This window comes from Triticum urartu, chromosome 7A (genome assembly GCF_056163025.1).
Source record: "Triticum urartu cultivar PI428250 chromosome 7A, HENAU_Tu73, whole genome shotgun sequence".
In the NCBI taxonomy this organism is placed as follows: domain Eukaryota; kingdom Viridiplantae; phylum Streptophyta; class Magnoliopsida; order Poales; family Poaceae; genus Triticum; species Triticum urartu.
In genome coordinates, this window is record NC_141879.1 from 595,188,981 (window position 1) to 595,261,069 (window position 72,089).

Genomic DNA, 72,089 nt, shown 5'->3' on the forward strand with positions numbered 1-72,089 from the left:
CATGTTGGTGTCTATTATTCACACATGTATTACGATTTTCGGATAACACAATTATAGCATGAATAAAGACAATTATCATGAACAAGGAAATATAATAATAATGCTTTTATTATTGCCTCTAGGGCATATTTCCAACAATGACAACCTCAATGATCAAGAAGGATTAGTATCCACATAGAAATATGAGAACACCGTTTAGGAAATGTATGGAATCAATATTTGACTTCGAAGCAACTCGAATACCACAGCTCAAAACAAAACAAAGGATTGGCTTAGAAAATAGGCCGGAAACAAACATATGATAGATCCCATATCGTATCATGTGTCTATTGGAAATATATTCTAGGAGCTACTTGAATTCCCACCTATAAAACTGCCGAAACTTTCTGGTTATGCATAATATCTCACCCAAACTAACAATCCCTACATCCAGCTGTAACCATCCTTCAACACATAACCAAGAGACCTTCGGAAATCATGTACCTCAACCTTCGAAAAGCATCTGTTATACGAGTTATGGCAATACTCCCGAACTGCCGCCCCAGTACTGGGTGGCGTCGAGGTTATCTCACCAACAACTGCATAAAAGAGATTTTTGATGTCGGAAAAACTCATGTATTCCAGAACTGCAACGATAAAATTGTGAGGACAACACCTCGGAGCTCAACTCCCCGGGACACTGCCACAACCCTTAATGTCAGGAGGCACCAAGAACAATGTTCTCGTCACAAGACTATCGGAACGATTCCAAGATACCCGCATGATATCAACTTATAACACCCACAATGCGGCTATATCTCCCACATGTCGGGGCACGACATAGAGGCATAGCGGCATGGTAAGTTTGTTGCAAGAGGGGTAATCTTCACACAATCCCATGTACTGAATAAGAAAGGGATAAAGAGTTGGCTTACAATCACCACTTCACACAAATACATGTTAAACATACATCATCCAAATTACAATCAAGTTCCGACTACAGAACCAAAATAAAGAAAGACAACCCCAAATTCTAGATCCCCGATCGTCCCAATTGGGTTCCACTATTGATCAACGAAACAACACAACAAACACGATCTTCATCGAGCTCCCACTTGAGCTCAGTTGCGTCATCTGTACTAGTATCATCGGCACTTGCAACTGTTTGGAAGTATATGTGAGCCATGAGGACTCGGCAATCTCACCCTCGCGAGATCAAGACTATTTAAGCTTATGGGTTGGAAAAGGTAGTGAGGTAGAGCTGCAACAAGCACTAGCATATATGGTGGCTAACATACGCAAAAGAGAGCGAGAAGAGAAGCAGCGCACAGTCGTGAAGCTGGAAATGATCAAGAAGGGATCCTGAAACTACTTATGTTCAAACATAACAGAAGAACCGTGTTCACTTCCCGGACTCCGCGGAAAAGAGACCATCACGACTACACACGCGATTGATGCATTTTAATTAAGTCAAGTGTCAAGTTCTCTACAACCGGACGTTAACAAATTCCCATTTGCCACATAACCGTGGGCACTACTTTCGAAAGTTCAAACCTACAGGGGTGTCCCAACTTGGCTCATCAAAAGCTCTCACGGTCAACGAAGGATATTCCTTCTCCCGGGAAGACCTGATCAGGCTCGGAATCCCGGTTACAAGCCATTTCGACAATGGTAAAATAAGACCAGCAAAGCCGCCCGATGTGCCGACAAACCCGAGAGGAGCTGCACATATCTCGTTCTCAGGGCAACATCGGATGAGACATCCTACGAGTAAAACCAAACCCCAAGTTTCCCCGAGGTGGCCCCGCAGTCTACTCGGTTCAGACCAACACTTACAGAAGCACTGGCCCGGGGGGGTGGGGTTAAAATAAAGATGACCCTCAGGTTGGCCGACCCAAGGGAAGGGTAATGGGTTGTTAGGCAACTGTAAAACCAAGGTTGGGCCTTGCTGGAGGAGTTTTATTCAAAGAGAACTGTCAAGGGGTTCCCATAACACCCAACCGCGTAAGGAACGCAAAATCAAGGAACATAACACCGGTATGACGGAAACTAGGGCGGCAAGAGTGGAACAGAACACCAGGCATAAGGCCGAGCCTTGCACCCTTTACCAAGTATATAGATGCATTAATTAAAACAATAGATATATTGTGATATCCCAACATATCCATGTTCCAACATGGAACAGACTTCAACTTCACCTCCAACTAGCAATGCTATAAGAGGGGCTGAGCAAAGCGGTAACATAGCCAAACAATAGTTTGCTAGGAAAAGGTGGGTTAGAGGCTTGACATGGCAATATGGGAGGCATGATATAGCAACTGGTAGGTAGCGCGGCATAGCAATAGAGCAAACAACTAGCAAGCAAAGATAGAAGTGATTTCAAGGGTATGGTCATCTTGCCTGAGATCCCACAAGGAAGAACAACGAGTCCATGAAGTAGATGACCCAACGTAGTCGAACGGATCCTCACAACTCCGGAACGAAACCGAAGCTAATGAGAGAAGCAACCCAGAAAGAAGCAAGCAACATAGTAAACAACAATCACATAAACATGGCATGATGCACAACCACGTATGTTGCATGTCCGGTTTAATGAGGCATGGCATGGCAAAGTGCACAAGCAAAACTACAAGTTAAGTGGACCTCAATATGCAACGAGTTGCATATTGACGAAACGCCACATGACTTATTTAGTTATCTCCCGTTTATGTACCAAACAATGTTAAATGTTGTTAAACATGGCAAGAGGGTGAAGCATAAATAAACTAACTAATTAGGCAGGTTTAAATGAGCTCGGAAACAACAAACAAAAATTTTGGTAAATCCTCATGTGCATATTTTAAGGTTGGTACTGTTCTGCCCTAAAGGATATTTTAGAGTTGTTTAACATGCAAAGTAGTGCTACCATGTTAATCTATGAATTTTTCTACCCCATTTACATATAAAGTTTATTTAAAACCGAGCTACGGCTATTTAGTTATGAATTAAAGCATTTTAGCATGGCCTTGGAGCAAATTAAAGCAAACAGCAATTTAAACATTTCAAACATGCATGAAAGTTGGATATTGTGAAACTAGATGAAATTCTAGTCATTTTTCATATGTAAATCATTTTAATCCGATGCATGGTTGTGGAGTTATTAAATGCATGAAGTCTAGGGACTATTCTGCAAAACTGAAATTCCCTGGATAATAGATAAATTCACTGACGGCAAAAAATAGAGTTGTGCCGAAACTGAACAATGGTCTGGGCGCTGGGGTGAGTGACCTCAACGTAGTGGACCGAGGCCTAGTAGGCGAGGCAGGCCAGCGGGCCAATTGGGCCATGGAGGTCGTGGGCCCATGGGGCACTGGACAGGGCCCACGCGCGGAGGGGTCGTCCCCGACCTCCTGCCGAGGCGAGACGAGTCATGGCGGCGGCAGTAGAACGGCGACGCTTCAGGGCGCAGAGGAGGCAAGGCGAGACAGGAAGGGCCTAGGAGGATCCAGGCAGATCTGGCCCCGGGGACCTCATTCCCGGCGATGGCGAGGTCGGTGGGTCCGGAAGCTCCGGGTGGCGGCAGCCCCTGGTGAGAGATGGATCAGGTGAGAGAGAGAGAGGGTAAGAAACCGGAGAAAGAAGGGGAGAGGCGCGGGTCTGGCCTGGGAGATGGCGGCGCGGGAAAGACCACAGGGGGCGGCTGGCGGCCGTGCAGCCACTCGTGGCTTGCCAAGTGGTGGGGAGAGGTGGCCGGCGGCTGATCCGAGGAGGGAGGCGGCGGCTAGCTGCGGAATTTGCAAAGGGGGTAGGTAGGAGACCAAAATGGCAGGGAAGACATCTATAAATAGAAAGGGGGCTAGGGTTAGGAGTTTAGAGGGGTTTGAGGCCGTTTCCAGACCATTTGATCGCCATCAGACGGTCCTGCAGTGAAGAAGGATAGATAGATGGACTAGGTGGGCTTTGTAGGAGGGTTGGGCTGAGGGGAGAGATGCAGCCCGGCATGGTTTTCGGTGACCGAAAACGTCCGACATATGACCGGCTATAATGCCGCTATATGTTTAACGGTTGGGCTATCAAACGAGCTACGAATGCGACGAAAATTGACAAGCGGTCTCTCTACACTATAATAAGACCACACGCCAACTTTCAAACCATTCTGAGAATATTTTCCAGCCACTTATAAAATACTAATTCGAAGGTGCCGCGGGCGCATGCAAGTGTGTCTAGGCTCAGAACGGACAATGGAGAGAACCAGAAGACCCGGACGGATGCAAGTTTTGAAAACATGCAGATGCAATGCAGATGATGACATGGCAAGATGCAACACGCAAGAGAATGACAAGGCAACACCATCGGTCCCCACTCAACCCCTCATTCAGGAGAAAAGGGAGCACCCTTGCAACATGCCCGATCCAATAGTAAAGAAATATAAGTCCAGTACGAGGCGCGGAACCATTCTGGAAGGATGGCTCGATGGGCCATGCAAAATACACGCAACAATGGACAATATACCAAGACATATCCTTAGAGCATGTTGGATACTCCGGCAAGTGGCCAAGAGTGGCGAGGATATCCTCACCGAGTATACCCCAGAACAACACCCCCTGGAAGACGACGACCCCAAAGTACTAACGGTCTTCAAGACATTCGCCTCAAACAATAGGCGCAAAAGGGCACTCCGCGGACTCACCGAAGTCTGTCAAATAGCAGCAGTAAACCCTTGGAACGACAAGGCTATAACTTTCAATGCCGGTGACGAACCAAAATACAGGACAGTCCGAGCACCAGCCGCCTTGGTCCTCAGTCCAATCATGGACGGCTTTCGGCTCAACAAGGTTCTCATGGACGGCGGCAGTGGACTAAACCTCATCTATGAAGATACACTCCAAAAAATGGAGATTGACAGGAGCCGCATCGAGCAAAGCAGCACGACCTTCCGAGGAATCATTCCCAGTCGGGAGGCGCGGTGTGCGGGAAATAACACTCGACGTGGTATTCGGCATGCCGGACAATTATCGATCAGAAGAAATAACCTTCCAAGTGGCCCCTTTGAACAGAGGATATCATGCCCTCTTGGGGCGAGAGGCATTTACACGCTTCCAAGTTGTACCTCATTATGGGTACATGATGCTTAAGATGCCCGGGACCAACGACATAATCACTCTCGCCAGTGATCCGGACATAGCACTCCGCGGCGAAAATAAAACCGCATCCCTGGCCCTTGAGGCATTATCTGAAGTCGTCGCAGCCGAAGAATTAACCGCACTGCACTCCACGGTGGACAGAGACGATGTAGTCTTAGACAAATGCCCCAAATCCACCTCCTTCAAGCCAGCGGAAGAAATAGTCAAATTCTAGGTCCATCCAATGGACCCCAAGAAGACAACATCTATTGGGCATAGCTAGACCCAATGGTCGATGCCGCGCTACGGGATTTTCTTCGCGAAAATTGGGATATATTCGCCTGGTGTCGGTGTCAAAGCGGCGGATCTCGGGTAGGGGTCCTGAACTGTGCGTCTATGGCGGATGGTAATAGGAGGCGGGGGACACAATGTTTACCCAGGTTCGAGCCCTCTCGATGGAGGTAATACCCTACTTCCTGCTTGATTGATCTTGATGATATGAGTATTACAAGAGTTGATCTACCATGAGATCGGAGAGGCTAAACCCTAGAAGCGAGCCTATGGTATGATTGTTGTTGTTCTATGGACTAAACCATCCGGTTTATATAGACACCGGAAGGGGCTAGGGTTACACAGAGTCGGTTATAAGGGAGGAGATCTACATGTCCGAACAGCCAAGCTTGCCATCCACTCAAAGGAGAGTCCCACCCGGACACGGGACGAAGTCTTCAATCTTGTATCTTCATAGTCCAATAGTCTGGCCCAGGGATATACTCCGGCTGTCTGAGGACCCCCTAATCCAGGACTCCCTTAGTAGCCCCTGAACCATGCTTCAATGACGATGAGTCCGGCGCGCAGATTGTCTTAGGCATTGCAAGGCAGGTTCCTCCTCCGAATACTCGATAGAAGATTTTGAACACAAGGATAGTGTCCGGCTCTGCAAAAGAAATTCCACATACCACCGTAGAGAGTATAATATTTCCACAAATCTAATCAGCTGACAACTTTTCATAACATGACATCACGCCCTGGCCTCGGTTATTATTCGAACCGTTTTTCTCAACCAGCCATTGCACGTGTTGCGAGGCAGTTTTATTGGCACGTGTTGTCGAAGCAGAGATCGTGTCCCCTTATTACGGGATTCTCATCAATACGGGTACGGGTAACCCAATCATGCTCGTTAGTACGACTCCTCGATTTTAGGCAAGTTCCAAACGGCCACGCGGAGGACGCTTGATATTCGCCCTCTTTATAAAGGGGCCAAAGCATGTCCTTTTCTTATCGCGCTCAATCCCTCCCTTTCCCCACCTCGAGTTCCAACACCCAAGGCTCAGGCGAAGCACTTCGGACCTTCAATCATGTCCGGATCCAACCTTCAAGGCCGGTGGATGGCTTCCTCTGTCACAGAGGAGGACATCAAGAAGCTAAGGGAGGCCAGGTATCTTACTGCCAAAATCTTGCACAGGCTGCCTGCCCAAGGACAGGTCATCCCCACTCCCGAACCCAATGAGAGTGTCGTATTTGTTTCCCACTTCCTCCGAGGGCTAGGCTTTAGTCTTGATCCCTTCATTAGAGGGCTCATGTTCTATATGGGCTCGACTTCCACGATCTAGCTCCGGATTCCATTCTTCAAATCTCGTTGTTTATCGTCGTATGTGACGCCTTGCTCCGCATCACCCCACACTTCGGCCTATGGCTCAAGACCTTCAACGTGAAGCCGAAGATGATCAATGGGCGACACGCAGAATGCGGAGGTGCCACAATAAGCAAAGGCGTCGATGCCCCATGGCCAAAGGGTTCCTTCCCAGAGATATCTAACTTATGGCATCAGGAGTGGTTTTACATCATAGCTCCCCGAAGTACTAAGTGGGATGTCGGTCTCGTCAAAGTAATGCAAGTTATGCTAGTTCGTTAGGTCATGCCATGCCAATGTCGATCTCTCCATATGTGGGAGTTCAACCCGGAAGGGCCACGAGCTATTTCCGTAGTTCTTCGGCATGACGCTCAAAGAGATGTATGGATTGTTCTTCGGATCATGAATAAAGTTTCCAGACACCACCGAGGATGCGGGTCTCAACTGCAACCATCCAGATACCCAGGTGAGTAATTCTGCGGCCGAACATGCTGTATTTTTACTTGTCACAACATCATTCTAAAAAAATCGATCTTTGCCAAGACTGGATAAGAAAGGCGAAGATGATCAGGTGTTCGGCCCCCCTTCTCGAAGGCTCACCGGATCCTGTACTAGCCAGGATGCTCGAGCATGCACTTTATGAAGTGCCATCAGGGGAAGTTAAAGGGAGGGATAAAGAAGCCGAAAGCGGGCCTCACGCATTACTCATCCAAACCGGGGGAATTAGTGTCTCCACGAAGGAGAACGATCGGGGAGAAGAATCTAGAATCCCCTCCCCCCAAAGAAGGAAAAGGACCGTCTCTGACGACTTGGAAACGAAATGTTCCAAATGAGGGAAGAAATCTTCTTTAGAAGGCACTGCCCCAGAGGGCGTCCTTGCTGCACAGTGCCTGCAAGGGGGCCAGCCCTCCACCGAGCTCTAAGTGAATCAAGAGTACTTTTGGTTAATATATCATGCTTCATATCCGAGGACAATAACCGAGACATATATCCTGCAGCCCGCCTCATAGCCCTTCTCAGCAGAGTTCATCTTTGGGGGATCTTCTTCCGGAGATGATGGAGAGCGAAACACCTCCCCCTTCCTCCCCGCCTCCTTGGATGGATGACCCTCAGGTGTCATCACAGAGGGTTTATCCTGATCCGCCAAGGCCAGAAGGTAACCCTTCGGCCACCCGTGGTGCGGAATATTCGTCTCCTATGGAGAGCAACAAAAAGAGTCCGGGACTGTCCAGTGGGCAACCGGATGCACTGATGAGCCTTTTGGAGAAAGCGGCTATTTTAGAGGAGCATCGTACTTTAATGAGTGCGGTGGTTGAGAGGATCTCATCCCCCACAAGTGGGTTGCATGAAGCTTTTACGAGCCTGGAAAGAGGCTTTGAGTTACGCAAAGTAATATATAATTTTTTTGACACTACCGCACATGCTAGGTGTGCTCTATACAGATACTAGCCCCTGAGACTTTGGTTGCTGTCCAGGGGCAGCAAGCAGAGGATTATAGTCCAAGGTAAATAATCGCGCTACTTTCATGTGCCGACGGCTGACGGTCCGGTGGCTGGCTGGACTACTGATTTTGCCGGTTTAAGGCAGGAACTTGATGCGGCAGATGCCGACATTGCGCTTGGGAACAAGCGGCTTGACGAGGCACATGGTATGTATTTTCGGGTGGTCAACAAATATTAAGAGGAGCATGATGCTAGTATCTATAATGTGTTGTGACTGCAGATGGAGCAGCCGCCGTGGAGACCCTTTGGGCGGAACTTGCCCAAGCCAAGGAACAAGCCAGGAGGAGTGATGCGGCCGCCCTAAAGGCGGCAGAAGACTTAAGAGCGGAGCAGGCTGCTCATCGCAAAAGCGAAGATAAAATAGCCAAGATGGCTGATGAGCTGAAAGATGCCACCGGCCGATATGAGCTTCTTGAAAAGGAAAGCCAAGCGAGAGCGACTGACCTGAATAAAGTCATGGAAGCAGCCAAGGAAACCCTTTAGGAAATCAGAGCGGCGAAGGAGGAGCTCCGTCAAGACGGAGATATCACGGCTGGGAAGCCCTTTTTGTTGCGGACAAAGTTCAGAGATCCGAAGTATGCCGCTTTGGGTCAATTATGGAGTGTTGCAGACGCGTATTCAGACTTGGCGATCAGTGCTGCTAATGAGACTGCGTTTTTCAGAGATCAAAAAGACCACGTAGTGGAAAAGTTGTTCTGGTCGTAGTTCAGTGCTTTGACTCGTCCGCTGCTGTTAAATGAGAAAATGGCCAAGTGGGCTCAGCTCCATAGGTTGTCCGGGCTTGCCATGAGGTACATCGTGGATCATCTTTGGCCGGAAGGACCAGGGCCGAATTGTTATTTTAGTTTAGTGCAATGATTCCTTGGTGTTGTGCCTCATATCGATGCTGTAAAGAGGTCGGCATGTATATAGGGTCCGCGGATGGCTCTTGCCCGTGTTAAGACATACTGGTCAGAGATGGATGCCACCGCTATTGCAAACCGGGGTCCGGCCGTAAGCCAGGTCTCGGCCGAGCACTATTTTGGAGAAGTCCTAGAAGGCGCTCGTTTAATAGTGGCTCAGTGCTCGAAGAATATTATGTTCGAGCGACATGTATCCCAATTGTAAAAACAATGCTATTTAGATTATAAAGGCTATGTTTATACTTTTGCCTGAAAGTATTATGATGCCTCCTGTGCGGCCATTTTATGTATGTATATAACCTGAAAGTTTGCAGTCGTCATCTTCAGCCCCCATGCAGATAATGCGGGGGTGTTCAGAAAAGCACGTATTCACACTTGATCCAATGTCTTGGTCCATGAAGGAGGTGATAGCGTGGCGAACAAGGCAATCAGACTATATTGCATTAACACTTTCACTTAGCCATAGGAGTTTGACAGCGGGGCTACTATATAGCCCCTGGTACCTCCGCGCTTATTCGAATACGGTGCGCGTACATACATGAACGGGAAACTGGTCCATCGTTAAAGTAGATGAATCACGAAGATTCCGCTGAGTCATCGAGTGGCTGACCAGTCTCGCACTTTATCATCACAGTCAGTTTTCGGCTTTCTCTACTGAGGTGCTCACCCAGATGAACCAGCGCACAATCATAGTAGTTCTCCCAGTGCCACCTTAGCTGATAGAGCGGAACGTAAGGTAGCAAAACATGGAGCCGGGCAAACCCAACATTTGACCAAAGACATGATTTGGAGCTGATGCATATAAGGCCAAACTCGTGACGCCGAACACTCCCTAAGGTATTCGGACTTTACAACATATACCGGGCTGAGCAAAGCCCTTGATAATGAACCCTGAATTTCTAGGTACGTGCATCTGTCTGACATGGCGAAAATGCTAATAACGTCAGCATCCCTCTCGGTTGTGTTAATTATCCGGAGGGCGTAAAGCAACAAGAGACAGTGAGAAAGATTTACACAGGGTCTTAATCTAAAAAGAAACCTTTGAGCGGGGCCCTGCTGCACGTTTGTGCCTGTGTCTCTGTTGTGCTATGTCCTGGAAGGGTGTAGCACGATTGTCACCTACAAGAGAGAAAAAACCCAGGTGAAAGCCTACGTGCGGAAAATTGGTAATTATTAATAGACCATTGAAATTCAATCTAAGTAAGGTCAAACTGAACTATAGTTCTTTTTACATGCGGGAAGCCCCTAGGGCCACCTATGGGGGCATATCCATCGACCCAATCTCGGGTTTATCTAAACTGTTACAGCGAGGGGTGCGCCGACTCATCTAGCCATGTCTGCGGTCTTGACGACCGATCCTCTATTCTGGTTGGAGGGGTCATTCAGTATTCGGCTGTGAAAGCCGCCGTACACTCCTCCGCATGTAAGGAACGCTCTAAGTGTCCACTAACTGTGATGATGCCACGTGACAAGCCATCTTAAGCTTAAGATTAGCGTAATGCGGTATTGCATTAAAACGAGCGAAGGCTGTTCTTCCGAGTAGTGCTTGATAGCCGCTTCGGAATGGAGTGATGTCGAAGGTTAATTCTTCACTTCGGAAGTTGTCGTGAAAACCGAATACAACCTCTAGTACTATAGAGCTGGTGCAGCGGGCCTCTTGGCCTGGTACTACTCCTTTAAAGGTAGTATTGCTTTGGCTGATTCTTGTTGGGTCTATCCCCATTTTGTGAACTGTGTCTTGATATATCAAACTAAGACTACTGCCGCCGTCCACAAGGACTCGGTGAGATAGTATCCGTCAATTATTGGGTCTAGTACCAAGGGAGCGATCCTCCATGTCGGATACTAGTCGGGTAATCCCTGCGATCAAAAGTGATTGGGTCGGCCGACCAAGGGTTGAACTTGGGGGTAACGGGATCTACATTGTGTACATCTTGGAGCGCGTGTGTGCTCCTCCTCTTTGTTACGTGAATCATGTTCACTGTTTTGACTTCTGGTTGGAATTTTTTCTGTCCCCCAGTGTTTTGTTGGTGAGGCTCATCCTCTTCTTCACTTGGTGTCTCCCTCCCCTTATGTTAGGCGTTTAGCTTGCCAGCCTGCTTAAAGACCCAGCATTCTCTGTTGGTGTGATTTGCAGGTTTATCGGAGGTGCCATGAATCTGACATAATCTGTCCAGAATCTTGTTTAGGTTGGACGGTCCATCTCTGCTGCCTTGGAATGGCTTTTTCCGTTGACTGGTTCGAGAGCCCCTGAATCCGGCGTTTACCGCCGTGTTGTCTGGGCTGTCATTGTTGCTTCGACGCTTGCTTTTATTGCGTCGTGGTTTTCCATTGCCATCCCTAACTTTTGATGTGCTTGGGTCGCTGGTGCCACTGCGGGCCAGCCAACTATCCTCGCCCGCGCAAAAGCGGGTCATAAGGCCTGTTAGGGCTGCCATTGTCATTGGTTTTTCCTAGCCGAGGTGTCTAGCAAGCCATTCGTCCAGAACACTATGTTTGAAAGCCTCTAAGGCTTTGGCGTCCGGGCAATCGACAATTTGATTCTTCTTAGTGAGGAATCTATTCCAAAGCTTTCGGGCTAACTCTCCGGGTTGCTGAATTATGTGACTTAAATCGTTTGCATCCGGAGGTCGGACATAGATCCCTTGAAAATTAGCCCTAAAAGCGTCCTCGAGCTCTTCCCAACTTCCAATTGAGTTTTCGGGGAGGCTTTTCAACCAGTGCCTAGCTGGTCCTTTCAACTTTAAGGACAAGTATTTGATGGCGTGGAGATCATCTCCACGAGCCATGTGGATGTGAAGGATAAAGTCCTCAATCCAGACACAGGGTCTGTTGTTCCGTCGTATGACTCTATGTTCACGGGTTTGAATCCTTCTTGGAATTCATGGTCAAGTACCTCATCGGTGAAGCATAGAGGGTGCACGGCACCCCTGTATTTGGGTGTGTCTGGCAGTTGTATTGTTTCGTTTTGATTTTGAACTATTATTTTGTCAGTATAGTCATTTGGGCGGTGATGATTCTGTGCCGGAACACGCTTCCTAGGTCCGTAAATGGACCTGGTCAATCCGACTTTTTTGTGTAGGTCCTCACGTAGATCGTGTGCTGACTTGTGTACGTCATTGTTAGCCGCCCTGTCGCGACCACGGGGTGGCTGGTCCAGTTGATCGGCCATTTTATTTTCCGGCTGATTGGGCTCTAAGGCCTCATCATCGAATTCACGCAACAACTTGTGCTTTGGATAGTTTTTCTATGGCCATTACCTCCGTACTTTTATTTTGTGTCAAGCACTTTATTCCATCTGCTGTTGACGTATTTTGCGCGGTCTTAAGCCTTTGCTTATCCTTCTTCAGGCTCTGCGTGGTTTCAATGAGCCTTTTATGAAGGTTCTCTTGTTCCAAGTGTCTTTCAGGGATGATGTGTGCATCGTCGTCCGGACAATTCATGTCTTTGGAGACAGGTTGATGAGTTTTACCCTCGGGGTCGCCGTGACATGACAGCGGCTCCGTACTATATATGTTCGTCATCCGCTGGTTCACCCTGCTCCACCGCTGGGTTCATGTGGTCGTTGTCTCCTTTGGGGTCGACCGGGGTGTTAATCTTTCTTGCACTGTTATCAGTGTTTTTGCGGGGGGGGGGGGATTTGGAGCGGTGGTTATGTCGTTGCTTTAGTTGGTTCTCGAGGGAATTGTCCTTCGCTGCTTCCTCTGGTTCCTCGTCATCATTTTCTTGGGGTGTATCCACCATGTATATATCATGTGATGAAGTGGTAGTCTAGCGCCCTGCGGGCGGTGGTTCCTGTTCGTTTCCCGCATCGTCGTCCATACCGTCGGTGTCTTCGGATCCGAAATCAAGCATGTCGGTTAAGTCGTCGATAGTGGCTATTAAGTGGGTGGTGGGTGGGGAACGAATTTCTTCGTCGTCCGCTTCCCACTCGAGCCGAACACAGTTCAGCCAAGGGCCTCCTAACAAGGAGTGCTGAAAGATAACCGCGGAGGAAAACACCGTGATCGGCGCCCAATCAGATTTGATAGGTATGGACGCAGGCGGTTCAGAGACCGTGGCCGGGGACGAATCCAAAGGTCCGGCAACACAGGTCTCGTAGGAGGTGAAGTCAGTATTCGGCTCTATCGCCGTTGAGTGTGCGGCCTCTAGGGAGAGATCCATCCACTCGTCCTCGGACGCCGCGATCTGCTCCGAATCAAGGGCCGGAGTCACCACAGGTGTGATCTCCCGAACACTGTCTGGCGGTAGAGCTAAGTCATGCCCGTCGTGACTGTGTGGCGCACCTGACGTGGGCTCAAATCTATCGAAGATCAAGTCTCCGCGGTTATCGGTAGTATAGTTCAAACTTCCAAACCTGACCTGATGGCCAGGGGCGTAGCTTTGAATCTGCTCCAGATGGCCAAGCGAGTTGGCCCGCAGTGCGAACACGCCGGATACAAAGATCCGTTCGGGAGAAAAACCTCACCCTAGATCGCATCGTTGCCGATCATCGAAGGATCCATCGAGCCTTATGGTGACGACACAGTGGAACTCTCAATGAAATCACCAATGTCGGTGTCAAAACCGGCGGATCTCAGGTAGGGGGTCCCGAACTGTGCATCTAAGGCGGATAGTAACAGGAGGCGGGGGACACAATGTTTACCCAGGTTCGGGCCCTCTCGATGGACGTAATACCCTACTTCCTGCTTGATTGATCTTGATGATATGAGTATTACAAGAGTTGATCTACCACAAGATCGTAGAGGCTAAACCCTAGAAGCTAGCCTATGGTATGATTGCTGTTGTCCTACGGACTAAACCCTCTTGTTTATATAGACACCGGAAGGAGCTAGGGTTACACAGAGTCGGTTACAAGGGAGGAGATCTACATATCCGAACGGCCAAGCTTGCCTTCCACGCAAAGGAGAGTCCCACCCAGACACGGGACGAATTCTTCAATCTTGTATCTTCATAGTCCAAAAGTCCGGCCAAGGGATATAGTCTGGCTGTCCGAGGACCCCCTAATCTACGACTCCCTCACCTGGCACCCTTCTGACATGCCAGGAATCCCACGCGAGCTGGCCGAACACATCCTCAACATATTAAAGGGATACAAACCGTTCAAACAAACACTACGGTGCTTTTCCGAACCAAAACGTCAAGCCATGGGAGAGGAGCTAGCCAAGCTAATCGAGGTCTGATTCATTAGAGAAATAAAACACCCGGACTGGCTGGCAAACCTGGTGATGGTACCAAAGAAGGATAAATCCTGGCGCTTGTGTGTCAATTTTAAAGACCTCAATATGGCTTGCCCTAAGGATCCCTTCCCCCTCCCCCGCATTGATGAAATCATTAATGCCACCGCAGGACACGACTCACTGTGTTTCCTCGACGCATATTCAAGATACCATCAAATCAAAATGAAGGAGTCTGACCAAGCTGCAACAGCATTCATCATCCCATATGGGCCATTCTGCTTCAACACCATGCCCTTCGGGCTCAAGAACACCGGCGCCACCTACCAACGCATGATTCAAACATGCCTGGAGAAATAGATCAGAAAGACAGTTGAAGCCTATGTGGACGACGTCGTAATCAAGACAAGGCATGTTGAAACACTAATAGACGACCTACGTCTCACATTGGACAACCTCCGCGCATATGACATTAAGCTCAATCTGGAAAAGTGTGTTTTTGGCGTCCCCGCACGAAAGCTGCTAGGTTTCGTTGTCTCCACTAGAGGAATTGATGCAAATCCGGCCAAAATCCGAGCTCTGTCACAATTGGCTACGCTGACAGACAAGTCCAAAAACTCATGGGTTGCGTGGCAGCTCTAAGCCGCCTTATCTCCAGATTGGGAGAAAAGGCACTCCCACTCTATCATTTCATCTCTCCAAGTGGACGGACGCGACAACAGCTGGACCGGAGGAAATAAAAACACTTCTAGCAAGCAACGCAATCCTGGCCGCGCGAAATGTCGGTGAACCCATGTTGCTGTACATATGGGAAACACATCAAGTGGTGAGCACCGTGCTCGTCGTTGAATGAGAACAGGACGGACACAAATTCCCGCTTCAGAAGCCAGTATACTACGTATCCACTGTCCTTACACCATGCAAATCCTGGTACCCCCATTATCAAAAGATAGCATACGCGGTCTTCATGGCATCTCGAAAGCTACGACACTACTTCTAGGAGTGTTCGATCATGGAGGCTTCTGAAGTACCACTTAACGACATAGTAAACAACCGCGATGCCACAAGCCGGATTGCCAAATGGGCCATTGAGCTCCTTCCATTCGATATTACATACCAACCACGTCGAGCTATTAAATCCCAAGTACTGGCTGACTTCGTCGCTGAATGGAAAGAGGCCGAACTCCCTAAACTGTATGGCACGTATCCAATTGGGTTATGTATTTCGATGGCTCCAAAATGCTGGTAGGGCTAGGAGCAGGCATCGTTTTAACGTCCCCCACTGCAGACGTCGTTCAATACATACTCCAAATACTATACACAGACTCCAGCAACGCAGCCGAATATGGGGCCTTATTGCATGGTCTCCGGATGGCTGTCTCCATGGCCATACAGTGCCTGGAAGGGCACGGGGACTCAAACCTTGCAATATCTCAAATAAATGGAGACTTCTTTTCCAAAGATCCTAAGATGGAAGCTTAGCGTAATGTCGTCCTAAAAATGTCCGCTCGGTTCAAGGGGCTGGAGTTCCCTCACGTGGCTCGAGAAAGTAATCAAGCGGCGGACGTTCTCGCTCATATCGGCGCCAAGTGCAACCCCATCCCACCTAATATCTTTCTGGAAAGGCTTTTTAAGCCATCCGTGGTGTGGCAGGGGGGAAAGCGGCAACACTAGTCCGGACCCGAACACAACCCTAGATTCCGAACCCATCGAAATCGTCGGAGGCTCAGCCACCGAAATAACACCGTCGGCCCATCACATTATGGCAGTCATTGCCCCACGGACCGAACCCTTGTTGGCCTACCTTAATAGGAAGGAACTTCCTGAGGATCAGAATGAGCCCTGCCGCATTGTTTGGTGTTCGAATGCCTACAAGGTTCACGACGGAGAGCTCAATAAGAAAAGCGCTACTGGAGTCCTTCAAACATGTATCTCCGAGGAGGAGGGGCGGCAGCTCTTGGCTGAGATTCACGCCAGTCTCGGCGGGCACCATGCCGCAGCTCGGCCCCTTGTTAGCAAATCCCTTCCATACAGGGTTTTATTGGCCGACGAACCGAGTAGATGCACAGGACCTTGTCCAACGTTGCATCGGATGACAACTCTTCGCCAACCAGAGCCATATGCCCCCCACCGCCCTACAAACAATCCCCATCACTTGGACTTTTGCGGTGTGGCGACTAGGTATGGTTGGACCCCTTAAAGGAGGAAGCCATAATAACAAATATCTGCTAGTCATGGTCGTTAAATTCACTAAGTGGATAGAGGTCAAACCAGTGAAAACGGTCGAGTCCTGGCCGGTGATAGAATTCATATATGGCGTCGTACACCGTTATGGTGTTCCACACAACACCATCACTAATAATGGCTCCAACTTCACAGCTGACGAAGTGAAAACCTGGTGCGCTAATCTGGGTATCAAGCTCGATTACGCCTCTGTCTATCATCCGCAGACAAACGGTCAAGTTGAACGAGCCAATGGTCTTATTATGAGCGGCGTCAAGCCTAGACTAGTGCGGTCTTTGAAAGAATCAGACAGGCACTAGGTTGAGGAGCTCGACTCCATACTCTGGGGGCTGCGGACCACGCCCAATCGCACTACCGGATGCACACCTTTCTTCATGGTGTACGGCGCAGAGGCAGTGTTACCATGTGACATTATTCATGACTCACCTCGAGTGCGCATGTACGAAGAGAGAGAGGCCGAGCTGGATCGGTAGGACAGCTTAGATGTCCTGGAGGAAGAGTGCGACGTCGCAAAAGCCCGTTCTGCATTTTATCAACAGCAGGCTTGCAGGTATCAAAGCAGAGAAGTGTGGGACAAGACTTATAATGTTGGCGAACTCATTCTACGACTGCCGGAGGAGAAAAAGGACAAACTCAAGCTGAACTGGGGGGGGTCCCTTCATCATCGACGAAGTTCTCACCGGAGGAGCGTACCGCCTGTGTAATGCGTCAGACAATCGCCTAGAGCTGAACCCCTGGAACACGGCTAGACTCCGAAGGTTCTACGCATAGAGCCGAACTCTTTGTTCATCCCCTTCCCCTGTTGCCTGCTTCATATTTTCTCTCTTTTCATTTTTATTTTTCCTTTTAGCCATAAAGTTTTCGTGCGGTTAGACCACGCACCCCTGACGCACACATCTTCAAATATGTACGTCTATTATACCTGGGGGCTTCTTGTACAGAAGCTTGCTATTATTCTCTGAGCATCAAGCTCATTACATATGCGTTTTTCCCATATGTACCTTTTCTTTGCCATTATATGCATCGATATGACTTAAGTTTTGGCCAAGCCGGGTTGCCTGGCTCCTGTGCTTATGCTCGACGTTCCCGTTATTTCGGCTAGGGCATAAAGGAGCACCTCTGTGATTGTAACTGACGGGTCATCCGGATGTGTACCTCATACTGGGTGAAGCCGAAAGCTAGCGTTCTTAAGGGAATATTAGGTTGGTGGATTAAAGATGTTTTTTCGCATTCACTCCATTGTGAACCCACAGATGTCATGCATACTGCGATTTTTCAATCACAGTCTGAACATGCACATTAACGCATGCTCACCCAGGGAAAGGAACCCCTAACGGAACTATTCTCTATGGAAGATGTTTCTTACAACTTTAATGTAATATAACATGACTAGCCGGATACAACTTGATGTTCAAGCAACTATGACCCCTACGCCTGGTTTCCAAGCATACCCCGGTCTATTCGGCTGCACGGGTATTCAGAAACACTCCGCACCATCGGGTCCCGAGGTTGAAGCAAAAAGGGCTGCCATGATAATTGTTTTACAATTCAGCTAGAATTTACATATGTCATGGAAAGTACATAGTCACTTGGACTCATAAATTTCCTCCTCTATACCATCCAACAGGCTATCTAACTTACAATCCTGTTGGGAATATTAGGCAGCTACTGCTACTTGGTCATATACCAAATTAACGGGCACTTCTTTCCCATCTGACCCTAAAGGTCCGACCCGGGCCATGTGATTCGGATCAAGCTTGGTATACCGTGTTTTCCCCATGGCCCGGGCCTCTCGCGCACCCTCCCGGCAGGCCGATATCTTCCATAACCGGATACGTCGCCGCGCTCCCTGGAATAGCTCTACAAGCTCCTCCATACTTCCTGGAGGGGAGGCGGATGGCCTTAGCAACACTCTGCATTGCCTGCCGAGCTTCCTCGTGCATTTGCGATAGCCCCTGCAGCAGATCATCCGACGATCCGGACACCTCCTCTTCGGGACGGCCTGTCAGCATACCTGCAAACATAACTTTGTTAGTACCTTTCATCTCCGAACTATTATAAGGTGTGTCCGGCCACATACTGAATATGCCGCCTCAGAGCCTTTTATTCTCCCTCACGGTGTCGGCCAGTTGGGCCCGCTCATCTTTCAGTTCCTCGCCCAGCTGGATGTTGGAATCCTGGAGTTTGTTTTTCTCCTCTCTGACTCGGGTCAGAACGCACTCGCCTGCGGCATGTAGTCTTTTCGCCTCTTTCTCGTCCGATTGAGCAGCCTTCAGTTTCTCTTCTAGTTGGTCCGACAACCCTGTTATGAGACAAGCAACAGTATCAGCACAGCTAGCATATAATCATTGTCACCCCCGCATCAGCCCCCGTCTTTACGGCAGGATCTGGATCCTAGCTACGCGGAGAATGACCGGCCAGACCCTCGGATATAGTCCGACACACCTTTTTCCTGATACAGGATAAACAGAAAGGTTATAGTTGGATGTGACTGCCAAGGTGCATATTTGCAAATCCATATCTCTTTGATGAAGCATCGGCCGGCCATATCTTCATTTGCCTTCCTCTTCGAAGGCTTGCCCGGTGTGGGGGCCGCTCTCTTCGGAGATACTCCCGGGGCAGCATGGTGCGCCAACGCCTCCCCTTTTGAGCATAGGACAGTGCGATGGGTGAGGAAGAATGAGAAAACTCTCTTGAACAAGGTATTTCCGGATTACTTACATGCGAAGCGGGAAGGAGACCGGGGTAATCGGCAATGATGGGTACCACTACAAAAAAAATATACACCTCCGTGATGATACGTGTTTTTCACAGTAGGTCGCTTTTTTTGTCATGCATGTACATCCATGACAAATTTATGACAGAATCAAGATAGTCATACCTGTGCTGCCGTAGAAGTGTTCCATGAAATTACCAAAATTATCATCACGGAAGTGTCCACTTCCATGACGATCAATCGCGTGTCACATAAGTGCTTTCGTCAAGGGTGACCGACACGTGGCACCCACCGTAACGGAACGCCGTTAAGCTATCTGGTCGGGTTTTGGATCTGATAACCCGTTAACAGCCCCGACCCATGGGGTTTTTCCACATGTAAAATCATCATTGGCTAGAGGAAACATGTGTCGGCTCATCGTCGGGACATATGTCATCCACTCACTAGACAGAAGGCGCCTATGATACGTCGACACATGGCACGACCCAACAAGTTTAAATGGGCCTGCCCAACTAAAGGCCCACAAGATTTTGCGGACCATAATGGGCTGGCCCAGCTAAAGGCCCATGAGACTTTGCGAACCATAATGGGCTGGCCCCGCTAAAGGCCCACAAGATTTCGTGGGCCATAATGGGCCGGCCCAGGTACAGGCCCACAAGATTTTTGTGTGCCATAATAGGTCGGCCCAGGTAAAGGCCCACAAAATTCTTACGGATCATAATGGGTCGGCCCAGCTAAAGGCCCATGAGATTTCGCCGACATTAATGGGCTGGCCCAGCTGTAGGCCCACAAGATTTTGAGGACTCTAGTAGGCCGGCCCGTTAACTGGCTGCCATGTTTTGGGCCAAATGCCAGCCCATATTTGATACGGTCTATTAATGGCCTGCCACGCTCTGGGCCTAATAGTGGCCCATATGAGATCCGGCCCGTTAAAAGCCTACCATGTTCTGGCTAAATTACGGCCCAGATCAGGTCCGGCCCTTTAAGAGGTTTTTGGGCCTAATTATGGCCCATATCAGATTCGGCACGTCAGCTGGACACTATGCTTTTGGGCCCACTTGCTAAAGCCCACTTAGTAATTCGGCCTGATATTAGTTTTGGCATGTTAAGGGCCCGTTTAACATTTCGTCTCTATATTAATTTCAGCCTGTTAAAAGCCCGTCATATAGTTGGGCCTAACTACGACCCGGTTTGCATCCGGCCTGCTCGCAGCCGATATCTAATTGGGCCAAACAAGGACCGAGACAATTTTTTGGCCTGTTAAAAGCCCGTGATTTGATCCTCACAATCATGGGCCGGGGTTCATTTCAGGCTGCTGCCGGCCCGTGAGCTGATCGGCACGTTTCAGGCCCAACCTACATCGTGATTGCATGACGGCCCGATTATGTACCATAATTTTACGGTTTGGCCGGTTTACTGCGAAGACATGATATATACATACAGTAAAATAACTGCAGCATCATGAATAAGAAAAAAACTATATTATACAATAAACAAATTACGGCATATTACATCCGCTGGGCATCAAAGTTCGCCAGTATGATAACAAAGCACAAGCAGACAGCAGATTACATACACTGGGCATCAAAGATCGCCACCAGTGCAAATAAACACGTCGACAAAATAATATACAAAACCGACAACACTTCAATAGAGTTCAAGAAAGGTTAGCCCTGCTGGGGAGCTGCAGCGCAAGCAGCTGGGCAAGATGATGAGACTGCACTTGTTCAACACTTATATCTTCCTCACTCTGAAAGATAAACAAGCAGACAGATGACATGTTTTGCACATAAAAGTATCAGTGCTGACTATTCATCACATTTCTTACTGACGAATAAAGTGACACAGTTTAAATTTGCATTAACACAATATGGTATTGTTCAGGTCAAGACATGGCAGGAAATGACATTGTGAAGGAGTTGGCAGCTTCACGACACCACTGGATTACAGATCAAGAACTCATAAGTATGAATGGTTAGTGTGCTATCAATTTATACCATTTCAGATTGGCAAATAAAGGGACGGTTTTAATAATAATAGAATGATATGACATTTTTCATAGTTAAGACATTGCAGAATATGACATTGTGCTGTAGTGGTTAGGTTCACCACACCACTGGATTATAGACGAAGAACAGAAGCATACATGCAGTGCAAAAGAATATCACTTGCTCTGTATAGTTTAACTAGCAGGGTGACCCACACATTTGTGCGGCTAGATTTTTTAAATATTGTTATAATTCTCATTTCAGATTTAGGTACGGTTTCTTTTGTATAGCTTTGGTCATTAATTTTGTATAAACATGCAATTATGTAAATTACTAAATGAATGTATTACTAAGAAGTTAGTTACGAAAATATTATATATTGATATTTGAATATATAAATGTCTGCACTTTGGTAACATGCATATATAGCAGAAACTCATCTGTATACCGATAGAGATAGTTCTAGTTCTAGGCTTTTTTGTTCTTCTTTTAGCGACATGCCTATTTGCTCGGCTTACATACTGTTATATACGTTGGCTAGAGTTGGAGCATTTCTGGTACATAATGTTACACCCTTACTGTCTATAGGAGTGTTTGTAAAAAATTGTAAATAATGGTAAGACTACATAACGAATGCTTAAAAATATATTCTTATTGTTTGTAGTTAATTATCACAGTATTCTCATGCTTCCCTTTAATGATTCAAGATCGATATCTAATTGAAAATTTCTAAACCATTTCAGCTCCATAGCTCTTGATACAACTTGTATATCTTATGATCGTGTACATGCATGGTGCATGCGTGAAGTTATATTTTACACATTAACAATATCAGTCGGAGTGCGGTGTTTCGGTGCCCAAGCTCATCTGCACCCATTCAGGAAAAAATCACAAAAAAATTAAAACAAATTCAAAAAAATTTAATCTTTTTTACATGGTAGACAATTTATCACGTGAGGTCCGCTCCAAATTTGAGATCATTCTGACTTCTGAGAAGCTCTTAGCAAAAAAGACAAATCGCGTCAGAACAGTGCATGAACAATAAACAAGTTTACAGACGCCGAATTTGTCTTTTTTGGCGAGGGCTGCTCAGATGTCCAAATGATTTGAAAATTGGAGAGTATCTCACGCATCAAATTATCTACCACACATAAAAAATTAGATTTTTCTTAATTGTTCTAATATTTGTTTTGTTTTGTTTTGTAAGGGCGGGTGCAGCTGAGCCTGGGCTTAGAAGTGGATTACCGTATCAGTCGATCCTTTTTACCCAATGCTATATTCGTCCTCTATATGATATATTAGTATTTAATCTCAATCTGCCAAATCTCACTTGCCTCAGTTCACCACGAAATCCATGGTATATATGCTTTTCTTCATCTCTAATATTCGTGTTGACCTAATTTTATACTACCACAACCAATGTTCATACATCTCAAACGTACACACTTCCCATATTTTTTTACTTGGAGAAGTAACACATGCATGCCCATACAACTTAGGGATGATACCTGGACCCAAAAAACTCTAGCGTTACATATCATATGTTACCGCGCAGATACCATTGTTGTTTTGATATTATATGTGTCGTTCGTAGCTTGAACTGTATATGAAATCTCTAGGTATTTCATATACATTTTGTTTGTAGTGTTTGAAATGAGAAAATTCGATACCTAATTTTGTTTTTATCCATACAATAAGGAATTTGATGGCATTAGACCATGTATCTAGACCAAAATTTGTACATAAAATGTCCGTAATACGATAAAAATTGCTACATCATTTTTATTATTTTTGAAATTTTATGTTGAAAATGGTTGTAGTTTATTCACATAATATAATAAATTATATGTATCTAATGCAATAGTTATTCATATACCCTTTTAGTATGTAGTGTCCGTAATAAGACAGTTTTGCTAGCTTCTTATGTAGAAAATATATCAGGTTTTATGCACCTAATAATAATTTTCTATGTCGTCATGATAACAGCTCTAAAGTGAATGGTAATAAAAAAATTGCCAAATCTGTCTTTGAGCCGGATAAGAAGGGCAAAACATGATCTCTCAGCCCATATCTTGTGTATTCATGCCAATACATTTGAGGCATGTTCCATTGGTTATTTTTTTTGTAAAATCCAGCCACTTAATTGATATACAAATTAATAATTGCATGTGGTGATATATTAGTTGTTTTGCAATGGTATATTAAGTGAGGTGTCTGTGCATGCATCCAATACGTGTGCCATTTGCTCGACATGGCCTTATGGCCAATAGATTTATTGTGCAAATTATATACAACACCAATGTCAGTATAAATTTGCTGACATGTGCAGCTTATGGAGCCCGTGGAACGAACAAATGCATTGGGTCTCTATTTTATTAAGTGGAGACCTAACGGAAGAATTTTTCCTTTGCTAATTTGGTCCATGATGTCATCACTGCCTTGAATTTTTCCAAACTCTCAAAAATATGAAAACTTTAGATGAGCACCACTATAATTAGGGTCAATGATATAACCAACGGATGAGATAATTCAGTCTATCTGAGTGAGTGCGCCAACATGCATGTTTATTCTCAGTTTTTTGTCAGCATATATAATGGTCTAAACCATTTTTCTTTCGTTACTTGACTTTATTAAGAGATCGATATACTAATGGGCTACACCAAATACAGATAATAACATCTGAAAAAATAGAGAATGAATCATGTGAAATCCGGATGAGGCTTGAGTTTAAAGACATAAAACTTTTACCCATGATAGCATGGCAGTTGTAGTAGTTTTTTTATTTTTGGCATGTGAGCATCCCATATTCAGTCGTACATGCTAGTTGCCTCTAATCAATCAGTATGTTCTATTTATTTTTGTTTGTTTTGAAATCATCCATACAATGGTAGTTACTTGCTGATACAGCACTCAGTCCAGATGAGGCTTTAGTTGGAAGACGGGATTGTTTTTTCTCACGGCAGTTGTAGCTGTTTCTTTTTTTTTCATGTGAAGAATCTCATGTTCATACGTACAGGCTAGTTGCCTAAAAGGAATCCATCCGTACAGGCTAGTTTCCAAAAAGGAATTTGTACATGCTAATTTTTCCAGATGGGGCTTTCATTGGAATACGTGGTATTTTTACTCAAGATAGCACGACTGTTGTAGCGTTTTTTTTGCATGTGAGCATCGCATATTCATCTATACGTGCTAGTTGCCTTAAAAAAGTCCGTCCGTTCAATTTTTAAATCATCTAGATTCAGGACTTATTTATTTTTTCCAACTTTTTATTAACACACATTGTACGTGTCAGTTCAATAAATGTTTTAGGCATGTAACGTAGTATCTTTAAATCTCAACCGTAATTCTCGGTGATCAACGGTGTAGATTATTTTAATGTATGTGGAAGAACGTGATGTCTCGTTTGACTTCTGTTTTAATTATATAATAGATTTACATGGTATGAAGAAGGAACTTGGTTGTACAACTGAAAACTTAAATTGAGAAAGGACGAACTTTTGTTTATGAATTACATATAATAAACTTTAAACAAGCAATTTGATGCAAACACCAAAAATAAACAGCTGTTACAGTCATGCCTAACCAAATATATAGAACAAAGTTTGAAGGCTTGAGACGGACAAACTCACATTATTGTTGAAGACAGGCTCTATAAAGGCCTTGTCCATGCTGATGGGGGGGGGGCAATTCAAGAAGTTTACCACATAATCTTCTTCAAAAGCATTTCCTTTATTCTACATTTTGTTAAGAGTAAATATAGATGTGATAGTATATGAAAAAATGGAGAGTATTTAAGATAAGATGAAGAGTGATTCTACATAACCAAGTAGCTATACATGTAAGTGCAGCGATACAGGCAAAAGGTACAGCCAAGAACAATGCACGGCAAAACTTCTTCAGTACCAACCGTATGGTAAGAGTAAATATAGATATGATGTGTAGAAAATGGAGGGCAAAGGAAAATAAGCTGCAGAGTGATGGTACATGAACAACTACCTGTCATTATAAGTACACTGATAAAGGACAGCATGTACTTACAAGAACAATGTAGAGATAAAAAACATTGGCATTGGATATATTCTACAGTAATGTAACCATTCATACAGATCAGATAATTTGGAGCGAACAATTGATAAGCAAGCTATCATGCATACTGCTGTCACATAATGAACCAGGTATGTATGCAAGCACAGTGATACAGGACAACACGTACTAACAAGAGCAAAGCAGCGGGCAGCATATTTGCGATATCATGTCATTCTTGTCAAACCAGAATTCTTCTTCGAGCAAATTTCCTGCAAAAAAGATCCGTAAGGCACATGCGGAAAAGTAGAAGTTCAAATTGTCATGTGATTTCATAGACAGTACCTCATCCTAGAAACGAGACCAGTGCATAACAAGGTTTTTCCATTCAATGTCTTCTAAATTTAGCACAGGAGACTTCACCAGAAATTCATTTATAGACTTGCCATCAAAGTGTGATTTCCTCAGGTAACATCGATACTACTACAATGCTTCCTTGAAAAGCACAAGCAAGCTTTGCTCGTCATGACTATCCAGATTGACCCTCGCCTAGTCACAACAATGTAATGTAAATCATTGATGTGTTCAATCAGCAGAAAACAGGAAAATAATAGCCATGAATAATAGCACTTACACGTAACTTGGACAGGAAGATGTGAAAATGGTGTTTGTCTTCACAATAATCTTCCCATGATGGGAATATATGCACGTAGTCCCTAACAACATTGAAAGCATTGTCTTTTAAACTGGGAATAAATGGAATGGGGTTCCAATCTGCAGGAATTGGCCGTCTCTGCAGTTGGGATATGTCTTCGGCCGGTGGACTTGCTGTACTTTTTGCCGGAGTGGAATTTTTCTGTGGTACAGCTGGTGCTATGGCAAATGAAATCGGTATACCTTTTGCTGGAGTGCAGGTCCTGTGTGGTGGGGCTAGTGGTGTGGCCAGTGAAGTATGGGTATAGTCTGCTGGAGTCGGTCCTACATTTTGTGTCACTGGTTGTACAGCCAATATAAGTGGGGTGTTGTCTGATTTATCCGGCACCACCATGTTATTCAAGGACTTTGCTGGTGCTCCTTCAGGTTCGGCAATCACCCTCTTCCTTTTTGATGTGTGATGCACAAGAACAACATTTGAGTGGAAAACATGGTATGATGACAAATGGAATATGTATTGATAATGGATGGGCATGGCATCTCGACATATATGATGAGTAAACTAAGCAGAGTGGCGGTGCAAAAAATTAGAAGAAATGAAAGACAACATATGCAAGATACCCGCAATCAATAAAACATTGCCAAATTAGAACAGGCACCTTGATGGGTGAACAGGACAGGCCATCTGCCTTTGACTCCTCGAGGTTAGAATAGTCATTAGGATCATATTCTGAACAAGAATCAACAGGCGGGGATCGTATGAGTTTCATTGCATCCAGAATGGCACTCAATGCCTTGGTGCCAATTTTGTAAGTCATTGCAGTGTTTAGCTTCAAGAGTGGACTGCTGCTAGTGCGACACAAAGCAGCTACACAGGTCATGGTGTAGATATAATGGGAAAACTTTAAGCATCAGATTAAAATCAGCAAAGTGGAACTTGCTGGAATATATGTGCTAGTATTGCTGGTACGGCTAGAAAGGCTTCTGATACCAGATCTCTTCAAGTGAAGGTGTGGTACTGTTAATATCAATGTAACTCTCAAAGGCGACACAGCTCCCCGCATTTCCTTGCTATTCTTATAGGATTCAAGTGGGCAGGCCACTACAAATCCTATTCCTATGTTTACAAGATCCTACGAATGAAAGAGGCTCAAAGTGTCCATCACAACCGACCGTATAGACCTCTACACTGCAAATGTCCCTGCTCATCTTCAGTACAAGGAACATACTGTACTACTATCATACTCCCTCCGCTCCAAAATATAAGTCTTGGTAGAGATTTCCGCAATGGATCACATACAGATGTATCCAGGTACAATTTAGAGTGAACATTCACTCATTTTGCTCCATATGTAGTCCATGGAGGAATCTATACAAAGACTTTTATTTAGGAATAGAGAGAGTACATATTAAAGAAGAACGGAAGAGGAACGTGGTAAAGAAGAGCAAGAAGATTTTGGATAAGAAAATGTTGGTTGCACATTGCCCACGCATGATGAACCAGAGCGCATTCAGAATGCAACTCCTAGCTGTCTCTCGACCATTTCAGGCGGTTGGATGAAGATCCTACGTCTCCTAACCCTTCTTCTTCCTCGTCTCTGATTTTTCCCATACAGAACATCGCATGGGCCCCCGGCCGAACCACCGGCCCCCACCGCCTGTGTTCCTCCGCCACCCCACCCCCACCGCCACCCCAACCCCCACCCGCGTCGAGATTTCTTCGTTCGGCGAGGCCCCACAACCACCCGATCCCCTTCGATCGCACCGGCGAACTTCAACGAGGTCTAAAAATCGACTGACCCAATTTTGAAATTTAGTCTACCGTGATTCATCTAGTGTGGAATATAAAAGGGGAGAACCATAAGCATTGCGAGTATGGTGTTGAGCGTGCCATGGCGGATCTGAAGGTGCAAACCGGACAAAGGCAACTTTGCAACGAAGACAAGAAATCAGAGTAAAGCAGTGGCGATCTATTTTCTTGCTGCGATAAATAAGTTGAGCAGATACGAAAGAGTACCGCCTCTGGTGCCGCGCCGTGTACGCATATGCTGAGAATTTGATGGTGCTGCCGTAGCGATGGCTGTCGGCAGCGTGGAAGCAGATCTAGGAGGGTAGACGGTGGCGGCGGGGCACGGTGGACGAGACGGTCGTAGGAGCGGCGCCGGCAAGGTGGACGACGGCGGGGATGAAGCGAGAGGACGGGATGCAAGGATCCCGGTCCGAAGCCGTGGATGAGAGAGGTCGATCTCTTGTAATGGATGGCGGCGTTGGGGTATCAGCTCTGGCATGGTGGAGGAAGACGGCGGTGGATGGGGTGGCGGACGGCGGCGGACGGAGAAGGGTGGGGTGGAGAGGGTGTTTTGGCGCCCACGAAGTACGAATGGGGAAAAGGGAGGTAGACAGGGAACCATGTATTCAGGGCGCGCTTGTCTCGAATGCGAGGAAATTTACAAACTTAGCCCCCGTTTCAAATTTCTACTACATCACAGCAACACTAGTCGGTTGGGGATAGGACGGTAATCTCGCATACACCAAATATTTGCCGACGAGAGTTTGTTTTTGGCGCCCACCGTGTATGAATATGAATCGGGGAGGGAGTCTATTTCGGCCGAGGACACACTGTGTTTTTGCGCCCACCGTGTATGAATCCGGGTGAGAGGCGGTTACGTCACGTTTGGGTGAAATTACAAACCTAACCCTATCGAAACCTATAGAAATCCAGCATATAGGCTTTGCGTGGCAGGGATAGGCAACAGTGATTTCCATCTCGCAGATTTTGATTTCGGGCGGTTACTGCGACTTTCCCCGCTTCCTTCAAATTTTGCAGAGTGCACGTTTACCGTGGAAACTCAATTCGAATCCCGTTTATGTTCTATTTTTTCGGGCGGGATCCATTTTCAATTGGAATTACATTCTATATACATCATTATATATATATATATATACTTTCAAAAGCACAACAAAGAATTCTGCTCCTTTATATGTATAATATGATTTACAAATACAACGATCTCGAAATCTTAAGGTTGAATTCGAAAAAATTTAACCAAATTATGTTCTACTAAAATGTATGGATCAGTAATATCTACATATTAAATAACATAGATGTGCGTGAATTCATATAAGTATGCATGTTTGATAGATCAATTTTGGTTCAAGTATGGATTACATGTATCATCATCTCGAATTCAAATATTTGAATCCCTTTTTTGTTCACTCCTTTCACGCCCATATCTCTCGCATGAATGCTCCTTCAGGTAGCTATCACTCTCTTTTCTCCAGCTCACCCGCACGCTCACTTCATGTTGCTCCTATCCTCGCAAACATGGTCTCTCGACGTCTCCCTTGAGAAAGTGTCACACTCTCCCTATCATTATAAATTACACGGTTTTCATTATCTCTCACGTCTCTACTGTTCTCTGGTATCACTCGGTACCTAAGCTTTCTTTTTCACTGCCAAACACACAGTCCCGACTCGTCTTTCACTTTGTCTTTCTCTCTATGGGATTCTCTCACACACCCTATATGTCTCTACATATGACTCATACCACTAAAATTACTCTCTCCATCTCTCTTGTAGACACAACATTTGTTGCGGTCTCCTTTTCGTCTCCATCCCAGACTGATATTATTCATTTGTTTACTGATCAGACAACCCCGACTACCGTCTCCTCTCTCTCTCTCAAAGACACACACGCACAACTCCTACCACTAAAATGTGAATGGAACACAAGATTTTGTTATACCCAAATAAAAAAGGACTGGAGGGAGTGATTGCTCTAACATGGCCGCGACCTCTCATAGCGCAGGCATTGAACCGGTGCGCCGGCCAAGAGGGCCGCACTCGCTGCAGGCCCGGCTGAGCACGCCTCCTCGCCGCGTGCAACCAGCTTAAGACTGCCCCGCCTGCCTTCATTGAATCCGCGCGTGTGCGGGCAACACGTCCTTCCACGAGCCGGCAGGCATTTTAGAACACAAAAAATGACTAAAATATAATTAATTTACGCATGGTCTTGACTTGTTGTGCTCGTACTGGCAGCAGGAACTAGTAGAGGATTTTCTTTATTTATAACACTCCTTAGATTTTTTTTGGCTTTGAAGTGAATCATGGTTGTGGACATTATGTATGAATGTGCAGATATCTGTGAACATGAGTTTGATGTGGAAGTTGAACTTGGAATGTCGGGCTTGCGCGTGAACTATACCATGTCCAATGCTTCCTTTGTTATTGTTAGGAAAGTAATTGTTGTTATTACATGAACTGAAAAAAAACATTTTGTGCCACATCAGTAGATGCACGGGCATCACAACAGGCATGCTGACTGGATAAACATTTGAACCTAGCTATTATGAAGGAAATTTTGTATTGAAAACAGTTTTAGATAGCAGGAGACGCCTAGCCTGCTCTACCTCTGCTAGCTTATTTCTGGCTTCTTCCATCTCTTCTTTGGCTTGGGTGAAGAGAGCATCTGATTGCTCTTTTCGCTTCTTCAGGAACTCAGCTACATTCTCAAGGGCTGATGCACGCTTTCTTTCAGCCTTTACTAATTCCATGAGGACACGAACAGCTGACGACTCCACCTGGCTTGAGTGTGATCCAGCATCATCTAGGAATTTGCACCTTGTGTCTAATCCAGCATCATTAGGGAACTGGCACCTTGTGTGTAATCCAGCCTCATTTTGGAAACATGATCTCGAGGTTGACCATACTTCCCTCCTCGCAGGAACTGCATCCTGACATGAAGGTACTTCTTTTTTAGATCAATACTTAGAGCAACCTAGATCCATTTATTAGAAGCCAGATAAACAGAACTCGGAGAAGTGAATTCAAAAGGAATAAATAAATAAAAACAGACTACAAGTTGAGAACACCCACTTCCAACATAAAGCTAAAAACAAAAGCATTAGGACGATTAAGACTCTTCTTATTACACATCGAAGAACAGCACACTTAAGATAAACAGAAACTACAACATATACACATCAAAGAACACGAGGCTACACAAAAGTAATTGAAAGGGTGTTACTTACCAAAGCTCGTTTTACAGCTTCGGTGCAGCTCCTCTTTAACTTGCCACGCTCCTTGAAGATGTCCTGAATATCCCGTGTTTGGTCTTCATTGCTCCTCTGTGTGTTCGCACTCGTGGTTTTAAAATCTCAACATGGGAAGAAAAATATACTACTAGTAATACTCGCGCATCTTGTGGGCAACATTAAAGCACTCGTCTGCCATGTTAGAGCATCTCCAACAAGATAAACTACTGATACAAATGCATATTCATGCATGCAACACATGGGCATTTTGCTAGTTCTAAAAACCTTTCCATCATTTGCCACACTACTGGTTGCAGATGAAAAACCTACCCAAGCACAGCGCGATACAGGAGCGACGCACAATTACAAGATGATATTTTGTAGGACAATGGAGGCTATAACCAATTACTTTTGCGGGAACAATAGCACCCAGGAAATTTGAAGGGTAGATATGAACAAAATTGAAACTGCACATGTACTACTAAGTGATTCAATACACACATTACCAATCGAGGAGGAGAACGATGGTTGCGGCGGCCTCTGGGAGTCATGGTCGGCAACGGGAGTTAGTTCATTGTCCACGATGGTGGTACTTCTGCGCTTGGCGTCGGCTTCCGGGAAGCAGATATGAGACCGTGGAAGACGATGCCGGGGAAGAGGCTCGTGTATGACGATGACGGTGGACCGGCTCTAGTGCGGCGTACGAGGTCATTGATTAGGCAGATGCGCTGCGGTGGACGAGTGCGCTGATGTAAAGTGGAGGAGAACAAAGGCTGCGGTGCCGTGCAGAAGTCTATATTGCGGTGGGGATAGAAATTGGGGAGTATTCAGGTGTAGTACTCTGGGTGCCAGGCTGGGGTTGGCTTGGTAGGGTGAACCTGAAGTTACGAAAACAGCCCCCTACCAGGCGTCATTCGTATGCCTGTTCCAAAGGCTATGATGGTAACTTCCCACTGCTCGAATCAGGGTCGCGGGAGATTTTCCCGCCGACCTCAAAATTTTGTGAGACTGGACTGCTCGTGTGGCATGTTGAGTGATTCAGCTAAGCAACTAGCGAGTAGTAGTAGTAAACTCTGCATATTAGGTTTGACCGAAGTCAAACTTCCTAAAGTTTGACCAAGTTTATAGAAAAATTTAAACATTTACCATAACAAATATGTATGATGTGGAAGTACATTCAATATGGTATTTCTTTGTTATTGTATATGTTAATATTTTTTTTGTTATAAGCTTTATGAGAGTTTACAAAACTTGACTGTGACCAATGCTAATACGCGGACTTAAATAAAAATGGAGGGAGTTCATATTTTTTTCTTAGTTTGTAGTGAACTAATCATTTGTTGAAATTGTGAAATAAATATATTAGGCTATTGACTTCGAATGTAATGGTCTATACAATTCAATAGTTACAATCATTGTCGAATCCCAAGATGTATACAAGGTCTATAGTACTTCACAACATGCTCAAACTCACATAATCCCAGTGAAATGAGAATCTAAATGCATTTCATAGTTATTATTTTGTAGGATACAACAAGAACAACCATAACTCTAAATCAGCCATTATAGAAGCAACATTTTGACATATCCCAATGTGTGAATGAAACGTGCAGATAGAGCTTTTAAAGATGGAGCAGATAGGGTGGGAAAGATTGTATGTATTTGGACAAGAGAGTAGGAGACAAACCTAACGAGACAGAGAGAGAGATAGAGAGAGAGAAATAGAGAGGAAGAAGTTAGGCCTGTGAGAAATTGGCATACATGTAATATACATGAGATGCGTGTGCATCTGGATTCTATATACGTGGAAGGAGAAGAGATGACATGTTTGATGAGAGAGCAGGAAAAATATGGACGAGAGGGGAAGGATCTCGTGGGTTCAGGGATTGACAATTTTGTGCGGGGGAGAGAGGGATTGGTAATTTTGTGCAAGAGAGAGAGAGGGTGGGGGAGGAGTCAGTCAGCCGTCATCACATCACCCTGCTTCCAAATGACCCAGCATTCTCTAGCGTGGTGTGGTCGCCGTCTTTGATCTGCTCGTTGCCCTCTTTGAAGATTGAAGTGTTGTGCATGTTGGGGTGCAAAGAAGCACAAGCGAGAGTGGTCGCCGTATAACCTTGGATGGGGATGAATTCTGTGCTCGGGGGACTTTGTGTGTGTGTGTTGTGTTGCGTGTGTCTCTCTGTCGCTACTAGGGAAAACCTTATACACAGAATCTTAGCAGCATCGCGGCACAAAAAGAAGCGCTAATGCTAATTAGCTGTAGCGCGGGTTTTTAACCCTCGCTACTACTAAGTTGATAGTAGTAGCGCGGGTTTTTAACCCTCGCTACTACTAAGTTGATAGTAGTAGCGCGGGTTTTTAACCCTCGCTACTACTAAGTGGTCTCTACCGTGCCCCCCGACACATGCCATAGTAGTACCGAGGGGTATAAACCCGCGCTACTACTAAGTTGATAGTAGTAGCGTGGTTTTATACCCCTCGCTACTACTAAGTACGAGGTAGGTGAAGTCGCCATATCCTCGGCTGAATCCCCATCTCCTCCCCCAAATCCCTCCTCTCTTCCACCACTCTCTCCTCTCAGTTACCATACACTCTCACATGGACCTCTTGCACATGCACCCATCCTCCTCCATGGCACCGAAAGAGGCCGCCGCCTCGCGCCACCAGCGTCTAGGAGCTCGTCGGTCTTCCACCGACGTCTAGGAGGCCGCCACCCCGCGCCATCACACCGGAGCACCTCGCCACCGGTGACTAGCTCCGCTGCTCCCTACATCACCTTCCTCTCTCCCTCGATTTTCCTTTTCTCTCTCTCCCTCTGGTTTGACTCACCCTCCCATGTCCATGCCCGTGCAGGTTGTCGCCATGGATGACTCGGAGTTATCTGGCATGGTCGGGAAGAGGAGCCCCACGCCGCGGCCTGGCTCTGCCATAGAAACGGGCCCTCTCCCACAACCACTGCTAGATCTGGTCTTCCGCTGTCCGCTCATGCCTCCGGCTAGGCCAATCATCGCTAGATCTTACCATTGCTGCCATTGATAGCACGCACGGGATCGAGATTTTTTTTGTTTTTGAAAGTAATAGCAGTAGCGCGGGGTATAAGACCCGCTATAGCTAATTAGCAGTAGCGCTGTTTGCAACGCATGCTACAACTAACCATGTATAGCAGTAGCGTGCGTCAACACGCGCTACTGCTACAAGTTAGCTGTGGCGCCGTATCAATAGCGCGGGCACCCGCGCTACTGATACACCCAAAACCCGCGCTAGGCTTTTCCTCAGTAGTGTGTGTGTGTGACAGATATTGAGAGAAAACAAACCTAAGGAGAGAAATGGGTATTCACCAAGAGACTGTGCGGGCCTTGAGGTGGGCAGGGGCCGGGTGAGGGTGTCAGAATGTGCGCGTTGATGCATGTGTTGCATGCAACCGTGCGAGGGACGGACGAATCGAGAGAGATAGTTGTTGTTTACGGATGCTCCTCTCTCTGTCTCTCTCTCTCCCTCTCTCTCTCTCTCTCACACACACAAGTAAACTAGAGGACCGTTCTCTCATGTATACACAACGTATCAGCATCTGTCTATGTCTCACTCATGCACGATCATTTGCACATTCACACCTCTCTATGTCTGTATCACACGCACCCCGTCTCCACATTGCCCTTCCGCCGCAACACACATATGGACACATACGGACGTTCTCTCTCAGTAACACACACAAGATCAGTATTAAAAAAACTAGGGCGCACCTAAAACGTCCAAATCCAAATAAACACGAACTGGAGCTAAATTCAAATATATGGAGATATTGCAGCGTCAAGAACTTTCACAGGAAAAAAAGTAGAGTAATATTCGAGGATTGTTTTCACACACACAAAAAGGTTCGGTGGATGTCCTTCGAGCCCGACACGGTGACGCACCGTTCGATCGACCGCGTGGCCGCGGTTCACACGCTTGCACAGTATTCCGTATCGTGGACGTGGTACTAAGGCTGGTCGCAATGGGCAAGAACATAAGCTAGTAACTAATAAAAGCGTTTCCTAAGTCTAATGTTTACGTGTACTAGTACGATTTTCTTTAAAGTTTGACCAACCTTATATATAAAACTAAAGTAAGCTCCCACACGCGCACCCATCAATATGCCGCCGCCGTTGCGCATGCCGGCGCCTGCCTGCTCCGGCCAACAATTTCTCGCCCATCACCGCTGTGTCGCCGCCATCCCTGTGCCATGAAGCCGAAGGCTCGCCCGCTCACGTCGTCTACAGTCCCTCCTCGCGATGCTGCCGCGCTGCCAAGCAAGCGAGCAGCTGGTGGAGCCGCGTCTATGCATGCAGCGTACGAAGAGGAGGAAGAGCGCGTGCTCCAGCACGCCGGCGGGGAGGAACTAGCGTGTCATTGTCGTCTCCGCCCGCATGGAGGAGGCGCGCATGGTGGCTATCGCGACGGAAGCCGGTCGCGCACGCGTCGAGCCCGCAAACCGGGTGCGGACGCGGAATCTACCTTCGAGACCTTGAATGCCACGTGGATCCTACAATCTGAAGGAGCAATTTGGGTCAGTCGACTCATGTGAGCCGTTTGATGCAACATGGATGGCTAGAAGGGCTTCTTCCACCTCTTCTGTCATCTTCTTCCTTCACTCCGTCGAACTTCTTTCACAAATCGACTGACCCAAATTATACTACTAGTATGAATGTATTAAGTAAAGTAGGAACACGAAGATACAAGCAGTAGTACCAACTGCAAGAAGAACAGTAGTAAGACATAGTACTAGTACTACTGTACGTACTAAAGAGTTCAAATAACGAGAAAGAACATAAACATAGTTCTGCTGGGGCCTCAGCACAACACACCCTTGAAAATAAACTAATAAGCAACTAGTCCTCTTGACACTTCAGTATAACCAGCATGAGCGACGGCACTACCACCTACTTCGAGTCCGAGTCCACGTCCTCGACTTTGTCCTCGTCGCACTTCCTCTTCCTCTTCGCCGACGCTTCTTTGCTTGAACCAGACACTGGGCTCTACTTCTTCATCCAACCCTTGTAGATATTTAAACAAAGGTAGGCATCCATTGCTGCGTACAGGATGTGATCTTCATCAAATGTCTTCGACTCCCATGCATGATGAAACTCATGATGAGGTTTCTTCAGTTTAGCGTATGAAGGATCAATCATGGCTGCTGCCAGGGTCAGCATTGAAGGTTGAGAGGAGGACACCAGGCTTGTCTTCTGGAGATCGAAGGGCTGGCCTACAACGAGACCTATCCAACGCAGGACGTCACTGTCGTTCTTAAAGCCTACAATAACGAATTTCACTCTTTTGTCCTTGAGTAAGTTCTTAAAATCCTGGCACTCAACGTCGGCATGGCATATGTGGTAGACCAAGCAAACGTTATGTACGCAAACCTGGATCACGGTGGGCTTCTTCCTCTCTTCGTCCTTTAGATCCTTCTCTTGTCCTAGGACTGTGGTGTACTCAACATCTAGCCCAGTGACCCACTCATCCGTTGAACTTTTGAACATGCGTAGGAAGCGAGCAAGCCATGCTTTCACCGTCTCGGATCCACGTGTGTAGATGACGATGAACTGATCGCCGGTGATGGCTCTAACCTGGTACTCAGCAGCGACGATGGAGATTTGGGAGGCCATGGATTTTGGAGGAAGGTTAGGAGAAGTTGAACTGTTGTACCCCGCAAAAAAAACTGGGAGCGAACTAATGTGAAAGGACGGGACGACTGGGAGCGAACTGTTGTAAGGTAGAAGACGGGGACGAGTAGGGCGTGCGAACGGCGTGGGGTTGTTGGCTTGCCCGGTGGATAAACGGCTGCAAGCCCCCAAAGATTTCTCGAGAACTATGCGGGACCCACCAGATGTCATGTCTACTAGACCCATATCGTAGGCCTGACGGTATAGCTTCTGTCTGTTCGCATGTCATGCCGGCGCGTGGATGTAACTTCACTTAATTCCGTCAAACGTCGCGCCTCCCACGACCTTCGCCTCCCTCGCGCGGTCGCGCCCTTTGAGACTTCGACCGGCTATAAATGAGCATTTTTTTTGCCTTTTTTTAGACAAGCAATTTTTTTGCCTACTCCGCATGCATGATACTCCCTCTGGTCCTTTTTACTCCCGTCAACCGTTTACAAAGTGTTTGACCAAATTTATACTTTTTTTTGAACACCACCTTATATTAATTAACCAGCCACACCAGTACACTCATTCGATACAATATTCACCACACAGGGCGGTACGTTATTTACAAGAATACCATCTAATCTATTGTCAAAGCTATACTTAGCGATTAAGTGTGCCACCTTATTGGCCGAACGGCTAATCTTTGACAATTGAAGATTGTTGATCAACTTCGAGATGCTCAACGCTTTCATTTTCAGGTCACGCATAGCAGACCTATCAACGCTTTGACAGGTAGCAATGAAATCCCACGACCAAATTTATACTAAAAATATCAATATCTACAATACTCCCAAAACACTTAGGTGCGGTGCATTAACTTCTACCTCGTTTCTTGTTTCTTGACATATCAACCAATAGGAGATGTGGGTGTGCATGCAGTGGTTAGTTCATTGCATGCAATGCTATTAATTAGCAAATAAACATTAAGATCTCTCGTTTTCCCCTCCTCCTTGGTCACAGTGCACAATCTAAGTTGACTTTCTCACCTAGACGGAGGGAGTACTGATTATAGTGAGTACTCCCTCCTTCCATCTATATAGGGCCTAATGCATTTTTCAAGACCGCCTTTGACTATTAATAAAATTAATATTACATGACATGCATAATGTGAAAATTATATCATTGAAAGCTCCTTTCACATACGAATTTGATGATGTGCTTTGTGTAAGTTGCATGTCATATATTATTGCTCTAACATTTGGTCAAAGTTAGCCTCGAAAAACGCATTAGGCCCTATATAGATGGAAGGAGGGAGTATAAGAACTACATTTTATACTGAGTGTAAAAATATTGATTTGACATTGTGAATGTTGACACATTGTGGAATAGTTTTTGAAGTTTGCAAAAGTACTCAACTAGTGCCGTCGTTCTCCACAAAAAATGTGTTTACCAATGCATGCATGAACTCTAGTTACTCTAACCCCCCTCTCTTCTTTAATTCTTTGCCACATCAGCATGTTTGCTATTCCTGTGTGCATGATACCAGCTAAGATACCACCATTATGGCAGCCTTAATCATCGCATGCAATAAGTTAGTGCACCTTAAAATATGAACATGTGTGGGGCGTGTTTGTTTTTAATGACTTGAGACTATACCTAGCCCGGCATGCAAGATGACTTATTATGCACCGTTCCCCATACCTGCAGGAAGCCCGTTCGTCTCCAAGTTTTTTCCTCTCCATGTGTGGAAACAATATGCCTGCCAAACTCTCCTTCTCCCTTCGGCGGTCCCACCACTCCATCCTGTGTGAAAAAATCTGCATGCATGACTCTCCTCCCCCCACGCTCGTCCAATCCGTTGTGACCAGCAATATTTCCACCCCTTCGCTCCCCTGTAATTTACTCCAACAAATATGCCCACGTAGCTGTTACTTAACTGCATGTGCATTCGGTCACTGACATATGGGCCCAACAGGGGTCTGGCCCACATGTCAGTGACGCAATTGGACCCGCAGTTAAGTCAGTGCAGCTCAGTCCATATCTTACGTAGGTGTGCCATTGCTCGCTATAATTACTGCTCCTCCCACGACATCGCTATCTCCTCCCCCTCACATTCACATTCATCTCTATCTCCTCCCCCTCCCTCTCACGTCGACCACCATGGCATCGCCCCTCCCAAGCCCTAGGAGCCCCTCGCTGCACCGCGCGGACGGTCACGCGTCACCGTTCCGTTCCTCGCCGCCACTAGTCGAGGAGGACGCGTCGGTGTTCCGCTCCCCGCCGCCACTAGTCGAGGAGGACGCGTCGGTGTTCCGCTCCTTGCCGCGACGCGTCGAGCTGGACGCATCGGCGTTCCCAATCTCGCCAACACGCGCGCCGGAGGACGCGTCGGCTCCCCGCTACGAGGAGAATGCCATGCCGCCCGCCGAGCCCCCCCAGCCTTGAGGAGCTTTGAAAAGAAATGGATGTCGCCTTGTGGGAGGCTTTGCCTCCAGCAGAGCACGCCAAAATAGAGGCGGAGAAGAAGGCCGAGGAAGAGAAGCGCACCGCGGAACAAGCTGCTTGGGAGGCCTATGTCAAGTCCGAGAGAGTCAAGCAATTGGATCTTTGGCAGAAGGCTCGTGCGAGGGCCGTGAGGGTGGCGGAGGACGCCCATGCCGACGCCCTGAGTGCAGTCGGGCCCAAGCGCCTCCTCTACGCTTGGTGGTACGTGGACCGGGTGCACGCTTCCAGTGAGGAGGAGTACCTGTTGGCGCCGGATCACCACACCGATGAGATCAAGCTTGCCTGCCGGCAAGCCGCCAATCAGCACCTCGTGAGTTGCGAGGCTGAGGAAGAGGCGTTGTGTCGGCGCGCTGGAAAACGGCTGCGCACCAAGGCACTCGTTGCACGCTGCAAGCGCTCCTGCGAGCGCCGTGGCTTTTAGGAGGAGTATAATTTTTGTTTCGTAAGGCGATCTCATTAGTTTTGGGACGCAAATGATAAATCCCGAACGTTCAGGAATTTTTAGCATCCTTAATTAAGTATGTAAAAGGGAAAGTTTGGAAATCTTGTGTATTCCTACGCATTTTGCAAGTACGTGCATATAGCACAAACTTTACTATATACTATCGCAGGAAAAGAATTCTATGAGACCAGGTCTCACGCGAGACCCATCCTGATGGATGACACATGGCATTCACAAATCAGAAAGCACCCCCCGCCCCCACTTAAAAGCCACGTGTCATCCATCAAGACGGGTCTCACCTGCTAACCGTGTGACCTGGTCTCATATAGTAATTTTTTCCACTATTGCACTACACGTCTCTCTCGATATATGCTTGCAGACTGTGCTACTCCCTCCGTCCAGGTCAATAAGTCATCTTTGGTTGTGCTCCGTGACCAAGAAGGAGGGAATACTTATACACCTAGATGGAGGGAGTACTACTATTACTTATGTACGTGCAAATGCATGTTTTAACATTACGATGCGGTTTTTGTAAAAGTAGAAAAACAGCACTAGTCAAGCTTGTGAAATGATTCAATGCAAAAAAAAATGCAAAAATGCTCGTTCGATTGTTTACTTTTAGCTTCCTTCTCTGTGGTTATTTCTCTGTCGTACTTTGTACGGAGTATCTCACTGGTTGGAAAGGCATGCAAATTCCCAAACCACTTCCTACACCCTGTATCTCACTGGTTGCCGGCGTTGACGTTGTCGCCCATGTCGTCGAGGATGAGGTTGCCGAGGTCGGGGAAGAAGTCGTCGTTCACAACTAATCATGTGGACTAGCATAGTAGTAGGATACAGTGTAGAAACATGAATTTTACCATGATTTCGAACAGGAAGGACAGAAACACATACGGTGCAACGGGAGCAGCACCGTTGGTGTTGAGGTTGTCGTCCATGTCCAAACACCATGTAGACACGGTCTTTGAGCACGGTTCGTAGTCGTTCCACGGTCGGGCATTGAAGTTTGTAACTATTTTATATTAGAATATACTACTCCTCCGGTGCTAGTAGTAGAGCAGAGTCCTACTCTACTACTCTACTCAAGCAAGTTAGGGCATAGCATTGTAGGGAGTACCACTACTGTGATCACTCAAGCAAGTTGTCTGGCATCGACATGACCCTACGCTGCTGGTATGTGTCTCGTAAGTCAAGCGGCGTGCTGTAGTCATCATCACCTGTCCACTTCCCGCAGCACATATTCGCTTCTCCATCTTTGTCCGCACATAATCTCGTCCAACCTTCCATCCCCGCTAAGGCACCTCCCCCCCTCGTCCGAAATCCAAGCACTAACAATGGTAGAACCGAGCAGCGTCCGCCGAAAGAGTGGCTGGAATTCGCTCCCCACAGAGGTAATCAAGCTCATTGTTTCACGTGTGGAAAATCTCAGTACCATGTCGCTCGCCGCGTGCTCGTCGGGGCTGTACCGTTTACACAAAGCCCTCAGGACGGAGCTTTTTAAGCCAGCTCCTTGCTTGCTGATGCCGCCTGATCTTCAGAAACGGCGTGTCACGCAGCATAACGATCATAGGGTGGCGAGCATCAACCCCCTTGACTGCGATCCGATCCCCGTCAGCCACAACTACATTAACGGTATGTACTGGGTCGGCATGAACACGTCTTGGATGGTGCTCGTCGACGGTCGCGGTAGCTGGATTCTTGTGGAGGTCTACACCCGGCGATTGATCCCCTTTCCTTCGATTAACACTACACTTCTTTGGCACCGCGGCCCAGAATACTCGGAATCTTACAGTAGCCAACATGATACCAAGTTTGATTTGCTCAAGGTTGTAATCTGCCAAGTGCCCACAAGATCTGCGAATTATAAAGACTTTAGGCTAATTGCGTTAGTCAACCACGGTCTTGCCTATCTGACAGGTCACTGCGGTAAGTGGATAAATCTGCATGTCCATCGCAGGATCATACATCCTCCATGGTTCTCTGATGCCATTGAACACAAGGGCTTCATTTACGCTGTCGACTCCTTCTATGGTTGGACGTATTGCTAGCCTACTCCATTCATCACTACAAACGGCTGTTACAGCAGTATGCCACTTTCCTATGATATCATGATGGCTTGCTTATATTACTGTCAACATTTGCTGAAAAAATATTCATGCTCATAACATGTTGTTCTTAAGATTGACTAAACCAAGAGCCCTTTTTTATTTGACTCCAACTTGATATGATGTTGTAGGCCGCCTGGTGTCCCTACCCTTCCTAATCCCAGAACCTTTCAAAGAAAAGCGGCATGGCAGTTGCAGGTGGTTCCTAGCTCGATCAGACGATGGTGAAAGATTGATGATCGTTCGCACGTACCAGACGTGTTGTTTCGCGGAATACAATCATAGTCACTGCAAGGTCTTTGAGAAGGATCCCAGCTTCTCTGGGCCTTCAGGTATTTTTGACTGGAGGCTGGTAAGTAGCCTTGGTACATGCTCTCTGTTTGTCGGACTGAATTATCTGATTAACCAGGAGATAACCGACGACAAGGATCATGATGGCAACGCGGTTTCGTTCATCAGGCAAAACTATGTGTACACAGCGTACCATGCGTCTCTGCATGCACCATACCCTGATATGTGATGCCACGCTCTGCAGCCCAAAGTAGGAGAGAGGGTCGCAAGTATCAGACTTCGACCTGCTGGCTGGAGTTTCCGCCGTCAGGCACCCATCTGGTTCAAGCCGTCAGCCAATCTCCACAGCTTAATAAATAGTAACGTCTAACTGAGCCAGTTAGTTAGATGCGTACACTTGGTGTAGTAGGATCTTTATTTAGTTTGATGCATACACTTGTTCTTTTTTGGTAGCCCTTTTGTAATGATGGATGATGTTTGGTTTGGAAGAGAGAGCTGCGTCTTCACTCTTCTGGCCTGTTTACTGCTTCTGTTGCACCCCCAGCCCTGGTTGCTGCTGCTGCTGTTTTCAATGTACAATCAGTAGTATATTTCGTCTGTTGGTTGAATAAATGTGTTGCTATTAGAACGACAAACACAATGTTTTGGAAGTCGTTGCACGGTTCGATCCTTTAGTGCCTGTCGGTGTCAAAACCAGCGGATCTCGGGTAGGGGGTCCCGAACTGTGCGTCTAGGCCGGATGGTAACAGGAGACTGGGACACTTTGTTTTACCCAGGTTTGGGTCCTCTCGATGGAGGTAAAACCCTACTCCTGCTTGATTAATATTGAAAATATGGGTAGTACAAGAGTAGATCTACCACGAGATCAAGGAGGCTAAACCCTAGAAGCTAGCCTATGGTATGATTGTATATGGAGTTGATCCTCTACGGGCTACAACCCTCTAATTTATATAGACACCGGATAGGGTTAGGGTTACACAGAGTCGGTTACATTGGTAGGAGATCTTGAATATTGCATCGCCAAGCTTGCCTTCCACGCCAAGGAAAGTCCATCCGGACACGGGACGAAGTCTTCAATCTTATATCTTCATAGTCCAGGAGTCCGGCTGAAGGTATAGTCCGGCTATCCGAACACCCCCTAATCCAGGACTCCCTCAGTAGCCCCTGAACCAGGCTTCAATGACGACGAGTCTGGCGCGCAAATTGTCTTTGGCATTGCAAGGCGGGTTCCTCCTCCAAGTCCTTCATAGAAGATTGTAATCACCAAGAGTAGTGTCCGGCTCTGTAAAATAAGTTTCCACATATTGCTATAGAGAGAATAATATTAACACAAATCAAATCTGCTGACGTATTCTGCAGTGCGCCATCACACTACAGCCAAGTCCTCTACTCGAATTGTTTTTACTTCCCCACCTCAGCATGTTTTGCGAGGTGGTTTCCTTGGCACGTCTTGTCAAAGCAGAGATCATGTACCCTTTTTACGGGATTCTCATCAATACGGATGTGGGTAACCCAACCATGCCATTTATCACGGCGCTCGGGAGGCAAGCGAGTTTTATTAGGCATGTGGGGACGCATAACCGCATCCGCCTATATAAGGGGATAAGGATCCACCCTATTTACCTACGCCTTCTTCCTCCCTTGCCTACCCATCTCTCGCATACCCGAGCTCCAGCGCCCAAGCCCGCACTTCCCACCTCAACCTTCTCCAGCAATGTCCGGAGCGGGAGGCAAATGGATGGTCTCCACCGTTACGAAGGACAAAATCAAGAAGCTAAGGAAGGCCCGGTATCTGTCCAAGGACATCGCGCACCGGCTTCCCGAGAAGGGACAACTTATCCCCACCCCAAGGCCCCATGAAAGGGTGGTATTTCTCCTCCACTTCCTCCGCGGACTGGGTTTTCCACTCCACCCATTTGTCCGGGGGCTCATGTTCTACTACGGCCTGGATTTCCACGATCTGGCTCCGAACTTCATCCTCAACATCTCGGTGTTTATCGTCGTGTGCGAGGCCTTTCTCCGCGTCCGCCCCCATTTCGGCCTCTGGCTCAAGACTTTCAACGTCAAGCCCAAGGTGGTGAGCGGCAGCCAGGCGGAGTGCGGAGGTGCCATGGTGGGCAAGATGGCCAACGCCCCATGGTTCGAGGGCTCTTTCGTGGAGACCCTAAAGGGATGGCAATCCGGGTGGTTTTATATCACCGAGCCACGCGATCCGGAATGGACCGCGGTCCCTGAGTTCCGATCCAGAGCCCCCACGCAGCTTGTGTCCTGGAAAGAGACGGGCCTGTCGTGGGGCGATGAGAAAGAGGTGACCGGATTGCAAACATGCATCCGGTCCCTGGTGAACAAACCAATCCGGCTTGTCAACATAATCCAGGTTATGATCGTCCGCCGGATCCTCCCGTGCCAACACCGGGATTTCAATCTATGGGAGTTCGACTCGGCGCAGCATCAAACCCTCAGCAGGCTCTTCGACACAACGTACGAAGATGCCTGGAAGATTCCATTCAAGGGCGCCGAGGCTCCCGCATCCGCTTCTGAGGACCGCGGTTACAGCTCACAGCGTCACGCTAGCAAGGTATGCTATCTACACCTGTTACAGGATGTTCAAGCTTTTTCATAGTTTGACTCTATGCGGGATCTAAACTCCCTTGCCTTTGACAGGCTTGGCGGGCGATGGCCGAACCGATTAACTGTCCTGCTCCGCTGCCCGAAGACCCAGCCCCAGCTCTACTGGTGAAGCTGCTGACTCCGGCGCCTTATGTGGTGCCGGAGAAGAAGGCTAAGAAGAAGAAGACCACGGGGACTCGAAAGAGTACCCATCATGTGGTGTTGTCGGACTCGTCATCCGGCGAGTCCGAGACGCCCTCCTCCCATGAAAACGAGGAGGAAGAAGAAACCTCTCCCCCTCCAGAGGGGCAAGGAAAGAAGAGGGAGGCCGCCCCAACTGGGGAGGCCGAGGGGTCCAGGAAGAGGAAGACCCCTCCGCCGCACTATTCCCCCGACGCCGAAGAAGACGAAGAGGAGTGGCCGGACAGGGCCAAGTGTCCGGCGAAATCGTAAGTTCGGATATCAGAGTAACTTATGATGTTCCTTTGTTGCACAGCTTTACCTAATGTCGACGATACTTATGCAGCCCGCCCCAGGCCGAACTCAACGAGTTGTCGAGCGGCTCCCTGGATTCATCGGACGTGAACTCCGTTCCGCCCGCTGTCTCCCCCCGCACTGCGGACGACGCCGAAGTGGCGTCGCGACAAGCTCCGGGGCAGGAGGAGGTGGTCCTGGAGTAGCCGCAAGGCAACCTCCCGGACTCCAGGAGTAAAGGGGACAAGACCCCCCAGGGCTCCAAGTCCGGCTTTAAGATGGACACCGTGCCGGAATCTTCAACGATTCCGGACCGCGGTAGGCGAGCTCCTTCCAAGAGGAGCAAGTCTTCTGAGCCGGCAACCTCCGTCCAACCAGAGGTGCCGGACAATCTGCTGGAGGTGCTTGAAGGCGCCTCCATCGACGAGGAGCACCGTACTATTATGAGTACGGTGATCCAGAAGGTCCAGTCCGCCAAGAGCGGGCTGAGTGAAGCTTGCGCTAGCCTCCTAACAGGCTTCGAGGTAAGTAAAAATATGTAAAAATATTACCGCATAGACAGTAGCCCCTGATGCTCTATTTGGCGTTCGGAAAGAAAAGCCGAATAGAGGATCTATTAAATTTTGCAGGAGTCTAACAATAAAGAGTCAATATGCGTATGCAGGCTTCGCTGCTGTCCACCGCCGCACTGACTGCGGAGGTGGGTGTCCTGAAACAGGGACTCGAGCGGTCCGGGAAAGAGCTCCGCCTTGCCAAGCGGAAACTCGAGGAGAAAGAAGGTAAGAAATACCTTACAGAAATAAGTGCCTATAGAGAGGCGTGATTGCAAAAAATAACAGGATTGTACTGCTTATTGTAGGGGCCACGACTGAGGTGGCGACCCTCAAGCAGGCGCTGTCTGAGGCCGAAAAGAAAACGGCCGCGGAGCGCACCGAGAGAGAAAAACTTGGGGCTCAGGTTGGCGAGGTGCAGCAAGAGCTTCAGGCTCTCATGAGAAAACATGAGAGTTTGGAGCTTGAGTTAGAGACCCGAGCGTCCGAGCTCGCGGTGGCCCTTGAGACTGCCAAGGCCGAAGCCCAAAAGGCCCTCCGAGAGTTGGAGGATATGAAGAAGATAGCAGCGGGTAAGGCATTCTTTATGCAAAGCAGAAATATAAAAGTAAACTACTTGTTACTTACCCGAATCTAGAGTTCCCCAGCGGCATTGGCAGATCTTCCCCGCAGCGTATCCGATGCCACCGCATTCTATCGAGCTGAAGAGGGCAGCTCGACGGAGAAGGTGTTCTGGTCTCAGTATGCTGAGGCCGGACACCCTGTGCCCTTGAGCGACCAGCTGAAACAGCTGGTCGAACTCAACAAGGCGGCCGAATAGACAATGAAGGGCTTCATAGTTCGGCTGTGGCCTGGAGAGGCCCTGCCTGGGAGCTACTTCGGGCTCGTGCGGCGGCTGATGGAGGCCTGTCCAAGGCTCGAGGTCCTCAAGCGCTGCGTCTGCATCGAAGGTGCCCGTAGGGCCCTTGCCCGTGTAAAGGTGCACTGGGGTAAGCTAGACGGTGAGAAGCTTGTGAAGGACGGGCGGCCGCCGGGGAAGGAGCATCGCAAGCCCGAGAACTATTACAAGGATGTTCTTGCGGGTGCTTGCCTTGTGGCAGATGAATGTACCAAGGATGTAATTTTTGAATAAACTCGCTCGTTTTTATCCTGTGCGCTGAAAAGTTGTTCATAGGCGCTTAGGCAATGCTTGTTGAATTTAAAATATTATTTTCTGTCCGGCCGTTTATCAAAAAATTGAGAGATGGCCAGTCGTCGGCTTCTGCCCCCATGACACTAGTGCTGGGGTGTTCGGGGATAAACCTGAGCACTCTTTTTCCCATAGTTGGTTCCTTCGAGGGAGGCGCTCAGCACGGCGAACCAGGCAATCGGACTATAATGCTTGAACACTCTCACTTAGCCATAGAACTTTATAATTTTAAATTTCGGCAAAGCCCCTAGTTCGGAAGACCGAGTTCGGGGCGCTATCCACGCCTTGGCTGGGGTTATCCAGCTCCTCGCTCGAAGCGGCATAGGCCTTTAGGGACCCGAAAAACCTCTCGAACAGCGACCGGTCTCTCGCCTCATCATGACAATCAGTTTTAGCTTTCTCCACTAAGGTGCTTAGCGCAGCTCAACCGGGGCACAATCGCAGTGGTTCTCCTAGTGCTACCTTAGCCGATATAGGGGAACGTAAGGCACCAAAAGATAGGAGCCGGGCAAACCCAACTATTGACCCAAATCATGATTCAGAGCCGATGCATATAGTGCTATATGTTCGGGGTGCCGCACTTGTGAAAGTGTACGGACTTCTCACACCATATTAAAGGGTACTGAAGCCCCTGGCGTACTTGTCGTACCATAGTGTACGGGTGCAACATGTCATTAATGAACATATATCAAATAGAGTAATGCAAAAAATAGACGAGAAGCTAAGCATTATTTATAGAGAGGCTATTTATCAAAGCCGAACGATACAAATAGTGTGATAAGCAACAGATATTGGACTATTCAGTATGTCCTGACCAGGGGTAGGCCGCGGAATTGTATTTAAAACAGGTATACCACTCGTAACAGAGACCACCTGGGAGTTCCATAATGCGGCATGGCTTGTCTGCCTCCCTGGATCTTGCATCGTTTGTGCGGCAGTCGAGTTGCTGAACAGGTCGTCCGAAGTATGGAGTCCTAAAAGTAAGAAAAAATTAAAAAAATGAATCCGGCAGCCCCTAGTACGTTTTAAGCCGTATGTTGGGCGTGTCGTTTATTGTGCCCCCTCCCCTGTGCCCATGGTATTTCAAGGGCGTAGCTGTGTACGCGAGGTACTGGTTTCTCTAGGTCGCGAAAGCTGGGGTTGGGGCCGCATTGCTACGCTTGCTCAGAGTGTGCCAGGCGGTCCTGCTGTAGATTACTCCGGGCGCGCTTGGCAGTGTCTGGCTTTTTATTGGCCGGACTCGGGAATTGCCTAAGAAGGCTACTTTGTATCTCCGCTGCGAGAGCCGCCGTATGCTCCTCCGTACGGAGGGAGCGTTCGGTCTTTCCATTGACTGTGATTACTCCTCAAGGGCCTAGCATCTTGAGTTTGAGATATGCGTAATGCGGCACCGCATTGAATTTTGCGAATGCGGTTCGTCCGAGCAGGGCGTGATAGCCATTGCGAAACGGGACTATATCGAAGATTAACTCTTCGCTTCGGAAATTATCCGGGGATCCGAAGACCACGTCAAGTGTTACTGAGCCTGTACAGTTGGCTTCTACACCTGGTATAACGCCTTTAAAGGTCGTTCTTGTGGGTTTGATCCTTGAGGGATCTATGCCCATTTTCCGCACTGTGTCCTGATAAAGCAGGTTCAGGCTACTGCCGCCGTCCATGAGGACTCTTGTGAGGTGAAATCCGTCGATGATTGGGTCGAGAACCAATGCGGCGAAGCCTCCATGACGGATGCTAGTGGGATGGTCCCTTCGATCAAAGGTGATCGGGCAGGAGGACCATGGGTTGAACTTTGGGGCGACTGGCTCCATCGCGTATACGTCCCGCAGCGCACGCTTCCGCTCCCGCTTGGGAATGTGGGTTGCGTATATCATGTTCACCGTCCGCACTTGTGGGGGAAAGCCCTTCTGTCCACTATTGTTCGGCGGCTCGGGCTCTTCGTCGTCGCTGTGCAGCCCCTTGTCTCAGTTTTCGGCTCTTAACTTGCGTGCCTGCTTGAACACCCAACAATCCCTGTTAGTGTGATTGGCTGGCTTTTCGGGGGTGCCATGTATCTGGCCCAAGCGATCGAGTATTCGGTCCAAACTGGACGGGCCCTGAGTATTCTTTTTGAATGGCTTTTTCCGCTGACCGGATTTATAGCCTCTGAATCCGGCATTGACTGCCGTCTCTTCATTGCTGTCGCTGTTAACGCGGTATTTTTGCTTATTCCGACGTGTCTTGCCACTTTTTTCCTTGATATCCGAATTACGAGGGTTCTTTGATAAGTTGTTACTGCGAGCCAGCCAGCTGTCTTCTCCTGTGCAAAAGCGGGTCATGAGTGTCGTGGGTGCTGCCATGGATTTCGGCTTTTCCTGTCCCAGGTGCCGGGCAAGCCAGTCGTCGCGGATGTTATGCTTGAAGGCTGCTAGGGCCTCTGCCTCCGGACAGTCGACTATCTGGTTTTTCTTTGTTAGGAACCGTGTCCAGAATTGTCTGGCTGATTCTTCTGGCTGCTGAATTATGTGGCTTAAGTCGTCGGCATCCGGCGGTCGTACGTAAGTGCCCTAGAAGTTATCGAGGAATGCGGCTTCCAGGTCCTCCCAAGAACCGATTGAGTCTGCTGGCAAGCTGTTAAGCCAATGCCGGTCCGGTCCTTTAAGTTTGAGCGGGAGGTACTTGATGGCGTGTAGATCATCGCCGCGTGCCATGTGGATGTGAAGGAGATAGTCCTCGATCCATACCGCCGGGTCTGTGGTGCCATCGTATGATTCGATGTTTATGGGTTTGAAGCCCTCTGGGATTTTATGATCCATTACTTCATTCGTAAAGCATGGCGGGTGTGCGGCACCTCTGTACTGGGCTATATCATGACATAGTACTATTTTTTTTCAAATTTGTTTTAGTATGGCTATTAATTTTTGGATTAAGAATATTTCGTTCCCCAGCAAAAATTTGCGAATTTTCAAAATTTCCCACATATTTAAGTAATTTTTTGACCCTAGTACTGACCAGAAAATGGCCAGCAATTCTAAAAATGGAAAATGGCTGCAATAAATTCCATATGAATTAGAAAATGAGTAAAAATTATAAAAATAATAGCAAATGGGCTGTACACGCCACAGATTTCGAGGCTGACTTGTTTACGCAAGGCTTTGTCAGTGAACACACGATTCTTGCAGCAGTCAGTGTTGGATGTCCATCCAACGGCTGACGTGCTTCTTCAATCTCTGATCTTCCTACTCCAGCCGCCTAAACTAGCGCCGGCGGGACTGCCCGCTCCCTCCTCTTGTGGCCCGCTGTGATGCCGCGCAGGCTTCCCCGGCCCACCCTACTCCCTCCGCTGGCCTCGCCGCACGCAATCAACTGCCTCCTTATTACGCGAAAAAAATGATTCCTCCCACTAACATCTAGGGCGCACCAGTTGGGAGGCTGACCTGTGGGCCTACTAAGGTGACGCGTGCAGGGCTTGTCAACTTAGTCAACAAATGATTCTAGCAGTAGTAACCGTTGGATTTGAATCGAAAGGTCCTGCTGCTTCTTCAATCACTGCTCTTCTTGCACCAGCCGCCTAAACCAGTGCCGGGGAGACCGCCTGCTCCTGCCTCCAGTGGCCGGCTATGCTGCCGATGAGGCCTCATCGCCCCATACTACTCCCACCGCTAGCCAGGCCCTGCGGCGACGGCAGCCTCACACCGCAGCCGAACCAGTGAACCCTCGTACTCCTCTCTGCATGGGAATCCACTGTCGCGTCTTCCCCGGCTCCGTGTTGTCCCCTTCCTAGGCCTCGCCGTTGTCCACCGCCTTGGTGCTCTCGGCGCAGCATGGTCAACGTGGTCAACGACATTCCATCAGAAGAGTACTGTACGTGGAGAGGCTGACAGCTGGGTCCACGGCCACAACCCAGTTTTTTTGTGATTTGCCAAGTAAGTCGCTTTATCAGGCCTGTTGGGCTGCAAATCTTTCAAGACAAGGAGAGCTTTCATTCGGCTGGCCGAGAAAATGGCCCATCAGTAATGAGAAATGGGTTGTACATTTTTAAAACACATCAAACCGACAATTTGTTTCAAATATGTTTTCTTCATTTCGAGATTTGAAATTACATTAATTTTTATGCGTGGAGAATTTGTTGGATTTTATATTGATATACATTTATTTTTAAAATCAGTTTGAATGTGAGTCTAAATTTCGGGATTAAAAACAGTTTGGACCGCACCGATATATGCAAAATTTCGTATAATTTTTTAACTGTGGCCACAATATGGGCTATAATGCTAACAAAAAGAATATGGGCTCCAAAGAAACCTTAATAATTAGCAAATGGGCTGTAAATTATTAGAAATAATGGCAGATGGGTTGTATGCTGTTTTCCATAGATTTGAGGCTTTCCTAAAAAAGGTTGACGCACAAGCAGTGAATGTTGGATGGCCATCCAACGGCCGTCGTGCTTCTTCAATCTCTGCTGTTCCTGCTCCAGCCACTCAAACAGGCGCCGGCGGGACTGCCTGCTCCCTCCTCCCCGCGGCCGGCTCTGCTGCCACGCAGGCCTCACTGCCCCATCGTACTCCCATCGCTGGCCTAGCCATCCCTCTACTCACCCACACCTGCTATTATTCTCCGGCGACGGCAGACGAACCAATAAACCCTCGTACAGTCATACTCCCCACCAGCTACATTTTCGCAGGCAAGGAAGTGCCTGACAGTCGGGACCCACCTTGTCAAAGCGTACGTAGCGTTGTCATTCTGGTCGCGAACGTGTATGTACATATGTACTGGTCGATGTAGAGGCGCGCACTTGTCGTAGTAGAGGCGTGCACGTAGCATGTACACGTACGTATAGCGGCCAGGGTGCAAGAAAGAAAATACGGCCACGTATCTGTACATATGGGCAGGGTCTCGAACGCCTACTCGCGCATACGTACGGGCAGGGCTCGTATACATGGCTAGGTCGGAATGGAGAAACAGCATCGTCGTCGTGTTCATGGGGAGGCAACGGAATGCGTCGTGTTCATGGGGAGGCAACGGAATGCGTCGTGTTCATGGGGAGGCAACGGAATGCATCATGTTCATCGGGAGGGTTTGGACGGAACATGCGATGGAAATGAGGCCTGGTGTACCCCAAAACAGAGGAAACGGCCTTGTGTTTGACTGGCCATGTTCGAAACGGCATCCTGTTCATCGGGAGGGGTCTGGCATACCGCAAAACGGAGGAAACGGACCTCCTACGGTCGAAACGGGGGTCCTGTTGATCGGGAGGGGTGTGGCGTACCGCAAAACGGACGAAACGGACTTGTGTTGGAGCGTTACGCTCGAAACGGGGGTCATGTTCATCGAGAGGGGTGTGGCATACCGCAAAACGGGACTCCACAGGATACTATTCGTCTCCACCATCGACCCCCTCCAGCCTCCACGAGCTACTGTTCATCCACCGTCTGCCTCCTCCAGCCTCCACCTGCGACTGTTCATCCATGGGCTCCTGTTCATCCAGCCTCCACCGTGCCCTACTCCATGGGCTACTGTTCAACCAGCCCTCTCCACGGGCTCCTGTTCAACCACCCCTCCACGGGCTACTGTTCATCCTGCCCTCCACCATCTACTGTTCATCCTGCCCTCCACGGGGTGGTCCTGTTCATCCAGCCCCAACCGGCTCGATCGATCGGGGTCCTGTTCATCCAGAGGCAACACCACGGGGTCCTATTCATCCACCCCCACCGGGAACTATTCTTCCAATCCCCACCCCACCCCCGGCAACACTCACTGTTCATCCAGAGGCAGCATCGATCGGCTTCAATTAGCAGCAGTAGCGAAGGAATCGCTCGATCTGGTTCAGTTAACAGCCATCGATCGATCGCTCGGGTTCAGTAACGCGTAGCCTGCAATGGCTCGGGTTCAGTTAGAGCCCAACGCCTCGCTCGGGTTCAGTAAGAGCCAACGCCTCGCACACACGGGCGTACGTGTACGAGAGAAACGTGCATCGCTCGGCCCCCGACCTCCCACCGTGACCGGGAACTCCCCGAAATTTTCCTCGCCCTCGCTTCTACCACGGTTTTTTCCGTCATGGACGGCCCAAAGAATGTCATGCAGCTGCGTGTCCGGCCCGCCCAGGACGAAAAGCCCATTTTCTGTCATGATTTTTTGTCATAGAAGTAGGAGCCCACCACATCTATGATGATACCGGGGTTTGTCACAATTATCGTCATAGAAGTGTCATATGTATGACAGAACATTTTTTCGTTCGGCCCAAAATGTCACGGATGTGTCTTTTTTTGTAGTGTACATCCGTACCGTCATAGCTTGTTTGATAGAATATTCCATCCTCGAGGTCCACAAATATGTCCGGATCTTCTTCATATCCGGGGTCAAGATCCTGATTGCAATTTTCTGGCTGAGGGGCAGGGTCATGGATCCCCTTGACAGCCTTTCGCCATTCCTGTTATAGGCGGATACAATACTGCCTATCAAGAATGATTTAGGGACAAGAGTAAAATCGTGGAGTTAGAGCTTACCCAGCTAGGAGGATTATACATGGAAACTTTGTCTCGATATTGGATACGGGTGAACTCCTCCTTCTCCCCTTTATACAGTTCGGCCAATATTTTGGCCAGAGCGGTGGGGGTCTTTGGGCCCTTCCGACCGTAGCGTGAGGCGTCGTCTTCCCCGTTATAGTTCCACATGGACAGCCCTCTGTATTGGAGCGGCTGGAACCCCCGCGCTATGGAAATCGCCATTACCTCGACTATTGACAATCCGGACTAGGCAAGCATCTTAATCTTTCCCAGCAGCAGGCTGATCTCTACATTATCCTCATCCTCGAGACTCCGAGGACGCCATCTGAATGGTTCTTCAACGGGGCACTTGAAAACACGGGGAGGCCCATAAGGACGGGGTCGGGAACAGCGACATCGTCGATATAGAACCATTCAGATGGCCACTCTTCGGAAGCTTCCTTTGGCATGCCGGACAGGTATCTGGTCCCGGCGATGCGCCACACTTCGACTCCTCCCACTTCAAAAATTGACCCACCTTGATTACGAGGGACGAGGCAGAACAGTCTTCTCCATAAATCGAACTGGGCCTCGCAGCCCAGGAATAGCTCGCATAGAGTGGCATAACCCGCAATATGAAGGATAGAGGCAGGAGTGAGACTGTGTAGTTGGAGGCTGTAATACTCCAGCAAACCTCGGAGGAAGGGATGGATCGGAAATCTGACACCTCTTAACTAGAAGGGGACGAAGCATACTCATTCTCCCTTGGACGGATTGGGGAAGTTCTTTGCTTGAGCCCCGCCATTGAAGGACGTCATCCCTGCTCATACGGGGACCAAATCCATGGGGGAAAGAAACCCCTGTGTTTGCAGCTTCACCAGCTGACTGTGAGAAACTGAACATCTCTCCCAATCCCCCTTTTCGGAGTTGGGGTGGTTCTGCTCTACAAGCTTTGAGGGTTTCTTCCGTGAGATTTGGAGAGGATCTGAGATCTATTCCCTTTAAATAGGCACCTTTCTGGTACGGTCAGGGTGGTATATGCAAAAATACCCTGGCCTCTCACATTCGCTCGACACGTGGAAACTGAAGTTGTTGATGCGCAGAAGCCGAGGGGTACAACATTAAATGGAAGGCTGAACACACTACTTGGAAGTCATCAGTGGAGGAACCTGCCTTGCAATGCCGAAGACAATCTATGCGCCGAACACCGCGTCATTGAAGGACTGGTTTGGGGGCTACTGAGGGAGTCCTGGACTAAGGGGTCCTCGGGCGTCCGGCCTATTAGCCATGGGTCGGACTGATGGGCTGTGAAGATGCGAAGACCGAAGACTGCACCCGTGTCCAGATGGGACTCTCCTTAGCGTGGAAGGCAAGCTTGACGATCAAATAAGTAGATTCCTTTCTTTGTAACCGACCTTGTGTAACCCTAGATCCTCCTGGTGTCTATATAAACCAGAGGACTTAGTCCGAAGGGACAAGAATCATCACCATAGTCATACAGGTTAGGCTTTAGGGTTTAGCCATCTCGATCTCGTGGTAGATCAACTCTTGTAACACTCATATTCATCAAGATCAATCAAGCAGGAAGTAGGGTATTATCTCCATAGAGAGGGCCCGAACCTGGGTAAACATCGTGTCCCCTGCCTCCTGTTACCGTCGACCTTAGACACACAGTTCGGGACCCCCTACCCGAGATCTGCCTGTTTTGACACCGACACATGGGAACATCAACATTGAAACATAACAAAATTTATCACCTCGTGGGGAAGTCAAAATAACTCCAGCCCCCGAGCCTTCCAACTGCATGGATCCATCAAAGTGAATAGTCCCATATGTGCTATTTGGCTTCTCCTCAGACATCTGCAACTCTGTCCAACCATTAATGAAATCCACAAGTGCTTGAGACTTGATAGCTGTTCGAGGCATATACTTCAAATCATGGGATCCAAGTTCAATGGCCCACTTGGCTACCCGACCCGTGGCCTCTTTGTTTTGAATAATATCCCCTAAGGGAGGAGAACTAACCACAGTGATGGGATGACCAAGGAAATATTGCTTGAGCTTTTGACTGGCCATGAACACCCCATATACCAGCTTCTGCTAATGTGGAAACTCTGCTTGGACTCAATGAGCACTTCACTGATGTAATAAACCGGTCGCTGAACCAGATATTCCTTGCCTGACTCCTTCCTTTCCACCACAATTGCCACGCCGACAGCTCGGCTATTGGCGGCCACATATAAAAACAATGGCTCTTTATCCATGGGATCATCAAGACCCGGTGGCTCGGCTAACTATTTTTTCAAGGCCTCAAATTCCTGATTAGAAGCATCACTCTAGACAAAGTGATTTGTCTTCTTCATCATCTGGTATAGAGGGATGGCCTTTTCACCCAACCGGCTTATGAACCGGCTTAAGGCCGCAATATGACCCGCCAGACGCTGAACATCATTGATACACGTCGGTTTAGCTAGGGAAGTGATAGGCTTTATTTTCTCCGAGTTAGCTTCAATACCCCGTTCAGAAACCAGAAAGCCCAAGAGCTTGCCAGCTGGTACGCCAAAGACACACTTGGCCAGGTTAAGCATCATCTTGTAGACCCAAAGATTGTCAAAGGTCTACTTCAAATCATCTATCAAGGTTTCATTCTTCCTGGATTTCACCACAATATCATCCACATAAGCATGAGCATTGCGCCCAATCTGATCATGAAGGCAATTTTGCACACACCGCTGGTAAGTCGTCTGGGCACTCTTGAGCCCAAAAGGCATAGACACATAACAGAAGGCTCCAAAAGGAGTGATGAAGGCTGCCTTCTCTTGGTCCTTAACTGCCATCTTGATCTAATGATAGCCAGAATAAGCACCCAAAAAGCTCAAACACTCACAACCCGTCGTAGCATCAATGATCTGATCAATACGGAGGAGAGGAAAAGGATGAGCCGGGCAGGCTTTGTTAAGATCGGTATAATCTAAACACATGCGCCAAGTACTATTTTTCTTAAGTACCAGCACAAGGTTAGCCAACCACTCAGAATGAAAAACTTCAACAATAAACCTAGCTACCAAGAGCTGGGCCACTTCTTCACCAATGGCATTTCGCCTCTCTTCATTGAGACGGCGAATGAATTGCTTGATCGGTTTAAAATTTGGATCAATATTGAGAGTGTGCTCAGTGAGTTCCCTCGGTACACCCGGCATGTCTGAAGGTTTCCATGCAAAGATGTCCCGGTTCTCACGGATGAACTCGATGAGCGCACTTTCCTATTTCTGATCCAGATTAGCACTGATGCTAAACTGCTTAGATGAATCGCTGGGAACAAATTCAACAAGGTTAGTGTCATCTGCCGACTTAACCTTCAACAGAGGATCATGCTCCATAGTTGGCTACTTCAAAGATGTCATATCTGTTGGGTCAACATTATCCTTGTAAAATTTTAACTCTTCCGTTGAACAAACAGACTCAACATAAGCAGCATCGCCCTCTTCACACTCCAAGGCTATCTTCCGGCTCGCATGCACCATAATAGTGCTCTTATGACCCGGCATCTTAAGCTGCAAATAAACATAACACGACCTTGCCATGAACTTAGCATAAGCCAGCCGCCCAAACAGAGCATGATAAGGGCTCTTGATTTTAACCCCCTCAAAAGTCAACGTCTCAGACCTGGAATCATGATCATCACCAAAAGCCACTTCCAAAGCTATTTTGCCCACTGGATACACCGACTTACCAGGCACTATGCCATGAAAAACAGTATTCGATGGCTTAAGATCTTTGTCAGTCAAGCTCATGCAATGAAAAGTTTCATAATAAAGAATATTGATGATGTTGCGTCCATCCATGAGTACCTTAGTAAATCTGTACCCTCCAACCAGAGGCACCACCATCAAAGCCAAGTGATCCGGATTATCAACCAGGGGCAGGTGATCCTGACGGCTCCAGAGAATAGGCTATTCAGACCATCGCAAGTAACGGGGAATCACCGGCTCAACTGCGTTCACTCCCCTTTTATGGAGCTTCTGATCCCGCTTGCATAAACTCGTGGTGAAGACGTGGTACTGTCCATTATTCAACTGCTTCAGGTTACTGTTGATTCCCTTGACTAGACTGTTGATTATAATCACCTTAATTGCCTTGTCCCTGGAAACCGTAATTTGAACCGCCACCACCAAAACCAGGACCATGAGAGCCGAATCCTGAGCCACCATTTGGTCCATGATTATTCTGGAAAAAATTGGAATTTCTATACTCCATAATGAACCAATCCTTACAGAGGTGAGTGGCCGGTTTTTCGTGCGTGCCATGCATTGGGTAGGGCTGATTCATCATCGCCTCAAGGTTGAATTTCGGTCCTCCAAACCGAGGGGGCATTTTTCCCATGCGACACAGATTATTCTATGTATTGGTGTTAGCCACAAAATAGAACTTGCCATCCACCTTGCACTTACCATTGCCACCTTGACCTGTCGGGTTATGCAGCTGCCCTTTCGTATTGCTGCTCTTCTTTCCCTTACCTGGCCTCTCATCATCAGACTCGGGGTCCTTGGTACTATCAAAGTCGGCATATTTGACGAGAGCCGCCATTAGCTCCCCCATGTCATTGTAGTGGCGCTTAAGCCACCCCAGTTTCTGCTTCAAAGGGAGAAAATGACAGTTCTTCTCCAACATAAGGACTGCTGAGCCGGCATGATATTGTCCGATGAGTGTATAATAGCTGAGATTCGGCGCACGCAATGGGTTGTTGACTCGCCTTCCCCTTGAACACATGAGTCCAAATCTAAAATCGACAGAGGCTGCTTGCACGTGTCTTTAAATTTTTGGATGAAACAACCCTTCAACTCTGCCCATGATCCCATGGAGTTAGCAGGGAGCCCCGTGAACCAAGTACGAGCTGGCCCATCCAACATCATGGTGAAATACTTAGCACACGCATCATCACTAACATCCAGCATCTCTATGGCCATCTCATAACTCTCGATCCAAGCTTCAGGGGGCTGATCTGCCATTTAATTAGGCACCTTGTGAGGGCCCTTGAGATCCTTAGGCAAACGCTCATTGCGTAGAGTCTGTGCTAAACACGGCACTCCCAAGGTTCTGGAGGTCACCCCAGCCTCCACAGATGTTGATGGATAAACCGTAGGTTGCTGTTGAGCCGCCAACTGAGCCGCCAATTCCGCCTCCTAATGCTCTCTGCCCTGATCCACCAAAGCATGAGCATTATTACCACACCGCGCCGGGTCGTGCCCACGAGGTTGGTTGCGGTGCTGCTCACTTCTTGAAACTGCTGGTGTAGGATCGGAAGTATGTCTAGAGGGGGTGATTAGACTACTTGACCAAATAAAAATCTAGCCTTTTCCCAATTTTAGTTCTTGGCAGATTTTAGCTATCTTAGCACAAGTCAAGCAATCTCCACACAATTCAAGCAAGCATGCAAAAGAGTATATGAGCAGCGGAAAGTAAAGGATGCAACTTGCAAGAATGTAAAGGGAAGGGTTTGGAGGATTCAAACGCAATTGGAGACACGGATGTTTTTGTCGTGGTTCCGATAGGTGGTGCTATCGTACATCCACGTTGATGGAGACTTCAACCCATGGAGGGTAATGGTTGCGCGAGTCCACGGAGGGCTCGACCCACGAAGGGTCCACAAAGAAGCAACCTTGTCTATTCCATCACGGCCGTCTCCCACGAAGGACTTGCCTCACTAGCGGTAGATCTTGGCGAAGTAGGCGATCTCCTTGCCCTTACAAACTCCTTGGTTCAACTCCACAATCTTGTCTGAGGCTCCCAAGTGAAACCTAGCCAATCTAGGAGACACCACTCTCCAAGAAGTAACAAATGGTGTGTTGATGATGAACTCCTTGCTCTTGTGCCTCAAATGATAGTCTCCCCAACACTCAACTCTCTCTCACAGGATTTGGATTTGGTGGAAAGAATATTTGAGTGGAAAGCAACTTGGGGAAGGCTAGAGATCAAGATTCATATGCTTGGAATGGAATATCTTGACCTCAACACAAGTGTAGGTGGTTCTCTCTTAGAAAATGTGTATTGGAAGTGTAGGTATGTTCTGATGGCTCTCTTCACAAATGAAGAGTGGGTGGAGGGGTATATATAGCCTCCACACAAAATCTAACCGTTACACACAATTTTCCAAATTCGGTGGGACCGAATGGTTAAACTCGGTCGGACCGATTCAGCAAACCTAGTGACCGTTAGGATTTTCGGTGGGACTGAGATGCAACTCGGTAGGACTGATATGGTTAGAGTTTGGGCATAACGTAATCTCGGTGTGACCGATTATACAAACTCGGTGGGACCGATTTTGGTAATAAGCTAACCAGAGAGTTGGTCAGGTAAACTCGATGGGACCGATTCGCTCATCTCGGTGAGACCGAAGTGTTACAAAAGGGAAGCAGAGAGTTTACATTGCAATCTCGGTGGGACCGATCGCTCATCTAGGTAAGGCCGAAACGTTACGAAGGGAAATAGAGAGATTACAATCCCATCTCGGTGAGACCGAGATCCCTATCAGTGAGACCGATTTGCCTAGGGTTTGTGGCAGTGGCTATGACATTTGAAACTCGGTGGCGCCGGATAGAAAGAATCGGTGGGGCCGAGTTTGACTTTTGGTTTAGGTCATATGTGGATGTGGGAAGGTAGTTGAGGATTTTGGAGCATATCACTAAGCATTTTGAGCAAGCAAGCCATTAAGCAACACCTCATCCCTCCTTGATAGTATTGGCTTTTCCTATAGACTCAATGTGATCTTGAATCACTAAAATATAAAATGTAGAGTCTTGAGCTTCAAGCTTGAGCCAAACTTTTTGTCCTTAGAATTTTGAGGGATCCACTTTCCTTATCAATGCCATGCCATTCATTGAGCTTTTCCTGAAATATTAATCTTGGAATAATGTTAGCTCAATGAGCTATATGTTGTTAGGAATTACCAAAACCACCCAGGGATAGTTGCACTTTCAATCTACCCCTTTTTGGTAATTGATGACAACATATAGATCAAAGCTTCGAGAAATGATAATAAGAGTGAAAGATATTGTCACTTTGAGAAGTATGTGAAAAGCAAGAGCTCCCCTAAATTTTTGCATATCTTAAGATTTGCTTTGGACTTCAAATGCACCATGAGTTAGGATCATGGGTTACTCTTCCATGTCACATACATCTTGGTGGAGCGCTCAAAATAATAAAGATTGAATACATGCACTCATCACCAAGCAATGTGAATGATCATATAAGGATAAGTAAGATAATATCATCTAACAAGCATAAGTGTAGCTTATGATCAACCACATGATCATCAATGTCTCACAGATAATAGCATAGTATCTCAAGAAATCAACAGACAAACAAAGTTCAACCACCAAAGCAAGAGAGAATAAAAAGCAACGCTCTCTCGAAGCCTATGATCTACACATGTTTCTCCCACTTTGGCAACAAGTTACCAAAAAGTTCATAGAAAATGCATAGCACTAAAACGTCTCTCAAGCTTGGTCTTCAGGTGGTGGCGTAGAGATGGCTCCTTGGATGAAGACTTCAGTTGATGTGGATGGAGCTGAAGGAGTTGGTGCTGCAGCTGGTTGCGTTGAAGCTGTAGCTGGTGCAGATGAAGTGGCTCTAGTATCTGGAATAGGTACTGCAGTTGACTTCTGAGCTCTAGGCACTCTGGCAAATGCATCAGTGGTTGTTCTGCCCTTCCTCTCCTGCATATCATCTTGAATTTGCTCCACAACAGACTGAATCTCAGTTACCTTCACATCCAAGTCATATAATTTTTGCTCCATGATTCTTCCCAAGCTCTCCTAGTTTTGAGTCAGGGTGGCCAGTCCCTTCTCAATCCTCGGAGTGGATGCAATCAGGTAGCCAAGCTGATCTTGCGTGCTCTTCAGGAGATACTGAGATGCTTCTTCAGTAGTTGGCATCCTTGCAGCCTTTTCAGCTTTTGCCTTCTCCTTCTTGGCTTGTGCGTGCACAGAAGATGGTTCATCCTCATTCATAACCACAATGTTGTCCTCGAAGTCTGGATAGATAGGCATGTGCTCCTTGTCCAGCAGATATGTACCAGCGCCCATCTTGGAGTTGATTAGCTCCTGAATCTGTGGGGCATACCCACAACTCCTCTTCTGATCTGCAGTTGTCCTCTTGATAGTTTCAACTATTAGGCTCATGACTTTGAACTTCTGTGGGACATCAAAGATGTGAAGCAAGTTACTTGCATGGCCTCTGATCATCTTGTGATCACCTGACTTTGGGAAGAGAGTGTGCCTGAGGATCCAGTTGATGGTTGGCAAGCCTGACAGAAGGTAATGTACAGATCCAAACTTATGTGTCTCAAGAGCAGCATCTGGGATCTCCTTGTACATTTGTGCCATTGTGTTGTGATCCTTATTCCTGTTGGCATAGACATCCAAGTCATCTTCACTCTCTTTTGGGGCATTAATCAACTTCGCCCATTCAGCAACCATGGACTGGTACCTCGTACCTTCAGACATGCAGACAATCCTTACATCTGGGTACAAATGAGCTGTGGAGTAGAACTGCATGATGAGCTCATCATTCCAGTTTGCGAGCTTCTGAGCCACAAACTCATCGACTCCACAAGCCTTGAAACTATCATGTACACCTGGATAGTGATCCTCATTCTCCTTGATGTAGTCCCAGTCGACCCATCTCATGTCACACACTATGGCTTCTTGTCAAGCAACACTGTCTCATAGAAGTCCTGTTGTTCCTTTGTGTGGAACCTGTAATCAACAGCAGTCCTTCTCCTGGTGGCATATGGATCTGACTCTCTCCATAGCCTCAACCCTGAGTCTCTCCCGATCTTCATGTTCTCAGCCACAGGATGAGCATCATTGTGGTCTGGAATCTTGGGTTTGAGCTTCCTGAGGACTTGCCCTTCATCATCTTCATCAGCAGCAACTTCAGGCACTGGGGCCTTGTTCTTCTCAGCAGCTGGTATACTCCTGGTATTCCTCTTAGGTGCACTCTTGGGCTTGGAGGCTGCTTTGGGTGCTTCTTTGGGCTTTGATGTTGCAGCCCCTTACTTTATAGCATCACCCATAAGCTTTTGTGCCTTGGGTACTGGTGCAGCAACCTCTTCTTCCTCTTCCTCTTCAGAATCTCTCATGATTGAGGATCTCCCAAGCACTCTAGCATTGGTCTTTTTGATCCTCTCCTTCCTCTTCTTCCCTTCTGTAGCAGCCTCTTTGGGTTTAGATCCCAAAGGGACTTGAGTAGATGCTCTTGCCTTAGACATTGGAATTCTCTTTGCAGGAACCTTTGCTTCATGCCTGGCTTGGTGGCAGTAGCAGTGCTATATTCCTTCTTAACCACTTTCTTCTTGGAAGTGGCCTCATCCTCAACTGCCACATAGTCTTCATCCTCAGATTCAGAGGTCTTCTTCTTTCTGGCCCTGGTGGCAGCTTTGGGTAAGTTGCTTGGGGTGCTCCTGCTACCATCATCTGAACTTCTAGAGGGACTAGTGCCCTCACTCAGGTGAACCTACTCCTCTGCCCTGTTCTGGCTTTCACTCTGATCAGACATATTGCAAACACTGACAGCAGACCCTGTGAATAGATATAGATGAGATTGAGTGGATGAGCATCACAATATGTAGAGGTTTTGCAAAAGAATGAGTCAAAAACTTAGTTTTAGTTTTCCATAGAAAGCATTTCGGATCAACCGATTTGTAAACTTGGTGATACCGAAGCAGCTGTTGGAACCTAAACTAGTGAACTCGGTCAGACCGAGTCACAGTTCGGTGGCACCGAGACTGCTAGGGTTTCACAAAGTCCTGAACTCGGTCACACCGATTTGCAATTCTCGGTCAGACCAAAAATTACATGTACAATGGCCTGAGCCGAATCGGTGGTACCGAGTTCCACAACTCGGTGGGTCCGAGATGGTTTCGGCGGAAACCTAACCCTAAATTTTCGATTCACGACTAAGCTACGGAGTGTTTTGACTGGAAAAGAATGATCTCAATCATGGCAAGATACATGGCGAACACAATGTGCTAGGAATCAGATAGGGATAGCACAGTGATTGAATTCATACCCTAGTTCGGCGATGAACTCCCTACGGCGGCAACAGCGGGGATGATTCTCGTTGACGGCGGCCGAGACCAGTGGCAGGAGGCGGCTGGCGACGAGGAAGACGATCCGGAGACCCTGGAGGCAGAGCGGGCTGAGTGTGGGTCGAGGAGGTTCGGAAAGTTTTCCAAAATTTGACCCATGGGTATATATAGCCCAACCCTGTCGGTGTGACCGAGTGGAACAACTCGGTGGCACCGAGTTTCATAACTGCAATCAGTTACTGAAACTCGGTGTGACCAAAAGGTTCAAATCGGTTGCATCGAGATTGAAAACCTAGATCGACTTAGTGATCTCGGTATGACCGAAATGGATGAATCGCTCAGACCGAAATGCACAAAGAAGTTTTGGAAGTGTAAGTCTATGACGAATCGAGGACTCCGAGTGCTCCTCACACAGAGTGGTTCGAATCTGACTTGATCAAATTTTGTGATGTAGCATGAATAGAGTTTGAGACGAGAAAAGCATAGATAGCTAGAGAGGGTTCTTAGCCATTCTTGTCCATCCACTTGGCAAAAGAAAAGAAAACCAATCAATCAAAACAACAAGTGGATGTCCTCGAATGAGTAAAATATATAATCAACATGCTCACACAATAAAATGGCAATTGAAATATGTGTCAAAGCATGCACAACCAATTCTAGCATCTATCAAACAATTTGCGATGACTAGGTCATCTATATATGAGTATATTAACTTAGGAATCAAATGAGAACATTTGACCATAGGTCATACTCATCGTTTAAGCACAAGTGGGGTTACCACTTTTACATAAAGCATTGTTGTGTTCACACCATTAGAGTTGCTTTAGCTCAATTCTTAGAGTAAAGCTCCCCCTAGATGTGAGATCCCCCCTAATAGGGATGAACTAACCTTGGGTTTTGTCGATGATGACTTCATGTAGATGTTGAAGATGTGGATGCTCAATGTTGATGTAGATCATTTGAAGCTATCCATTGGAGTGAGTTGCACTTTCAATACCTACACGGGTTAGTCCCACAAGGAACAAACAAGGATATCCATAGACATAAAGTGATGCACACACAAGATGATGTCTATGAAAGCTTTTAGGTTACCTTGTCCCTTGTCTTACCAACAAGAGGGTTTGTGACTCCTTGAACTAGTGCAAGATGTGGAAGTTGATTGAACTTGTTCTTGCCAAGATGATAAGAGTGAAGTATGTTGGCGGAGTCACCCTCAAGAACTCTCTAGTTCTTCTTCTTAGGGATCCACACCATGTTGATGGGACTCCTCGGTGTTGTAGTTGTACTTGATGAAGTGGAACTTGAAGTAGTCTTGGGAACCCACTTGACCAAGGCCTTAGGAGCTTCTTCAAATGCATCAATTTCCTCTTGAAGCTTGTCCTTGCCTTTTTGCTTGTGGTCTTGCGGTGGAAGATCATCTTGAGCTTGTGTCCCTTTGAAAGAAGTAGGATCATACTTCTCTTGTTGAGGAACAAACTTCGTCTTGGGGTATTAATCTTCTTCCCACTCAACTCCATTGGCATTGAACTTCCGTTCAAAACCAACACCTTGATTCTTCCGGTGCCTTCCTTGCTTGCGTACAATTTCCTCGAATTGCTTACTTCCGGCAAGGCTCTTGTAAACACCTTTCTCTATAATTCCCTTCAATAAGCTATTTTCTTGCTCAAGTGTAACTTGGCTAAGAGAATCATTAGTGGAATCAAGAGAACTACTAGAAGAAACAATACTGGATTTAGCATGATTATTGTTACTACTAGAGGAAGAATCTTTCTTGTTCTTGTTACTAGACTTGACTTGAGGCATGTAAGTGGATAAGAGTAAACGCTTGGCAATGTAAGAAGAACTTTTCTTATGAATATCATCATTGATTGCTTTTAAGAACTCATGCTCTTGCTCAAGGTTGAGATTTTCAAAGCGTAATTTCTCATGAGTCCTTAAAAGTTCTCGATGATCTCCTAAGATAGTTTCATGAGCAAACTTAAGAGTGTTTAGTTCTTTAGTTAGAGACTCAATCTTCTCCTTATCATTGTCATTCGTTTTATCTTGATTAGCATGACTAATTGACGTTTCATCACAGTATTCATCACTAGAGTTGTCAATAAGTAAATCATCATCACCTAACAAGTCATCTTCATCACTATTGAAATCAACATACTCGGGGTGTGATACCTTTGGGCCTTTAACCATGAAGCATGTTGCAATTCCTTCATTTGGTGAGTCAAATATGTCGTAGGAGTTGGTTGTCACAAGTGCTAGACTGGCAACACCTTCATCTTGAGTATATTCGGAGTCGGAGTGATAGCTTCTCTCGGAGTGGTTGTTAGAGTCGGAGCCGGATACCCATTCACCAACATGAGCTTGATATCTTCGTTTTGTGTAGCTCCTTGATGACTTGTCCTTTCTTTCCGAATCCTTGCTTCTTCGTGAGGGTCTTCGTTCATAACGATCATCTCTACTCCTTCTTTCTCTAGATGGTGATTCTTCTCTTCTACTTATTCTCTTGGGAGAATCTTCTCTTCCCTTGTAGGGGGCCGTACACTCATTGGAATAGTGTCTGGGCCTTCCACAATTGTAGCAGTTTCGCTCTCGACTAGAAGATCTTTTATCATTGTAGGACCTTGACTTGGAGCTTCTCTCTTTGCTTCTACTCTTGTAGAACTTGTTGAAGTTCTTCACCATTAAGTTCAATTCTTCATTGAAGGTTTGTTTCTCACTCGATTATGTGGGGGCTTCACATGAGGCTTTGTAAGCACCACTTGATTTGTTGTGAAGTTCCTCTTTATCCTTGAGTGACATCTCATGAGCAACAATTCTTCTGATGACTTCCATTGGCTTGAGATCTTTGTAATTTGGCATCATTTGGATTAATGTGCACACGGTATCATATTTTCCATCCAAGGCTCTTAGGATCTTCTTGATGATGAATCTATCTGTCATCTCTTCACTCCCTAAGCCGGCAATCTCATTTGTGATAAGAGCAAGCCTAGAGTACATTTCAGCAACACCTTCACCATCCTTCATTTTGAACTTGTCAAGTTGACTTCGAAGCACATCCAATTTGGATTCCTTGACGGAGTTGGTACCTTTGTGCATATCAATCAAAGTATCCCAAATTTCCTTGGCATTCTCAAGATGGCTGATTTTGTTGAATTCTTCGGGGCACAATCCGTTGAAGAGGATATCACAAGCTTGAGCGTTGTATTGCAGCATTTTCAACTCTTCCGCGGTGGCTTCACGGTTCGGTTCTTTCCCGTCAAAGAATTCACCTTGCAAGCCAATACACACAATAGCCCAAACAGCGGGGTTATGTCCAAGAATATGCATTTTCATCTTATGCTTCCAACTAGCAAAATTAGTGCCATCAAAGTAAGGACCTCTACGGTGATAATTTCCCTCGCTAGACGCCATACTCTCCTAGGTTGTGAAACCAAGGCTATGACCGCCAAAAGCTGTGGAAATCAAAGCAAATGGAGACCAAAGCTCTGATACCACTTGTAGGATCGAAAGTATGTCTAGAGGGGGGTGATTAGACTACTTGACCAAATAAAAATCTAGCCTTTTCCCAATTTTAGTTCTTGGCAGATTTTAGCTATCTTAGCACAAGTCAAGCCATCTCCACACAATTCAAGCAAGCATGCAAAAGAGTATATGAGCAGCGAAAAGTAAAGCATGCAACTTGCAAGAATGTAAAGGGAAGGGTTTGGAGGATTCAAATGCAATTGGAGACACGGATGTTTTTGTCGTGGTTCCGATAGGTGGTGCTATCGTACATCCACGTTGATGGAGACTTCAACCCACGCAGGGTAATGGTTGCGCGAGTCCATGGAGGGCTCCACACATGAAGGGTCCACGAAGAAGCAACCTTGTCTATTCCATCACGGCCGTCGCCCACGAAGGACTTGCCTCACTAGCGGTAGATCTTCATGAAGTAGGCGATCTCCTTAGCCTTACAAACTCCTTGGTTCAACTCCACAATCTTGTCGGAGGCTCCCAAGTGACACCTAGCCAATCTAGGAGACACCACTCTCAAAGAAGTAACAAATGGTGTGTTGATGATGAACTCCTTGCTATTGTGCTTCAAATGATAGTCTCCCCAACACTCAACTCTCTCTCACAGGATTTGGATTTGGTGGAAACAATATTTGAGTGGAAAGCAACTTGGGGAAGGCTAGAGATCAAGATTCATATGGTTGGAATGGAATATCTTGACCTCAACACAAGTGTAGGTGGTTCTCTCTCAGAAAATGTGTATTGGAAGTGTAGGTATGTTCTGATGGCTCTCTTCATGAATGAAGAGTGGGTGGAGGGGTATATATAGCCTCCACACAAAATCTAACCGGTACACACAATTTGCCAAACTCGGTGGGACCGAATGGTTAAACTCGGTCGGACCGATTCAGCAAACCTAGTGACCGTCAGGATTTTCCGTGGGACTGAGATGCAGCTCGGTAGGACCGATATGGTTAGAGTTAGGGCATAACGTAATCTCGGTGTGACCGATTACACAAACTCGGTGGGACCGATTTTGGTACTAACCAGAGAGTTGGTCAGGTAAACTCGGTGGGACCGATTCGCTCATCTCGGTGAGACCGAAGTGTTACAAAAGGGAAGCAGATAGTTTAAATTGCAATCTCAGTGGGACCAATCGCTCATCTCGGTAAGACCGAAACGTTACGAAGGGAAACAGAGAGATTACAATCCCATCTCGGTGAGACCGAGATCCCTATCAGTGAGACCGATTTGCCTAGGGTTTGTGGCAGTGGCTATGCCATTTGAAACTCGGTGGCGCCGGATAGAAAGAGTCGGTGGGGCCGAGTTTGACTTTTGGATTAGGTCATATGTGGATGTGGGAAGGTAGTTGAGGATTTTGGAGCATATCACTAAGCATTTTGAGCAAGCAAGCCGTTAAGCAACACCTCATCCCTCCTTGATAGTATTGGCTTTTCCTATAGACTCAATGTGATCTTGGATCACTAAAATATAAAATGTAGAGTCTTGAGCTTCAAGCTTGAGCCAAACTTTTTGTCCTTAGAATTTTGAGGGATCGAATTTCCTCATCCATGCCATGCCATTCATTGAGCTTTTCCTGAAATATTAATCTTGGAATAATGTTAGCTCAATTTGCTATATGTTGTTAGGAATTACCAAAACCACCGAGGGATAGTTGCACTTTCAGCTGGCGACTCAATGTGCGTGCTGTAACTCCGGCTTGGCCAAGGGGTTGAATGAATCCGTTCATGGCTATAAGACTAAGCCGCTTGATGAGCCACAGCTGTCTGAAGAAGCTCTCTAGCCCTCCATGTCTCTATTGCTGTTGGAGACTCGCCTTCAACTGGTAGAGACGCCAATCGCGTTACCGCAACAATTATATTATCCAAAGGGTTAGAATAATGACCCAGCGGTGTCGGAATGTGCTGAGGAGGTATATTGTTAAAGCGGGGTGGGTCCATCGCACGTGGCTGAACCAACGCTCCGGTCAGGGGTACCTCAACTGCCCGATTAACCGCCGGCGGGTCACTGGTCCCTGCTCCAGGCATGTTGAAGAGGTTCCTCACCTCATAAACCAAGGGCACATGACTCTCCTACCTCCTCCTCATGATCTCATTTGAAGCATTCTGATCCAATGTGAGGCGGAAAGAATCCGCTTGAGTCCGTTGTGCCTGGGCGTCCAAAGCAGCCCACTCTGTAGCCATCCTTGCGTTCTTAGCCGCCAGGTCTTCCTTGGCTTGAGTAATATCATCTCACAACTTCACCACATCAACCTTATGTTGTTCCTGGTTGTCCGGGGTTACATCTACTCCCATCAGATTCGCCAAAGCCTCCAATAACTCTGTCAAAGCTTGAGCCGGCGGGTGTGCAGTGCCACTAGCACCAGCCATTGCCGCAGCAGTCGAACTAGATGTCATGGCCACGGTGGTTATAGAACCGAGCGTCAGCTGTGTGCCGTCCATGAAGATCGCAATCCTATTCGGCGGCTCATAGGGGTCCAGAATACTATCGCCATCGGAACAGCCCCTAAGCCGGTCATCTTGCAGTTGATACATTGAGTTAGTCTCGCCTGTGGACGATTCACCACCAGAGTAGATGGCCGTATCACCACCAGACTCAGATCCTTCTTCAACTTCCGCCCCATGGATGAAACCAACAAAGGCGTGCTTCACGACGGGTTGAACCCGGGCAGATCGTGCACACTGAGTCGTCTTGATGATGTCGGTGCATGTGTCCTACTCAGGGCCCGGTTTCTTCGATCTTGCTCGTGAAGACATGGATTCTGCCGAAGGGGACCCGGTTCCTCGGGGCCCAGCCTGCATCATCGAAGCTACCCTTCAAGAACTCGAAACCACCAGGCACTATCCCCATAGTGGGCACCAACTGTTGTGGAATTGTCACGGCAGATGTCCGAGCGGAAGGACTTAGTCGTGGATCCATCGCAACTAGGTTAGCTTAAAGGGGTTAATCGGGACAAAGGACACAGAGGGTTTATACTGGTTCGGCCCCTCGCGGTGGAGGTAACAAGGCCTACTCCAGTTTGAGATTGTATTGCTTGGGTGTCGATTACTAGTGAACGAATGCGCTTGACCTAGTTCTCGATATCTTGTTTCTTACCCCTAAACCGCCGCCGGGTCGTCCCTTTATATACACAGGTTGACGCCCAGAGGCTCACGGAGTCTCGGTCGGCTCATACACAACGCGTCCGGCTCGGTGACTAATTAAACTTGCCCTATAATACAAGTTACACATATGGCGGTCCATCCCCTTGGGCCTCAAGTCGCCTCTGGATCTTGGGCCGTCAACGGGCTTGTATGATCCGCCATGTTTACTGATAAACCACCAGTGGTATGACCCGGCCCCTCCTGGGCGGTTCATACCCAATAGTTATATCCCCAATAGTCATCAATATCCAAGAACATCGAGAAGAACATTGTGTTGCGAATCAAAAAGAGAGAAGAAGCCATCTAGCTACTGCCTACAAACCAGTAGGTCTGTGGTAAACTACTCATGCATCATCGGAGGAGCACCAATGAGGATGATGAACCTCTTTGTGATCGTGTTCCCCTCTGGCAAGGTGTCGGAATAGGGCTCTAGATTGGATCTCATGGTTCTAGAACTTGCGGCGGTAGAAATTATGTTAAGTCGACTCCCCTAGGGTTTTTGAAATACTTTGGTATTTATAGAGCTGAGAGGCAGTGTAAAGGACCTCAGTGGGCCCCACCACCCATCAGGGCATGCCAGGGGCGTCTGGCGCGCCCAGGTGGGTGGTGGGCCCCACGGGCCTTCCCTCGTTGCCTTCCTTGGCTCCAAAGTTGTCTTTTGGGCAGAATTTTTTTCCAAAAGGTTTCGCTGCGTTCGGACTCGATTTGATATGGATATTCTGTGAAGTAAAAAACCAGGTAAAAATAGCAACTAGCACTGGGCACTATGTCAATAGGTTAGTCCTAAAAATGATATAAAGTTGTTATAAAATGAATGTATAACATCCTAGAGTGATAATATAACACTGTGGAACAATGAATAATTATAGATACATTGGAGTCGTATCAGTGTCCAAGCGTGACTAATCTGACATATTTGCCTGCTTCCTGGATTCTGAACCTGCAAGCGCCATATTATCTCTGTTTGTTCCTACACAATCACAGTTTCACATTTGCATTGTTAGGTGATCAGTATGCCAAGAATAACAAGTCGAGATTTGATATCCCATGGTTATGTCAAGGTAATTGTTAATCCAACTTCTGATTAGCATTGGCTGCTGAAAGCTGCTACATAGACATAAATCAGTAATCTTTCAACATTCTAGCACCAAACATTCCCAACTATTTCATGGTGCTATGACTTTCACACTCTTCATTCTATATGTGTTGGTTGCTTGACGGACACATCCAACGGAACATCATAGAGTGATGCCCTTGTTTCACAAACAGTTGGCCCTAGGTACTAAACATGGTTTAAATTTGTAATAAGAACCTTCCATTATAATGATGAGTGGTCCACATTAATTTGTTTTACAAACGGCTTGCGTGTAGAAGAACTACAATGTAAGCTATAATGTGCACAACTCTTCATTGTAAACTATAATATACATCTAAAAGTCATTCCTTTTGCTTTTATATGCACATTGACAAGTTTTTGCAGGTTGATACAAAGATATACTCTTAATTTCTAGACGTGCCTTCTCTGACTTGGGAAATATTTATGCGAGGAACTTTATATGATTGGAAGTAATAAGACTTCTACCTTTTTAAACTATAATCCTTCTTTTCTCTATATACTTCCACAACGTTTCTGAAACTATGTGCATTGTCCAAGGCATTGCCACTGTACTTTTGGTTTTCAAAGACTAATTTGTCATGAATTGTGCCATTATGCTTTGATGAATGTGAGGGAGTCCGGGACTAAGGGATCCTCGAGCGTCCGACCTATTGGACATGGGCTGGACTGATGGGCTGTGAAGATACGAAGACCGAAGACTCTACCCGTGTCCGGATGGGACTCTCCTTGGCATGGAAGGCAAGCTTGGCATCCAAATATGAAGATTCCTTTCTCTTTAACCGACCTTATGTAACCCTAGATCCCTCTGGTGTCTATATAAACTGGAGGGCTAGGTCCTTAGAGGGATGATCTCACAATCATAGTCAGACAGGCTAGAAATTTAGGGTTTAGCCATTACGATCTCGTGGTAGATCAACTCTTGTAATACTCATATTCATCAAGATCAATCAAGTAGGAAGTAGGGTATTACCTCCATAGAGAGGGCCCGAACCTGGGTAAACATTGTGTCCCTTGTCTCCTGTT